The sequence below is a fragment of the Narcine bancroftii genome, chromosome 5 (genome assembly GCF_036971445.1).
Source record: "Narcine bancroftii isolate sNarBan1 chromosome 5, sNarBan1.hap1, whole genome shotgun sequence".
Classification (NCBI taxonomy): domain Eukaryota; kingdom Metazoa; phylum Chordata; class Chondrichthyes; order Torpediniformes; family Narcinidae; genus Narcine; species Narcine bancroftii.
The window spans coordinates 207,344,491-207,415,590 of record NC_091473.1 but is presented as its reverse complement, the minus strand read 5'-3'; the positions used below and the strand labels follow the sequence as shown (position 1 = coordinate 207,415,590).

At 49.7% G+C, this 71,100-nt stretch overlaps 1 protein-coding gene across 2 annotated transcripts; it reads right to left on the bottom strand.

The window, feature by feature from the left end:
* Positions 1-33,661: 33,661 nt before the first annotated feature.
* On the bottom strand, positions 33,662-63,418 carry mmp14a (matrix metallopeptidase 14a (membrane-inserted)). Of its 2 annotated transcripts, XM_069940850.1 has the most exons (11): positions 63,351-63,418; positions 62,834-63,083; positions 45,511-45,659; positions 44,102-44,224; positions 43,271-43,578; positions 42,910-43,071; positions 42,393-42,580; positions 41,944-42,082; positions 41,206-41,356; positions 34,719-34,834; positions 33,662-34,245 (listed from the first exon to the last, which is right to left on the bottom strand). In XM_069940850.1, exons 2-11 carry the CDS (start codon positions 62,915-62,917, stop codon positions 33,923-33,925), a joined length of 1,743 nt encoding a protein of 580 aa, XP_069796951.1. In that variant the 5' UTR covers positions 62,918-63,083; positions 63,351-63,418; the 3' UTR covers positions 33,662-33,922. The 2 variants fall into 2 exon arrangements, with proteins under 2 accessions (XP_069796951.1, XP_069796952.1); XM_069940851.1 differs by lacking the exons at positions 45,511-45,659; positions 63,351-63,418 and having other exon boundaries at positions 62,834-62,920.
* Between the last annotated feature and the right edge of the window lie 7,682 nt (positions 63,419-71,100).

The window sequence follows — 71,100 nt, the reverse complement described above, 5'->3', positions numbered from 1 at the left end:
TGTCTCTTCCCCAACAGGAACAGCTGAAAGATGCTGTGTGCTGGGTATTGGGGTTCTCAACAACTTTGCGAGCTCTTTTCAAACAATGACCCCGGTAGATCACATCGATGGGGGTGGTGGGGGGGGGGGGGGGGGGAGGAAATGTCCAGTGATCCTCTCTGCCACTCTTATGGACCTGTGGATTGACCTCCAATCCGAAGCTCTACTGCAGCCGTACCGCACTGTGATGCAGCCGGCCAGGTGGCCGATATCCTTGCCCGCCTTGGTCTTCTCAGGTAGTGCATTCGCTGTTGTGCCTTCCTGGCAAGTGAGGCGATGTTGTGCGTCCAGGAGAGGTCACTGCTTGAGGCATTGTTCCTTCAATTTGAAGGTGGTCTCGATTTTGCAGTGCGCAAGGCCACGGACAGACATTGGGGTCAAGGGTAATATACAAAAGTGTACCGAAGACCCCAGCACCTGCAGATTTTCTTGTTGACCTCAGTTTACCACTACAGTTTGCCTTTACTACTAACAGTTCGACTGCAGCTAGTAAGAATGTTGGTGCGTAGGGACAATGTACCATTGGTATTCCAATAAACTCATTAAAATCCCACTTAGAATATTGTGTTCAGTTTTGGTTGCTTCACCACGCAATCGAGAGGGGGCAGAGGAGATTCACAAGGATGCTGCCTTGAAAGGCGATCATGCCTTATGAGGAGAGGGTGAGCAGTGGCGGATTAACCATTAGGCTGATCAGGCGGATGCCTAAAAGGGGCCCGAAACCGCCCAAGATATTTCAGCACTTACGCATTATTTTCAAATCTTTTTTTTGGTAGATTCTATTTATTGTTCTTGGGAAAATTGATGGGATTGAAGGCAGATAAATCCCAAGGGCCTGATAATCTACATCCTAGGGTACTTAAGGAAGTGGCCATTCAGATAGCAGATGCTTTAAGAATTATTTTCCAGAACTCGATAGACTCAGGATCAGTACCCATGGATTGGAGGGTAGCTAATGTTACCCAACTATTTAAAAAGGGGGGGTAAAGAAAAAGCGGGGAATTATAGGCCGGTGAGCCTTACATCAGTAGTGGGAAAAATGATGGAATCCATTATTAAGGATGTAATAGCGGAGCATATGACTAGCAGAGAAGGGATCGGACAAAGTCAACATGGATTTACAAAAGGTAAATCGTGCTTGACAAATCTATTGGAATTCTTTGAGGTGGTGACAGGTAAAATAGATGGGGGAGAGCCAGTGGATGTGGTGTACCTGGACTTCCAAAAGGCCTTCGATAAGGTCCCGCATAAATGACTGGCTTACAAAATCAAGGCTCATGGGATTGGGGGCAAAGTATTGATGTGGATTGAGAACTGGCTGGCAGGTAGAAGACAGAGAGTTGGAATAAATGGCTTGTTTTCTGTGTGCCAGGCGGTGACCAGTGGGGTGCCACAGGGATCTGTACTGGGACCCCAGCTGTTCACAATTTACATTAATGATCTGGATGAGGGGATTGGATGTAATATCTCCAAATTTGCAGACGACGCTAAGCTAGGAGGGGTTGTGTGCACGGAAGAGGGGGTCAGAAAGCTCCAGTGTGATTTGGATAAATTGAGGGACTGGGCAGATACATGGCAAATGCACTACAATGTGGATAAATGTGAGGTTATCCACTTTGGTAATACAAACCGGAGGGCAGATTACTATTTGAATGGCAATAGATTAAGAGATGGGGAAGTGCAGAGAGACCTAGGGGTACTTGTGCACCAGTCTCTGAAGGCGAGCATGCAGGTACAGCAGGCGGTTAAAAAGGCAAAAAATGTAGCATGGGAGGAAGGCCTTCATATCAAGAGGGTTTGAGTATAGGAACAAGAATACCTTACTGCAGCTGTACATGGCCTTGGTGAGACCACACCTGGAGTATTGTGTGCAGTTTTGGTCACCTTATCTAAGGAAGGATGATACCTGGAATGGTAGGAATGACTTATGAGGAAAGATTGCGCAAATTGGGATTGTACTCGCTGGAGTTTAGAAGATTGAGAGGGGATCTCATAGAGACATATAAAATTCTGGCAGGACTGGACAGAATGGATGCAGATGGGATGTTTCCAATGATGGGAAAATCCAGAATAATAGGCAAACCACTTAGGACCGAGATGAGGAGGAATTTCTTTACCCAGAGGGTGGTGAATCTGTGGAATTCATTGCCAGGGCAGTAGAGGCAGGTTCATTAAATATATTTAAGAGGGAATTAGATATATTTCTTCAATATAAGGGTGTTAAAGGTTACGGAGAGAAGGCGGGGACAGGGTACTGAACTTTAAGATCAGCCATGATCTCGTTGAATGGCGGAGCAGGCTCGAAGGGTCGAATGATCTACTCCTGCTCCTATCTTCTATGTTTCTATGTTTCTAAGACATACAATCAAAAATAAAAAAATATTTTCTCCCCTATAACCACTCCCCCCCCCAGCCCCCACTAACTACTCCAAAAGAAAGGAAGGAGAAAGAGGTTCAACATATATAACAATCAACCAGTCGCCATGTTTGGTGCCGCCCCAACAAGGGAGGAAAAAGGACTCTACTACGTATTTAAACCCATATGTTTCATGTACGGGCTCCACACCTTGACAAAAGAAGAATTATTATGTAAATTATATGTTATCTTTTCCAGTAGAATACAGGAGCTTATCTCCATTTGCCATCTTTGAATACTTAGCTCAGTTTCATTTTTGCAAGTTATAGCTAAACATTTTCTTCCCACCGCCAATGCTAATCTTAAAAATGCAATCTGAAATTTATCTAATTTTATTTCCAAACCCAGTTTTTTAATATAACCCAATACCAGAGGATCAAATGAAGGTTTAAATTTAAACAAATCTTCCAAAAATTCCATAATTCTACTTCAAAAGTTTTCTCTGTCTCACACAACCAAACAGAATATAAAAAGGAACCAACTTGTTTACCACATTGAAAACACAAATCCAAAGAAATAAATCCATTTTTCTTTAACCTCTCAGGAGTTAAGTCAAGCTGCTGTATGAAATTATAATGGATCTTCACTAATTTAGTCAAGCTATCTTCATATATAATCATCCAATCATCTTGAGAAATTGAATAGACAAGTCCTTTTCTCACTTAATTCTCCCTTTAAAAACATCCGGCTTAAACATTTTATGCTGCAATAAGGCATACATCACTGAAATAAACCCCTTTATACTTCCTTCAGTAAGTAAACTTTCGGAGGAGTCATGTGATGGAGTAGTGGCCGGACGGGGAACTCCAGCCCTCTCCAGAAAAGTCGGGAAAAACAAAGGAAAACACAAAGGCACAGAAATAAAAGTTACAGAAAAGTGAGTATAAAGGTGGAAAGAAGATGGCGACAAAAAAAGAAAAATCGAAAGCAACGGTAAGAAGAGAGGAAGAGAAGACAAAGGAGGAAAAAGGTGAAGGCCTTACCTGTCCGAAGAGGCCCGCTGCGGAGAGAGAAACCCGCTCCCTCAGGTCGGTAAATAATGGACTACAAAAATGGCTCACTGAGCCGAGTAAAAGTGCGCAACCGCGCATGCGCGAGGAACCGCGCATGCGCGAGGAATGCGAATTAAAAAAACACACCGACGGGAGGGGGGACCAGCTGGGGAGTCGATCTCCACAGCCGGCAACGACAGCTGCAGAACACCTGCAGCAAGAAGAGACCACAGAAGACAATAGAAACAAGAAAGAAGAGAAGGAAAGGGCACCAAAGAAACAACAGATGACCAACCCAGAGGAAGAAGAAGAGGAAGAGGAAGAGTACAGTGAAATAGAAGAAGAAAAGAAAGGCAAGATAAAGGATATACTTTCTCTTATTAAAGGATACATGGAGTCATTTAAAGAATGGCAAACACAGGAATTTAAGGATTTAAGAAAAAGAATAAACAACACAGAAGAGAAAATGAATAAAATAGAGATGACCTTAACAGAAATGGGAAAGAAAATGGACAAGATGGAAGAGCGGGCAGTAGCAGCAGAAATGGAGGTAGAAGACTTAAAAATGAAATTGGAGGAATCTAATAAAAAAACTAAAGAGACACAAGAACTACTAGCTCAAAAAATAGATACAATGGAAAATTATAACAGAGGAAATAACATAAAGATAGTGGGCCTTAAGGAAGATGAAGAAGGCAAGAATATGAGGGAGTTTATAAAAGAGTGGATCCCTAAGACCCTAGGATGTCCAGAACTACAGCAAGAAATGGAAATAGAAAAGGCACATAGAGTATTGGCCTCTAAACCACAACCACAACAAAAACCAAGATCTATTGTAGTAAAATTCCTAAGATATACTACAAGAGAAAAGATACTGGAGAAGACAATGGAAAAAGTAAGAGAGGGCAACAAACCACTGGAGTATAAAGGGCAAAAAATCTTCATTTATCCAGATATAAGTTTTGAACTCCTAAAGAAGAGAAAAGAGTTCAATACAGCAAAGGCGATTTTATGGAAGAAAGGGTATAAATTTATACTAAAGCATCCAGCGGTATTGAAAATATTTATTCCAGGACAACAAAACAGACTATTCTCGGATCCAGAAGAAGCACGAAAATTTGCAGAACAATTACAAAAATAGACTGAGGGAGGAAGACGGGTAATGAGAGTTAAAATGATCACGATTGATATGTATGTGGGTAAAGACAAAAATAGACTGAGGGATGAAGACGGATAATGAGAGTAAAAATGATCACGATTGATATGTATGCGGGTAAAGAGGTATAAGAGTGAATAGAGACAATGTGCATACGTGAATGTATCTGTACTTAGAGGAAAATATAGATAGTATAGACAAGAATTAATAAGGGAAGGTAATGGAATAGAGAGAATAAGGAGGGAATTAAAAGAGTGACCTTTGTGACATATGAAAAGTGAAATCTTTTCTGGGGGGGGGCGGGGTGAGGGGAAATAGCGGTCACTGCAAAATCAGTTGACGCTTGCGAGTGGATTCGCAAATCCAAATGGAGAGGGGAGATGTGGTTGTCCGACAAGGGATAAAGGACAATTCAGGAGGGGAAGGGGAGATTGGGGATAAATAAGATAGAAATAGGAGAATAAGGAAAATGTTGGATGTTGTAGGAATATTGTCTTATAAAGAGTTGAAAATAAGAAAACAGAAATGGAAAAGGAGGAAAGGTAATGATGGAAAAACGGAAAGAGAAGATAAACAAAATATAAAAGGGCTACGCTGAACTATATGACTTTAAATATTAATGGAATACATAACCAAATTAAAAGGAAGAAACTACTAAATTTAAATGAATAAATGTATTCCATTAGAAAAAATAACATATAGGTTAAGAAATAATATTGAAATATTCGAACAAGTATAGGAGCCTTACATTAAATACAATAGCGAAAACCTACCGGGGACAAACATTACCTAAGTTGATGGAAGGAGAAGGAAAGAAAAGAATGGACTCAGTAGAATTTCTGGTGTATTTTTGTTGAATGACAACATTGTCTGACTGGCTTAATGCAACCTAGATTGTATACCTAAAATGGATGAGGGGGGGGGGGTGAGGGGGAGGCTTGGGAGGAGGGGGGGAGAAAAAGTCACTGTATATGTGTGAAAAAGAAATAGTGTATATCATGGCTAATGTGATTTATGGTGTGAAAAATAAAAAATTAAAAAATAATAATAATAAAAAAAAAGTAAGTAAACTTTCAAATCTAGTTCGTCTAGGTAACCTTAAGGTACATCCAAAATTATCTAACAACAAGGCTTGAGTCTGATAATAATGTATTTGAAGAAATTCTGCATTTTTCCTTCATTCTGTGAAATTAAATTAAAAACAAGCCTCCTCCAATCTAATGCCTCTCAAAGTTTCAAAAGTTGATTATTCGTCAAAAAGGTAAAAAGCTTATTCTGATACAAAGGAATTTTGGCCGAAATTTTACCTTCAGCCCCTATTATTTTCATATCTAAATTAGGCTCCAAACCTATAAACATTTAGAAGTAAATAAGTAAGGGGCTTTGCACTGCAGCCGAGACTCCCCGCGCGATTGTGTTGACCATGTCCATGACTGCAGACGCTGTGGTCGTAGTGCAACATGCACATGTGGTGGAACAGGTCACACAGCATCTATGTGAGGTGAAGGGCAGCCAGGTCTCGGTTTATCATTTCACTCTTACTGCATGGGTGAAGCTGGTGACTGTGGGCCAGAGTCGGCACCGTACCGTTGCCGGGGTGACGTGCATAGTGGTTTCTGGGAGCAGGTGGTGGCAGCATGTAGATTTTCGGTATGTGCGAGGAGGAGGGCGGGGGGGGGGGGCGGGTCTGAAATGCTGGTGTTCAGCCAGTCACCTGTGGTGAACAACGGGAGGGATGGGCGGCTGGCGGTGTCTGAGTGGTAGCTGCTGCTGCTAAATGTGGCACGCAGGTGGCCAGGCTCTCAATGGGGACCGAAGGGTAGCCTGGGCTGTGGCAGGGAGTGAGGGGTGGCAGGGGTAGCCAGGCTTATAGTCAGGAGTGAGGGGCAGTGGGGTTAGCCACGCCCATGGTGAGGAGTGAGGGGCAGCGGGTATAGCCAGGTCTATAGCGGGGTGTAAGGGACCATGGAGGTGGCCTGGGTTGTGGTGAGGGGTGGTGGTGGTGGTAGCCAGGCTTGTAGTGGGGAGTGAGGAGCAGCAGGGATAGCCTGGTCCATGGCAGGGAGTAAGGGGCAGCGGAGATAGCCAGGCCTGTGGCGGGGAGTGAGGAGTGTTGGAGGTAGCCAGGCCCATAGTGGAGAGCAAGATTGACGGGGATAGCCAGGCCCAAGGGGGGAGTGAGATTGGCAGGGGTAGCCAGGCTCATGGTGGGGAGTGAGGAGTGGCAGGGGTAGCCAGGCCTGTGTTGGGGAGCGAGATTGGCGGGGGTAGTCAGGCCCATGGCGGGACAAGATCAGGGGAGGGAGGGGGCCTCGGGCTCAGGCGGTAGTTAATCTGCTATCTTGGATTGGGGGTGTCTGCATTGAGATGAGAGGCATGGATCATGTGGATGAACAGGGGGCTTTTACCCAAGGCTGAAATGACTAACACGAGGGGACAGACTTTTAAGGTGCTTGGGAATAAGCAAGAGGAAAGCTTTTCATGCGGCGAGTGGTGGGTGCATGGAATGTGCTGCCAACCACTGTGGTGGAGGGAGGGAGAGCGGGATCTCTTCGAGAGACCATTAGAAAGGTGCATGGAAGTGAGAATAAGGGAGGGTCATACAATAACAAAATTCCAGGAGGTTGTTAGAATCAATTATTTGGTCAGCACAACACTGTGGGCTGAATGGCCTGCACTGTGCTGTAGATCACCTAGTGAGTTTCCCAATTATTTTCTGCACCAGGACACTCGTTTTGTTGTGGATGGAGTCCCGGGACACCCTTCCCCCCCGACCCTCTCTCCATCTCCCCTGGAGCCTCGTGTTTCTTCCACCCTCTCGGATCTGGGTGTGAGAGACAACTCAAGGTGGGGATGGGGAGGCTGGGCAGGCAGCAGTGGAGCTTGGGAGAGGCCTAGGCTGATGTAGTGAACGGCTGTGAGGTCAGAACAGAGAGGAACATTGCCCGCTGGCCCGCGTGCAGCTCCCATCTGGAGCCAATTTCCCGGCAGGAAGGATGAGATCATTCCCAAACTCAGCCAGAGTGATATCCCGGCAGGTCAGGTGGGAGGGACACAGCAGTAAAGGGATATTGCCAACTTGACAGTGTGGTTGGAATGGGGGAGGGAGGTGTGGGGCGGAGGAAGAGGGGAAGGGAGGGGTGGGAACTAGGGTCGAGCGAGGCGGGGGGAAAGGCGAGAGAAAGGGTAGAGAGAGATTGGGAAGAGAGAAAGTGAGGAGAGACAGAATGGAGGAGGGTAGGGGAGAGATTGAGAGGTGAGAGAGGGGGAAGAGAGAGGCAAGGGAGAAGGGGAACAAGGGAGGGGGAGTGAAAGAGAGGGAAGTGAGGGACTGGGGAGAGAGGGACAGAGATGGGGGAGAAAGGGAGAGATGGAGAAAAAGAGAAAAATAAGGGAAATAGGGGAGTGAGAGAGAGGTGAGGGGAGAGAAATGGGGGAGAGGGCTAAAGGGAGAAGAGAGTGGGGGGCGAGAGAAGGGGGAGAGAGAGGGACAGAAAAAGGAGAGAGTGAGAAGTTGGGAGAGAAAAAGAGGAGAGAGGTAATCTAAAATAACCCACTCTCATCTGCCCCCCCCCCCGTCTCTCTCCCCTTCACATTCCCATCTCTCTTTTCCTCACCTCCCCTCTCCCTTTGGAGGAGAGGAGGTGCCAAACATCTGCTAACTCAGCAAAGCCCGCAGTCCAGGCCCAGGTCCAGGGGGTTCCGTGGAAACTGGGACCTGGGCCCGGCCGTCAGCTGACAGAATCCACCCCTCGGGCCAGAGCTTTTTATAAGTTCATCTGTCAGCAGGGAGGGCGATGAGGAGGTGAGGGAATACGAGGGATGGTAGAAGAAGGAGGTTACCCTTCATTGACCTCTCTCTCTCTCTTCCACCTCCTTCTCCCCTCCCACGTCTCCCCCTTCTCCCTCCCTCTCTCTCTCTCCTTCCCCCCTCTCTCTCCCCTTTCTCCTCCCTCACTTTTCCCTTCCCCTCTCTCTCCCCTTCTCCCACTCCTCTCTATCCCCTTCCCTATCCCCCTCCTCTTTTTCCTCCCTCTCTTTTATCTCCCTTGCTCTTCCCCTCTCCCTTTCTCTGCCCCTCTCCTCTATCCCCTCCCTCTCTCTCTCCATCTCCCCCTTTCACCCCCATCCTCTCTCTCCTCTTTTTCTCTTTCCCTCATCCCCTCCCCTCTCCCCATCTCTCTTCCTCGGCCCCTCCCTACCTCTTACTCTCTTCCCTCTCTCTCCCCCTCTTTCTCCCCACTCTCCCTCCCTCTTCCTCCTCCCTCTCTCACCCTCCTTCCCTCTCTCCTTCTCTCCTCCCTCCCCCCTCACCCTTCCCCCTCCCCCACCTTGTTGGCTCAAACCCTGAGCTGTTCCCTGCCATTGTGTAATGTCAGGATCCGTCCCAACTGGAATTCCACCAGTAGCCTGGGATTAGGCAGCTGGTTCATTGTAAACAGAAGGGTTTAACCCATGCCTACCCACTGCCCATACTGCTGTTAGAGGGAATTAACTTTCCCCCTCCCCTATTCTTTCCTGCCCCATTCCTTCTCCCACTCATCTCCCTCTCTGTCACCCTCATCCCCATCTCCCTATTCTGATCCTGTCTACGCAGCCCCCATATCCTTCAGATCCCACTCCTGTCCTGAGCTCAGACAACAGTTGCGCCCTCCCTGCGCTAATTTGTCGCAAACACTGGGGTGAGCCAGAGGAGCTTCGGAGGCAATGGCGAGGTGACCTTCGGGATCCCAGGTGAGGGAGAAAACTCAGGGAGATTGGGAAGGGTGAGGAGGTGAGCGGCTCGGGGAGCAAACAGATCAGGGAGGAGGGAGGTTTGGCGGGGAGGGACATCAGTGAGAAGGGACGTTGGTGAGGAGGTTGGGCAGGAGGGACATTGGCAAAAGGTAGTAGACACAGCCCAGCCCCCACCAATGAGAACATCTGCAAGGAAATCATCAAAGTCCCTTACTACCCAGCACACGCTCTGTTCTCCCTGTTGCCATCAGGAAAGAGGTATCGGTGCCACAAGATCTCACACCACCAGGTTCAGGAACAGCTGCTGCCCTTCTGCCATCAGACTCCTCAATTACAAATTCAATCAAGGACACATTTAACGACTCTTAGTTGTCCACTTTATAGATTATTTCTTTCTCTTCCTCTCTGTATAGAACCGTTAGTTGTTTACATTCGTTTACATGCTTATGCTGCCAACAGTTTTGTTTTTGCACTACCATTTACAACCAGTAAAAGCAGGCCAGTTCGGCCCTTCTAGTCTGTGCTGAGGATTTTCTCTCACCTAGTCCCAACTGGCCCTCAGTCCATAACCCTCCATACCTCTCCCATCCATACACCAATCCAACTTTTCCTTGAATATTAACATCAATCTCGCTTCCACCATGTCTGCCGGAGGTTCATTCCACACCCTCTCCAGCCTCTGCGTGAAGAAATTTCCCTTCATGTTTCCCCTAAACTTTTCCCCTTTTACTCTTAGTCCATGCCCTCTTGTTTGAATCTCCCCCACTCTCAGTGGAAAAAGCCTGTCCACATTAACTCTATCTGTCCCCCTTATAATTTTGAATGCCTCTATCAAATTGCCCCTCAATCATCTTCACTCCAGGGAATAAGGTCCCAGCCTGCTCACCCTTTCCCTGTAACTCACACCATGAAACCCCAGTAACATTCTCATAAGCCTCATCTGCCCTCCCTCTATTCTGTTTACATCCTTCCTGTAATTTGACGACCAAATGAAACACCAGCTTTCCATGTTACAGTGACACATTTCCTTGCTATTACTAAAACCAAATTAACAAACTTTAATTGGGAATCTGACAAAGATAATTTAGGAGTAACTCTTTCAAAATTTCCTAACAAAAGTAATTCAGGATTTAAAGAAAAATTCACTCCTGTTATCCATTGTAAAAATTTACTAATAGAAACCCCAAATGGGTTGACCTTTGAGCAAGACCAGGTAGAGTGAAGAAAAGTTCTAATTTCTGTTAAACATCTAAAGCATTGCTCCGATAAATCCGATCTCCATCTACTCAATTTCTGAGGACTAATATACAATTGATGTAAAAAATTATAATAAAGTAATCTGTATCATACATTGATAGTATTTGTCATAACCTCTTTACACAAATTTTGCCAGACTTGTTGATCTAATATCGAGTCCAAATCTCGTTCCCATCTTTCTTTCAAACAAACCTACATTTGGTGTCTGTTCTTATAATAATATATATGCAATTGAAATAAACTTTTTAATCTTTGCATCAACCATGATTTGTTCCAAATTTGAAAGATCTTTTAAAATCATTTCCAGTCCTAATTTCTCTCTCAAATAAGCCCTCACATGAAAATAACAAAACAACGTATTGAAATAATGTAACTATTAATTGATCAAAAGACATCAGTCGATTATTTTCATAACAATCACCCAAATTAGAGATTCCCTTGTGATACCATATATTTAAAAAAGGATAATCTTTTGAAAAAAAGCAATAAAGGATTAATTACTGGTGTTTTTAATCAATGAATGTATCCATCAATTTTTAATTTAGCTTTATTCCAGATGTTCAACAAATGTTTTAGTATCGGAGCTTCCTTATCTAACATTTCCTAACTTATAGAAATCTCGAAAAAAAAAAATTCAGGTAGAGATATAGGTAAAGTTTGCAATAAATATTGAAGTTGTGGAAAAAAATATTCATTTTAATACAATTAACTCTTCCGATTAACATAATTGGTAAACTTATCCTTTTCTTTAAACCTTCCTCTATCTTTTTAAGTAATGGAATATAATTTACTGCACATAATATTTCAAATTTGGCTTCATCCACCAATGCCTTATCCAACTTCAACATCCCAACTCCTGTACTTAATACTCTGATTCATGAAAGTCAACAAACTAAATTACCATTAAGTGGTAATTCTGCCTGGCCCACAGGAAAAGGAATCGAAGGTTTGTATGTGGTGTCACATACGGACTCGGACAATAAATCTGGTCCTGAGGAAGGATGGGGAGGGAGGTTGGGGAGAGGGGAAGTTGAGGAAAGTTGTGGAGGGTTGGGAAATGGAGGTTGAGGAGGGTTTGGAGATGGGGGGTTGAGGAGGGTTGGGAGAGGAAGGTTGAGGTTGGGGGAGGGAAGTTGAGGAAGGTTAGGGAGGGGGGAGGTTGAAGAGGCTTGGGAAAGGGACATTGAGGAGGGTTGGGAAGAAGGGAGGTTGGGGAGGGTTGGGAGAGGGGGATTGAGGAGGGTTTGGGGATGGAGGTTGGGGAAGGTTGGGGAGGTAGTTGGGGATGCAGAATGACAAGTTTATTGTCAGGCACAATGTACAATGGACATCAGCTCCTACATTCCTGCTTCCTGCAGCTGCCCAAATACTTGTAGAGTAAGAAAATGCAAAAACAACGTCAAAATACAATGCAGTAGTGCACATAATTGAATTAAAACAGATGATGCAGTTAAAGTCCTAAAATCTGGATTACTCCAGGATCGGATTGGTTTGGATTTTTGGATTTTCCAGTTTCTCAGGCAGGACATCTGTGGTGCTCACACAATGCACATACACAGGGACGCAAAGCACGTACACAGGGACACAATTAACGTGCACAGGGACACAAAGCATGTTCACAGGGACGCAATGCATGCACACCCTGACCCAATGCACGTACATAGGGAAGCAAAGCACGCGCTCAAGCATTGCACACACTCAATGCATACGGACACTCAATGCACACACCCAGCAATGCACTCATGCAGGCACACAAGGCACGCAATACTCGCAGGCACGCAAAGCACAACCACACATAAGAGCCGGGAGATTTCGAGGTCTGGGTACTCAGGTGATCCGGATTTCTGGGACCTAGATTTTCGGACTTTTACTGTAACTACAACCATTAGATAACAAATATTCGCAGTTCTCCCAGTGCAAAGAAAAACATAGGGGCAAGAGGCAGCCCATTTGTGGTGTCAGGAACAGTCCCTGTCAAAGTCAAAGTACAAAATTATCGTCAGAGTACACACTGTATGAGCTCAGGAATTGAAGCTGGAGTTGGATGAACTCCGGATCATTCAGGAGGATGAGAAGGTGATAGACAGGAGTTACAGGGACACTATCACACCTGGGAGGCAGGAGGAGACACATCTGTTGCCATTCTCCTCAATAACAAGTCTACTATTTTGGATGCTGTTGGTGGGGAACAACCTACCAGGGACAAGCCACGGCGATCAGGTCTCTGGCACAGAGCCTGGACCTGTGGCTGAGGAGGTGAGATGAGCTATAGTGAGAGGGGATTCCATAGTTAGGGGGACAGATAAGAGGTTCTGTGGAAGGGATCAAGTATCCCGGATGGTCTCCTGCCTCCCTGATGCCAGGGTCTGAGATATCTCAGATCGAGTTCATGGCCTTCTCGGGAGGGAGGGTGAGCAGCCAGATGTCGTGGACCATGTCAGGAACAATGACATGGGTAGGAAAGGTGAGCAGGTCCTGCAAGGGTAACTCGGGGAGTTAGACACTAGGTTGAAGGACAGGACCTCCAGGGCTGTGATCTCAGGATGACGACCCAGGGCACGTACTGGAGAGGTTCGAGATAGGAGAATAAAGCAGCATAACTCATGGCTAAAGACATGGTGCAGGAGGGAGGGCTTCAGGTTTCGGGATCATTGGGCTCTGCTCCAGGGAAGGGGGAACCTGTTGTGTCGGGACGGTTTGCATCTGAACTGAAGGGGACTAATATCCTTGTAAGAAAATTTGCTGGTGCTGCTCCAGTGGTTGGAGGGGGGAGTGGTGGGGGTGGTGGTTTAAACTAGATTTGAAATGGGTATCGGAACAAGAAATGCTGGAGCAGATACAAGATTGGAGGCAAGCAGTATTGTTGGAAAGGCAGGCGACCTTAGAGCGTGGATTGGCACGTGGAATTATGACATTGTGGCCATCAGTGCAACTTGGTTGCAGGACTGGCAGTTCAATGTTCTGACAGAGTGAACGGGGAGGGGGTGTTGGGGAGGTGGTGGGGGGGAATAAAAAGAGTGGTATTGCTCATCAAGAAAAATGTGCTCACTCAGCTGTACAGAGGCAGGAAGGCCAGTGGGCTCATGAGTGGAGCTGAGGTCCAGGAAAGGTGTGACCACCCTCATGGGGTTGTATTATAGACCATCCAATGGTCAACAAGAATTGGAAGAGCAAATCTGTAGAGATAGCAGACAGCTGCAGGAAACATAAAGATGTGATAGGAGATTTTAACTGTCCACTTATTGACTGGGGCTCCCATTACTGTAAAAGGGATGGATGGCTTGAAACTTGTCAAATGTGTTCAGGAAAGTTTTCTCAACTAATTTCGACCATTTTTCTTACTACTCCCATTCGCAGCACCATTACGCTTCGGAGATCCATTAGGCTTGGATTTCTGTAATTCAGAACTCTGAGATTTATTAGGCAAAGAATTGGCAAATGACAAAGCATCAGTTTCATCATCAAAGAATTCAACGTGAATCGCCAGAAAAAAACCTTCAGCATAGCAGGATATCTAAAAGCAAACCGATAACCCTTTTTCCACAGCACTGCTTTCGCCGGATTAAATTCTTTCTGACGGCGCATCACATCTTGACTTAAATCTGGATTTAAAAAAAAACTCTGTGTCCCTGAAGCAATATTGGACTTTGACTCTGCCGGGCTTTCTGAATTGCCAGTCGCAAAATTAATTTGTGTGGGAATGTTCAAAAGTTAAACCTTTTTGGGAAAAGATTATTAAAGTTTTGCAAGATTTATTTCAAATAGATTTGTTTATGGATCCATGGCTGTGCCTATTAGGATATATGAATCCATTAACAATAAGTTTAGATAAATTACGGGTTGCGTTTATTTGTTTTAAGTTTGGCAGTAGCTAGGAAATGTAAAGCGGTAACTTGAAAAAATGATGTAGACCTAAGTATACAGAGGTGGGATAATGAAATTCAATCATGTTTCTATTTAGAGAAAATTACACATAATTTGAGGAATGATTATTCTTTTTTTGAAAATATGTGGACTTCATATTTGAAATGTATGAAGCTAAATGTTAAGTAATTATTATTTTTATTTGCATTGTAATTCAACCCATGCTATATACTCATATTTTATAATTACCTTCTTTCTGTTTGTTAAGTTCTGGGGGGAGGGAGGGGGTAAGGGGAATAAGGTTTTTTTTCATGTATGTTTTGTTATATTGTATTTCTTTTGTGATCCTTTGTAAAATTTAAAATAAATTTTCCAGAGAAAAAGGAAAGTTTTGTCAATCAATATACAGCGGTACTAACCAGAGAGATTGGATTTCCTATTAGGCAACAAGACAGAAAATTTTGGTTCACGTGATGGAGTAGTGGCCGGACGGTGAACTCCAGCCCTCTCCAGAAAAGTCGGAAAAAACAAAGGAAAACACAAAGGCACAGAAATAAAAGTTAAAGAAAAGTGAGTATAAAGGTGGAAAAAAGATGGCGACAAAAAAAGAAAAATTGAAATCAACGGTAAGAAGCGAGGAAGAGAAGACAAGGGAGGAAGAAGGTGAAGGCCTTACCTGTTCGAAGAGGCCCGCGGTGGAGAGAGAAACCCGCTCCCTCAGGTCGGTAAATAATGGACTACAAAAATGGCTCGCTGAGCCGAAAAAAGTGCGCAACCGCGCATGAAAAAAAACACACCGACGGGAGGGGTGACCAGCTGGGGAGTCGATCTCCACAGCCGGCAACGACAGCTGCAGAACACCTGCAGCAAGAAGAGAACACAGAAGACAATGGAAACAAGAAAGAAGAGAAGAAAAGGGCAACAAAGAAACAACAGATGGCCAACCCAGAGGAAGAAGAAGAGGAAGAGAAAGAGTACAGTGAAATAGAAGAAGAAGGGAAAGGCAAGATAAAGGATTTACTTTCTCTTATTAAACAATACATGGAGACATTTAAAGAATGGCAAACACAGGAATTTAATGATTTAAGAAGAAGAATAAACAACACAGAAGAGAAAATGAATAAAATAGATATGACCTTAACAGAAATGGGAAAGAAAATGGACAAGATGGAAGAGCGGGCAGTAGCAGCAGAAATGGAGGTAGAGGACTTAAAAAAGAAATTAGAGGAATCTAATAAAAAAGTTACAGAGACACAAGAACTGTTAGCTCAGAAAATAGATATAATGGAAAATTCTTTTTTCTTTGGCTTGGCTTCGCGGACGAAGATTTATGGAGGGGGTAAAAAGTCCACGTCAGCTGCAGGCTCGTTTGTGGCTGACAAGTCCGATGCGGGACAGGCAGACACGATTGCAGCGGTTGCAGGGGAAAATTGGTTGGTTGGGGTTGGGTTTTCCTCCTTTGCCTTTTGTCAGTGAGGTGGGCTCTGCGGTCTTCTTCAAAGGAGGTTGCTGCCCGCTGAACTGTGAGGCGCCAAGATGCACGGTTTGAGGCCATGTCAGCCCACTGGCGGTGGTCAATGTGGCAGGCACCAAGAGATTTCTTTCGGCAGTCCTTGTACCTTTTCTTTGGTGCACCTCTGTCACGGTGGCCAGTGGAGAGCTCGCCATATAACACGATCTTGGGAAGGCGATGGTCCTCCATTCTGGAGACGTGACCCATCCAGCGCAGCTGGATCTTCAGCAGCGTGGACTCGATGCTGTCGACCTCTGCCATCTCGAGTACTTCGACGTTAGGGATGTAAGCGCTCCAATGGATGTTGAGGATGGAGCGGAGACAACGCTGGTGGAAGCGTTCTAGGAGCCGTAGGTGGTGCCGGTAGAGGACCCATGATTCGGAGCCGAACAGGAGTGTGGGTATGACAACGGCTCTGTATACGCTTATCTTTGTGAGGTTTTTCAGTTGGTTGTTTTTCCAGACTCTTTTGTGTAGTCTTCCAAAGGCGCTATTTGCCTTGGCGAGTCTGTTGTCTATCTCATTGTCGAGCCTTGCATCTGATGAAATGGTGCAGCCGAGATAGGTAAACTGGTAGACCGTTTTGAGTTTTGTGTGCCCGATGGAGATGTGGGGGGGCTGGTAATCATGGTGGGGAGCTGGCTGATGGAGGACCTCAGTTTTCTTCAGGCTGACTTCCAGGCCAGACATTTTGGCAGAATATGAGAGAGTTTATAAAAGATTGGATCCCTAGGATCCTAGGATGTCCAGAACTACAGCAAGAAATGGAAATAGAAAGGGCACATAGAGCATTGGCCTTTAAACCACAACCACAACAAAAACCAAGATCTATTTTAGTAAAATTCCTAAGAGATACTACAAGAGAAAAGGTACTGGAGAAGACAATGGAAAAAGTAAGAGAGGGCAACAAGCCACTGGAGTATAAAGGGCAAAAAATCTTCATTTATCCAGATATAAGTTTTGAACTCCTAAAGAAGAGAAAGGAGTTCAATACAGCAAAGGCGATTTTATGGAAGAAAGGGTATAAATTTATACTAAAGCATCCAGCGGTATTGAAAATATTTATTCCAGGACAACAAAACAGACTATTCTCGGATCCAGAGGAAGCACGAAAATTTGCAGAACAATTACAAAATAGACTGAGGGATGAAGACGTGTAATGAGAGTAAAAATGATCACGATTGATATGTATGTGGGTAAAGAGGTATAAGAGTGTATAGGTATAATGTGCATACGTGAATGTATCTGTATTTAGAGGAAAATATAGATAGTATAGACAAGAATTAATAAGGGAAGGTAATGGAATAGAGAGAATAAGGAGGGAATTAAAAGAGTGACCTTTGTTACATATGAAAAGTGAAATCTTTTCTGGGGGGGGCTGGGTGGGGGGGAGTTGCGGTCACTGCAAAATCAGTTGACGCTTGCGAGTGAATTCGCAAACCCAAATGGAGAGGGGAGATGTGGTTGTCCGACAAGGGATAAAGGACAACTCAGGAGGGGAAGGGGAGATTGGGGCTAAAGAAGTTATAAATAGGAGAATAAGGAAAATGTTTGATGTTTTAGGAATGTTGTCTTATAAAGGGTTTAAAATAAGAAAACAGAAATGGAAAAGGAGGAAAGGTAATGATGGAAAAACAGAAAGGGAAGATAAACAATGTATAAAATGGCTACGTTGAACTATATGACTTTAAATATTAATGGAATACATAACCAAATTAAAAGGAAGAAACTGCTAAATTTACTGAAAAAAGAAAAAATTGATATAGCATTTGTCCAAGAAACACACTTAACTGAATTAGAGCACAAGAAATTAAAGAGAGATTGGGTAGGACATATAACAGCAGCATCGTATAATTCAAAAGCAAGAGGAGTGGCTATATTAATTAGTAAAAATGTGCCATTTAAAATAGAAGAGGAAATAATAGATCCAGCAGGGAGATATGTTATGATAAAATGTCAGATATATTCAGAGTTTTGGAATCTACTCAATGTATATTCACCTAACGAAGAAGATCAAAAGTTTATGCAAGATATCTTTTTGAAGGTAGCTAATACGCAAGGGAACATACTAATAGGAGGGGATTTCAACCTGAATTTGGATTCAAATATGGATAAAACTGGAAAAAAAATTAACAGAAAGAACAAAGTAACCAAATTTATAATTAAATCAATGCAAGAAATGCAACTTTTAGATATATGGAGGAAACAAAACCAAAAAGAAAAGGAATATTCATATTACTCGGCTAGACATAAAACATACTCAAGAATAGACCTATTTTTGTTATCAGCTAGTATGCAAGATAGAGTAAGAAAAGCAGAATATAAAGCTAGAATACTATCAGACCATTCACCCTTAATATTGACAGTAAAGCTAGAGGACATCCCTCCAAGAATGTATAGATGGAGATTAAACCCCATGCTACTTAAAAGGCAGGATTTTAGAGAATTTATTGAAAAACAATTAAAAATGTATTTTGAAATAAATACGGAATCAGTGGAAGATAAGTTTATACTATGGGATGCAATGAAAGCATTCATTAGAGGGCAAATAATAAGTTATGTAACCAAGATGAAGAAGGACTATAATCAGGAAACAGAGCAGTTGGAAAGGGAAATAGTAAATATAGAAAAAAAATTAGCAATGAAGGAAGATACAACTAAAAGAAGAGAATTGGCGGATAAAAAAATAAAATATGAAACATTACAAACATATAAGGTAGAGAAGAATATAATGAAGACAAAACAGAAATATTATGAACTGGGTGAAAAAACGCACAAAATCCTAGCATGGCAGCTTAAGACAGAACAAGCTAAGAAAATGGTATTGGCATCAAGGAAAAAAGACAAACAAATTACATATAATCCAAAAGAAATTAAGGAAAACTTTAGAGAATTCTATGAACAATTATACCGAACTGAAAACGAAGGGAAAGAAGGGAAAATAGATGAATTTTTGACTAAAATGGAACTTCCAAAACTACAAATAGAGGAACAAAATAAATTAACAGAACCATTTGGAACAGTAGAAATACAAGAGATAATAAAAAAATTACCAAATAATAAGACACCAGGAGAGGATGGATTTCCAATAGAATTCTACAAAACATTTAAAGACTTATTAATTCCGCCCCTCCTGGATGTAATCAACCAGATTGATGAAACACAAAGCTTACCAGATTCATGTAAAACAGCAATAATTACAGTAATACTAAAACAAGGGAAAGATCCACTCTCACCAGCGTCATATAGACCAATATCTTTACTAAACACAGATTATAAGATAATAGCTAAACTATTAGCAAACAGATTAGCAGAGCAGGTACCGAAAATGGTAAATTTAGACCAAACTGGATTTATCAAAAAAAGACGCACAACAGACAATATTTGTAAATTTATTAACTTAATTCATGCAGTAGAAGGAAATAAAGCACCTGCAGTAGCAGTTGCTTTAGACACAGAGAAGGCCTTCGACAGAGTAGAATGGAATTATTTGTTCAAAGTATTGCAAAAATTCAGTTTACCGGAGAAGTATATTAATTGGATTAAAGCATTATATAAGGGACCGTTAGCGAAAGTGACAGTAAATGGACATGTATCAAGCAATTTAACTTAAGCAGGTCAACGCGGCAGGGATGCCCACTATCACCTTTATTGTTTGCGTTAGCTATAGAACCACTAGCAGAATTGATAAGAATAGATAATAATATAAAAGGAATAAAAATAAAAGACAAGGAATATAAAATCAGTCTATTTGCGAATGATGTTATAGTGTACTTAACAGAACCAGAAGTATCAATAAAAGAATTATATAAGAAATTGAAGGAATATGGAGAAGTGTCGGGTTACAAGATAAACGTAAATAAAAGTGAAGCAATGCCTATGAATAATGCGGATTTCTCAAAATTTAAGAAGGAATCTCCATTTAGATGGCAAATGCAGGCAATAAGATACCTAGGTGTACAAATAAACAAAAATCTCGGCCAATTATATAAACTCAATTATTATCCACTAATGAAAAAATTACAGGACGATTTAGAGCATTGGAAAGATTTACCACTAACACTAATAGGAAGGATAAACTGTATTAAAATGAACATTTTTCCAAGGATATTATACTTATTTCAGGCATTGCCAATACAACTGACAGAAAAATTCTTCAAAGAGTTAAAGAAAATAATAAGGAAATTTTTATGGAGAGGGGGGAAACCGAGGATAGCACTAGATAAATTAACAGAATGGTATAAACAAGGAGGCTTACAATTGCCAAACTTTAAAAATTATTATAGAGCCGCACAATTAAGATACCTATCAGATTTTTATCAAACAAGGGAAAAACCAGACTGGACGAGATTAGAATTAGATAAAATAGGAGAAAAGATACCTGAACACATATTATATAAATGGGATGAAAAATTGGTACAACATAGAAGTTCTCCAGTATTACATCATCTCCTCAATATTTGGAAGAAGATTCATGTAGAAAGAAATAAAACAAATTATCAATTACCAAAACTAATATTGACGCAAAATAAGTTACTCCCTTTTACAATAGATAACCTTTCCTTTAGAGAATGGGAAAAAAAAGGGATTAAAAGAATAGAAAATTGTTTTTCAGGAAGTAGATTCTTATCCTTTGAACAAATGAGAGATAAGTACAATATAACTGGAGATACAGCGCTGGCATATTACCAATTGAGATCCTACTTGAAGGATAAATTAGGAAGCAGTTTGAGTTTGCCAGAGGGAAGTAACCTTGAATATGTGATTACAGATACAATGTTAATCAAAAGATTTATAACAAATATGTATATTAAACTGCAAGAAAAGGAGAATGAGGAAACAAATGGTAAAACTAAACAAAAATGGGAACAAGATTTAAATATAAAGATAAAAAAGGAAACATGGGAGAAATTATGTTCTGGAACGATGAGAAATACAATAAATACGAGGCTACGTATGATACAATATAACTGGTTACACAGACTATACATTACACCTCAAAAGTTAAATAAATGGGACCCAACAGTATCTGATAGATGTTTTCGATGTAAAAAAGAAATGGGAACAACAATTCATGCAATCTGGACATGTGAGAAAGTAGAAAAATTTTGGGAAGATCTCAATCAGATATTAAATAAAATAACAGAAAACAATATACCAAAGAATCCAGAGATCTTTCTCCTAAGTAACATAAAAAACAAAGAATTTGGAATTGATTTGGAGGATGCACAAAAAAGATTTGTTAAGCTAGCTCTAGCCGTAGCAAAAAAATGTATTATGTCAACTTGGAAATTGGAAGATAATCTGAAAATACAACAATGGTATATAGAAATGAATAAATGTATTCCATTAGAAAAAAATTACATATAGTTTAAGAAATAATATTGAAATATTCGAACAAATATGGGAGCCTTACATTAAATACAATAGCGAAAACCTACCGGGGACAATCATTACCTAAGTTGATGGAAGGAGAAGGAAAGAAAAGAATGGACTCAGTAGAATTTCTGGTATATTTTTGTTGAATGACAACATTGTCTGACTGGTTTAATGTAACCTAGATTGTATACCTAAAATGGATGGGGGGGGGGTGGCTTGGGAGGAGGGGGGAGAGAAAAAGTCACTGTATATGTGTGAAAAAGAAAAAGTGTGTATCATGGCTAATGTGATTTATGGTGTGAAAAATAAAAAATTTAAAAAAAAAAGAGAATGGGCGGCGGTAAAGGAAGGTCGTTGTTTACCATCTATGAATAGTTTTAAATGCCCTTCATCACTTTGGCCCTTGTTAACGTAGCGGAAAAGGTTTAATTATTGATAAAATTGTTCCGAGTTATTCTATTGTTTGTATATCGTGAAATACATATATCAAAACATTTCGTGTAACATTTTCAATATGTTCCGCAATATTGAATATAACTGCGTTATATTTGCAGATAATTTGACTAGACTTGCATCATAAGCAAAAAAAATAAATAAATCCAAAGACCATGCGCCCCAACAACAGGAATCAGATTGAAACGAAGTGTCAGGAAAAATCTAAATCCTGCCACATTCCCACAGATAATAAATGTGATATCTGTTATAAAGCACAAGCCCAGACGCCACGTTTTAAAAATGTTTCATTAAAATTTGACGAATTCGTCAGTATATATATATTTTTTTAATACTATGCTTTTTTATTAGCTTAAGTGCGGCGTAAGTACATTTTGATGTGGAACTTTTTTGCGTGTCTTTCATTTTGTAAAGCATTAAAATAATCTTGGTTCCTTACACTTATTCTGACAAGTTGAATAAATTCTGGTACCACCGAAAAAAAAAAAGACAGAAAATTTTGCATCCAGTGATCATAACATCATTAATTTCAAGTTAATTATGGAGAAGGATGGGTCCGGGTCTCGGGTTGAGATTCTAAACTGGAGGAATTCTGAGGAAATGAGAAAGAATCTAGAAAGCATGGATTGGGATAAATTGCTTTTCCAGGCAAGGATGTGCGAGGGAAGTGGAGGACCTTCAAAGCTGTAATTTTGAGAGCACAGAGTTTGTATGTTTCTGTCGGGATCAAAGGCAAGGCTAACGGGCAATAGGCAACCTTGTTTTGCGAGAGGTACTGGGGATCTGGTTTAGAAGAGAGAGGTGTGTAGCAGGTGTAGGCAACACAGAGCCTAAATCAGGAAGGCCTAAAAGAAGATATGAGGTTGCTTTGGCAAACAACGTGAAGGAAAATCCTAAGGGTTTCTACAGGTATATTAAAAACTGTTAGAAATAGAAGTACCTTTAAAGAAATTGCTCGAGACAAATATTGAGAACAAAGAACATTTATTACAACAATGCAAAGTTGGGTGCTTCCCCTTACCCTGGGAATACACACATACACTGGGGCTCACCCAACTTTTATACAGTGAATTTCAGTATCAGAATACCCTCCCCCTTACATTCTTCTGCCCCCTGGATGGGTTTGGCAGAGGCAATCCTTCCTGCCTACGTGCAGTTTCAGTATACTTGGAGGACCAGGGGGTATCCTGTCGGTGTCTTCTTATGCCATTATTCCCATTGTCCTTATTCACATCCTAGCCCTTGTCCCCATTCACACCTTCCCGACTCTCAGGGCTACAGTCCCTTCATCTGCAGGGTTCGTTAATCTTGTCTAGGGTTTACTAGTTAAATGCATACTTGAAAAATCTGTGTATGGCTTACTAATTATATATGTATAACTTGCTAATACTGTCTAAGGTCTTTTAATTATTTATGCAAGCCTTGCTAATTCTATCTGGGGCTTGGCGACCCTTATCTCATTCAGACTAACTCTACTTCTATTCTCAATTGTCTGTCCTTCTCTCCTTCATTCAGTGAACTTGCTGCTGTAGGAGATTATTATCTTACTCAGACAGTGTCAGCTTCCTGCCTTCTAATATCCATGTCTCATGTTGTTTGTACTGGCTTCATTCATTTACTTATGTATCAATTTTATTTTCTTCATTTCTTCATGTTCATATTGCAATGTCAGTTTTTCTCATCTCTCACAAAACCAATGGACAAAATTGGTCCCCTTGAAGATCAGAGTGGTCGGCTCTGCATGGAGCCAAAAGTGTGGGGGAGATCTTAAATGAGTTTTTTGGCATCAGTATTCACTCAGGAAATGGGGACACAGTTGAGGGAAGTAGGAAAACAAGTAGTGAGGTTATGGAGCCTATACAGAGTAAAGAGAAGGTGGTGCTTGCTGTCGTAAAGCAAATAAGGATAGATTTATCCCCAGGGTCTGACAAGATATTCCCTTGGACCTTGAGGGAAGCTAGTGTAGAAATTGCAGGAGCTCTGGTAGTAATATTTAAAATGTCCTCACCACGTGTGCGGAGCCGGATCATTGGAGGGTAGCTCATGTTGTTCCGTTGTTTAAAGGAAGTTCCAAAAGTGACCATGAAAATTATTGACCAGTGAGCCTGACATCAGTAGTAGGTAAATTTGGTGGTGTCACTAGGGTTGATGTCACCCACCCCCACCCCCCCTCCACCACAGACCTCCTCCTGTACCAGACTCTCCAGAATCCTGAGTAATTTTTTTTGTACTAACGTTACTGGTAAATAGTAATTCCCGTCTATCACTAAGTGTAATGACAATAGTAGTGAGATAAACCATGAGCAAAATTAAAATGACGCCTGTAGTTGCACTAGCCATTCAATGAGCGAAGGGACCACGTAGAGTCGAATCAAGCAACTTTAATAGAATTCTCGCGTGCGCTTAAATCCCTTGGAACTCAATGGCGCTGGTGATTCCCGCGACCTTGATGATGTCAGCCACCAGGCCATGGGCTGCGAGCCGCCACACACCTTTAAATTACAATATCACGGGCATAGCAGCAACAAAAGCAACAGCACAGGCTTGTGGTGCGTGCATACTATTACCCGGCTCCCATCTTCAGGGGACGATAATGTGGCAAATTGGATCAGGAAGTTTGCAGATGACCCCAAGTTTGGTGGCTTTCAAGGCTTGCAGAGGGATTTGGATTGGCTGGAAAAATGGGCTGAAAAATGGCAGGTGGAATTTAATGCAGACAAGCATGAGGTGTTGCCCTTTGGAAGGACAAACCAAGAAAGGATGTACCCAGTAAATGGCAGGAGAAGGGCAGAGTGCAGTAGAACAGAGGGATCTGGGAATACAGATAGGTAATTCCTTGAAAGTGGCGTCACAGGAAGATAGGGTTGTAAAGAGCTTTGGTCATTTTGGCCTTCATAAATCAAAGTATTGAGGAAAGGAGCTGGGATGATATGGTAAAGTTGTAAAAGACATTAGTGAGGCCAAATTTGGAGTATTGTGTGCAGTTTTGGTCACCTAACTACAGGAAAGATATCAGTAGGATATAAAGAGTGCACAGAAGATTTACCAGAATAATGCCCAAACTTCAGGAACTGAGTAACAGGGAAAAGTTAAACAGGTTTGGACTTTATTCCCTGTACTGTAGAAGAATAAAAGAAGATTTAATAGAGATATTTAAAATTATGAGGGGAATAGACAGAGTAAATGTGGGTAGGCTTTTTTCCCCTGAGGGTAGGCAAGATTCAAGCCAGAGAACATGGGTGAATGTTGAAAGGGGAAACATTTAGGGCGAACATTGGTGGGGGGGGGGGGGGGGGAAACTTCTTCACACAGAGAGTGGTGTGAGTGTGGAACGAGCTGCCAGCTGAAGTGGTGAATACCGGCTCAAATTGAACATTGAAGAAGAATTGGACAGACACATGGATGGGAGGGGTATGGGGGGGTGGGGGGTTGCGCTATGGACAGGACGCAGGTCAGTGGGATTAGGCAGAAAAATAGTTTGGCAGACTAGAAAGGCTAAAAGGCTACATGGTTCTATCACATGACATAACGCCGAGATTCTTTCAGTGCGGGACAGGCAACTGTAAACTATACTCAAAGGAAGAACTGGCGGTGCAAATGCAGATGTTATCAATATACAGTAATAATGAGCAAAATAAGTGTCCTTGTACGAGTCTCTGGTGGACTCTGTGATTCAGGAGGTGGGGGGAAGACTCAGGAGGATAATGCTGAACCTGGTGTCACGAGTCCTCTAGCACCTGTAGCTCCTTCCTAAATACAGCAGCGAGTAGAACATGTCCTGGGTGGAATGGATCCTTGATGATTGACGCTGCTCTCCCATGGGAACATTCCATGTCGATGTCTTCGATGGTGGGGATATTGCGCCTGTGATGCACTGGCCTGACCCTGATTAGTGTAACAATGGACGTTTCAAGAGACAACATGCTTATTGTCATCAGCCCCTTTCACACTTAATCCCACTAAATTGGCTGCTCAGTGTCCCGGGATAGGAATGGGGAGGGCTTTGTATTTTCACACTTGACCACTCCTAACTAGGACACTGAAGCCTTTCACACTTGCAAAGAGCCATCCCAGGGTTAGGACTGTTCTACCTTCTGTCGGTGATGTCACGACCCATCAAGCAATAATGGACCTGTCCTAAATCCTGATCAATGTATTATGATCTTCTATTTGAACATAGAAGTACAGCACAGTATTAGCTCTTCTGCCCTTGTTGTTGTGCCGACCTATATAAACCTTGGACTGTGTGAAAGCACAAGCCGTAAATAGCAATATGGACAATTTTTTATACAGTGTGGGAAAGTTGGTAACAATTCATACAAATAGTGTACAATTTGCACCATGGGGAAAAAGCAATGGCGGACCTGCCCTCCCAGAATTCCATACGGCAGAGAAAGGGCTGCATGCCCGGCTGCATGCACAGAGCACTCATGGAGGGGTTTCTCTGCTGCATGACATTCTGGGAAGTTAAGTCCACCAGTCCCATGGTCTTTATAAATTATGCTGTTTAAAAATTATCCACTATTGCTATTTCTCTCTCTCTCTCCCACTGCGACATTCTGAGGGCAAAGTTTTTTAAAAATCATTTTAATCTTCTCTTCCTTCACGTTCCTGCACTCATGGAAAAACTTGGGTCATTTCAATCCCACAATGCAATTACCTGTTTCACACTTGCCTGATTGCAACGCCAGTGTCTGCAGGCGCCGGGGATTGTACTAGGGGTCGAAGCCGTCAGTCCCTAGCTGAGGTGATGTCATCTGAAGCTGGCGTTGAGCCAATTTTGCTTTCTCTCTGGGCACTTTAAAGGCTGATTGGCAGTTAATTCCTGGGACCACTTGCAAGTGTGAAAGGGGCCATCGACAGGCACTGAAATTGGGACGCTGCAGGTTGGAAGCACTGTTCAGTACATTGTAACAAAAAATATAAAGTACATACTGAAGTGCCAGTTGATGAAGTAGACAAAGACGATGTGGTCAAACAATAATCATGGCTTTTATTAGCAGAAACTCATGGTACAATAATGAAAGACAAAAGATGTATATACAGTAATATCCAAGGGGAGTGTCCTTTACAGTAGAGATAATGAACAGCCAATGTTAGTACAGCAAGGCTCGCCAGAGGGGAGACAGGCAGCTTGGCAGACATTCACCACATATACAAGTTTTAAATTTGCTATCACACAATTCACATGTAATTAAGGTAAATGCTCCAGATTTTATTCAAGGGTATTTGTATACATTTTGGTTTGACCATAATGTTTGGGACATTTGACTCCACAGGTGTTTAATTGCTTCGGGCAGCAACCTCCTTTGAAGAAGACCGCAGAGCCCACCTCATTGACAAAAGACAAAGGAGGAAAAACCCAACACCCAACCCCAACCAACCAATTTTCCGCTGCAACCGCGTCTGCCTGTCCCGCATCGGACTTGTCAGCCACAATCGAGCCTGCAGCTGACGTGGACTTTTACCCCCTCCATAAATCTTTGTCCGCCAAGCCAAGCCAAAGAAGAAGAGATGCAGGTATAAAGAGCTAGGCTTACTTCTAAGCTTTTGATTCCCTTTGGAGTCTGCAGTTTCCATTGTTCAACAGGAGGACCAGAGTTGTGGCAATGAAAGTCAAAGAACCTATTGTGAGGCTGCAAAACAAGAACAGTGAGAGACATCGCCCAAACCTTTGGATTTCCAAAAAGCAACAGTTTGGGACATTATTAAGAAGAAGGAGTGCACTGGTGAGCTCAGTAATCCCAAAGGGTCTGTTTGGCCAAGGAAGATCTCCACTGTTGATGACAGAAGAATTCTCATCACAATGAAGAAAAATCCCCAAGCATCTATCTGACAGAGCAGGTGTGGGTACGTAGATGGCTACCGGTCTGCAGAAAATTTCAGGTAATACAGAGGCTACATTGCAAGATGCAAATTATGGCAAAGGCGGTGGGCTTTGGATCTTGCAGTTCCTTTCTTACAATATTGTGATACAGGCTCATCTGTCCACAAAACTTTTCTTCCCCACCCCCAGAATTCTGCAGGCTCTTTTAAATACTTCTTGGCAAACGGCAAACTGGCCATCCTGTTTCTGTGGGTGACTAGTGGTTTGCATCTGGCAGCGTAGCCTCTGTGGTGAAGGCTTCTGTTGGCAGTCGTCATAGACGCATCCACACTGAAGAGTGTTACTGCTCTGTCAGACGCGTGTTTGGGGATCTTCCTTCGTTGTAATGAGAAATGTTCGGTCATCAGCACTGGAGATCTTCCTTGGAACACTGATCCCTTCGGGATTACTGAGCTCACCAGCGCACTCTTTCTTCTTAATGATTCGCTTTTTGGAAATCCAAAGGTTTGGGCGATGTCTCGGACTGTTTCATCCTTGCTTTTCATAATGGCTTCTTTGACTTTCATTGCCACAACTCTGATCCTCCTGTTGAACAATGGCAACTACAGACTCCAAAGAGGATCAAAAGCTTAGAAGCCAACCTGGCTCTCTCATACCTGCATCTATAAAAAGGGGAAATGAAAGAAAACAGTGTGTTCATCCCAAATATTGTGGAGGGCACTGTAGCTGTTGGGAAGGAGTTACACACGGAAGATGGTAGATTTGGAGGAAGATCCACAGTCTGTACAAATTGGAAACCTCCCCTCCTCCTCACCGACGATCAATGCCAAGGCAGCGCGCTCTACTTACTCCATGCCACCTACAAATTCGCCATTGACACCACGGCCATTGGCAGACCTGCAGCCGGCAAACGAGGAAGCAAACACGAAGGATGAGCTCATTGGGTGACATCACGACAGCAACCTTGCGCGCAGTGTCAGCAAGACCAAGGAGGAAGCCAGGGGAACATGGCCCAGTCCTCTTTGAGGGCTCAGCAGAGGAGAGGATCAAGAACTTCAAATTCCTGGGTGTCAAGATCCGTCCTGGGGCGCCAGCAGCTATACTGTGTGAGGAGTTTGGTATGTCACCACAGACTGCCAGAAATTTCTAAAATATAGTGTCTGGTTGCATCAGTGTTGGTATGCAGCTGCCAATGGCCAGGAAAAAAAACTCACAGTGAGTTATCTTGACCAGGCACAGACCCAGCAGCCCAGAAACAGATTCTTCCCATCAGATTTCTGAATGGACAATGAACCACAGACACGATCTCACTTTCGCCTACTTTCTTGCACTGTTTATTTATTCTTGAAATGTAATTTTATGGCAACATTTGCACTTAAATTCTCCCGCCAAACAACAAATTTTGCATCACGCTCCTTACGGTAAATTCTGCTTGAGAAACTCAGCAGGTTACACGGCATCCAGAGGGAGCAAGGGTGGGGGAGGGGTGTTCAAAACCAATGTTTCGGGCCAGAGACTTTCGTCAGGGTATGAGCAGAGAGCAGACAGGCGTGGAAGGGGCAGGGGGTCAGCTGGAGGAAGGGGCAGGGGGTCAGCTGGAGGAAGGGGCAGGGGGTCAGCTGGAGGAAGGGGCAGGGGGTCAGCTGGAGGAAGGGGCAGGGGGTCAGCTGGAGGAAGGGGCAGGGGGTCAGCTGGAGGAAGGGGCAGGGGGTCAGCTGGAGGAAGGGGCAGGGGGTCAGCTGGAGGAAGGGGCAGGGGGTCAGCTGGAGGAAGGGGCAGGGGGTCAGCTGGAGGAAGGGGCAGGGGGTCAGCTGGAGGAAGGGGCAGGGGGTCAGCTGGAGGAAGGGGCAGGGGGTCAGCTGGAGGAAGGGGCAGGGGGTCAGCTGGAGGAAGGGGCAGGGGGTCAGCTGGAGGAAGGGGCAGGGGGTCAGCTGGAGGAAGGGGCAGGGGGTCAGCTGGAGGAAGGGGCAGGGGGTCAGCTGGAGGAAGGGGCAGGGGGTCAGCTGGAGGAAGGGGCAGGGGGTCAGCTGGAGGAAGGGGCAGGGGGTCAGCTGGAGGAAGGGGCAGGGGGTCAGCTGGAGGAAGGGGCAGGGGGTCAGCTGGAGGAAGGGGCAGGGGGTCAGCTGGAGGAAGGGGCAGGGGGTCAGCTGGAGGAAGGGGCAGGGGGTCAGCTGGAGGAAGGGGCAGGGGGTCAGCTGGAGGAAGGGGCAGGGGGTCAGCTGGAGGAAGGGGCAGGGGGTCAGCTGGAGGAAGGGGCAGGGGGTCAGCTGGAGGAAGGGGCAGGGGGTCAGCTGGAGGAAGGGGCAGGGGGTCAGCTGGAGGAAGGGGCAGGGGGTCAGCTGGAGGAAGGGGCAGGGGGTCAGCTGGAGGAAGGGGCAGGGGGTCAGCTGGAGGAAGGGGCAGGGGGTCAGCTGGAGGAAGGGGCAGGGGGTCAGCTGGAGGAAGGGGCAGGGGGTCAGCTGGAGGAAGGGGCAGGGGGTCAGCTGGAGGAAGGGGCAGGGGGTCAGCTGGAGGAAGGGGCAGGGGGTCAGCTGGAGGAAGGGGCAGGGGGTCAGCTGGAGGAAGGGGCAGGGGGTCAGCTGGAGGAAGGGGCAGGGGGTCAGCTGGTGGAAGCGGCAGGGGGTCAGCTGGAGGAAGCGGCAGGGGGTCAGCTGGAGGAAGCGGCAGGGGGTCAGCTGGAGGAAGCGGCAGGGGGTCAGCTGGAGGAAGCCCCAGATGTCATCAGTGACCCTCCCCCCCCACCACCGCCAGGAGGTTCGGAGGTGGTCTGGCTTCATTTGGAGTGACTGCTTGGGGTCTCAAATGGTGGGGAGGGAGAAGCTGGTGGTGAAAAACACAGGGTGGTCCTGCATCCATGTGAGATGTCCCACTGGGTTTAACCAGGGCTGTTCCTGAATTACTGGCTGTTGAGGAGAAACAAGAGGTAGGTTCTGCCTGAAGGGAGCAGTGAGAATAGGGATGGGGGGGGGGGGGGGGGGGGTGGGGGAAGGTCCTTTTATGACGTGGGCTGTTTTCTTGAGGCACCGCCTCACGTAGATGTCTGGTGTGGATGGGAGGTTGGAGCCTGTGATGGGCCTGGCTGTGTTCGCTGCCTTCTACAGCCTTCCTGGACACTCCAATCCCTAACCAGGGACGTGATGAGACCAGCATTTCCATCCTCAAGACCTCCCACCCTGCTCCATTCCCATCCCATACGCTCCCGTTTAACAACCTATGGAGGCAGGAGAAGGCCAATCCGCCTGACTTGCAACCTGCCAATGCCATCCCCAGCCGGACTCCACCACCAACCACGTCCCACAGCCCAGCCAACACCATGGGGGAGGGGGGCTTATGGGACTGAACCTCCTGGGGAGGCAGCGAAAAGAGGGGGGGGGCGTCGATCCCAATGACTAATCATGGGATCTAACCCCTCTCCAGGCTGCTGATCCGAGTCTGAGAATTCCCCCTCCTCTCAGCCCCAGGAGAAGGCACATGCGACCTCCTCTTCCCCTGAAAGCAGGCATCAGCTGGGCCCATCCATCTGACTGGATGGCATTAACATCAACTTCTCTGACTTTCGTTAAAACCCCCACCTCTCCCTCCACCGTCTTCTCTCCTTTCGCCCAGACAATATAAATTCCACCTAGTCCCTTATCACCTGCTGTTGATCTGGATTCCTCCCCCATTGACTGAATTCTGAGACTTTCGGATACTTCTGCCTTTTCCCTTGAAGAAGGAAACGTCGACAATACATCTTTGTCTCCAAGAGATGCTGAAAAGGCCAGCTGAGTTCCTCCAGCATTTTGGGATATTTACTATCACAGCACCTGCAGCTGATCGTGTTTCACTCAACGTAGATAAGGCAAAGGAAATGGTTGTGGACTTCAGGAAGAACAGAAACGACCAACCTCCACTGCACATCAATAGTGGAGCTCCTTGGAGTCCACTTAACGAGTGGCCTCCCCTGGACACACATCTCCTCCTTCGTCAGGAAGGCACAACAGGTAATGCACTTCCTTAGTAGGATGAGGCGGGCAAGGGTGCTGGCCACCCTCCTGCAGGAGCCCCAGCGAGAGCGCCCTGGACGGCTGCACCCTAGTGTGGTAGCTTTGACAGACTAGAAGATTGGATCAGACATCAATCTGCAGGATCGTACAAGTGGCAGAGAGGATCACTGGGGTCTCACCCCCCCCCACCCCTAATCGATGCAATTTACCATTGCGTAAAGAGAGCCCGTAAAATCAGTGAGCACCCCTACCGCCCCAGCATCTTTCAGCTACTCCTGTCTAAAGTAGGGGAGCATGGATAGCACCACACTGTTACAGTGACTGGGGTTCGAATCCCACGCCACCTGTCAGGAGTCAGTGTCTGCGTGGGTTCTCTCCAGGGGTGGGGTGGGGCTCTGATTTCCTCTCACCCTTCATATCGTACCGGGGGGGGGGGGGGGGGGTTTGAGGTCAATTGGGAGTAACTGGGCGCCTAAATTTAAATGAGATAGAGAGCCAGAACCACCAAGCTGAGAAACGGCTTCCCCCCGTGGGCAAGGTGAATGCTGGACAACCACAACTCTCCAAGTCCCCACTATTGATTAGAAAAATATGTAATGTAGTTACCTGGACACAGTCATGCCTGTAGGTGCTTGCACTGTAGACCGAAGAACGCTGTTTCGTCAGGCTGCACTGGGACAATCAAATGATAAATACACTTGATCCTCAATCTTTCTGCTGCCCTCTCCAGCTCAACTTCACCTCCTCACTGTCGTGTCACTGGAGCCTCAGGCAGGTAGCACTGGGGCAGCCCCATTCACTTCGCATGTTGCCCAGAGTGCGAATCACGGGTTGGAAATCCCCCTTTGCCAGAAAACCCCCACCAACCCAGATCCTCGCTCCATGGGCGGAAGACCTCTTTTGAACCACCTCCGGCCCTGGTGTCCAACCCAACCTGCATCCCAACGAATGACACAACTCAGGCAAGTCCGCAAACCATTTTTTAATTAAAACCCACAGAGGAAACAGAAACAGCACAAACACAAAACAAAAATCAATTTAATACCCTTTCTTAGAAAAACACACTGATGGGGAGAACTGGCAGAGGGGAGGGAGGGGTTCACGGGGAGAGGTGGTTGGGAGGGAGAGGAGGATGCAGAGGGCGAGAGTGGGGAGGTGGTGGGGTTTGTACAGAGCTCTCTCCGGGATACATCAGACCAATACCAGCACCTGCTCAGCAGGTTAATTTGGTCACATGAGATCTCGGGTGAGACAGACATTTTAACCACACTTATAATATATATATTATATAAAAAAGGACAAATACACAACCCTTGCGTTGAACAGAATGCTGGACTGTACCTTTAAGAGTGCCAGCACCTTGCTTTCTGATAGGACAGGTCACTTTCTCGGTGAAATGGGGATTAAACTCTGCAGCTTCTCTCTCTCTCTCTCCCCTGCCCCGCTAACCTCAGAAGCTGGGTCAGGGGTCAGGCCTCCAAGGCACGCTGCTGACTGGGCCGGGTTACTTGCGTGGCTCGTAGGAGCTGCGGGGTTGGGGTGGATGGGTGTCCCATTAAATGATAGGTCCCACCCCCACCTCCACTCTCACATCCACGCAGTGCAATGAAGTGAGAGCGAAGGGGTGGGAGGGGGTGAAGGGCCTGGGGTAGTTGGGAGGGAGAAAAAGCAAGGGGACAAAATAGTTTGGATGGGGGAATGGATGAGGAAGGGGTACGATGGCAGAAGGATAGGTTCAGGGAGGGAAGAGTGCAGTTGGGTGGGATGGGAACGGTGGAACGGAGGGGGTGGGACCAAGGAAGTGAGAGGGGCGGAGGTGGGTTGATGAAGGCGGGGAAGGGGGGGGCGGGGAAGAGGGGGGGGCGGGGAAGAGGGGGGGGCGGGGAAGAGGGGGGGCGGGGAAGAGGGGGGGCGGGGAAGAGGGGGGGCGGGGAAGAGGGGGGGCGGGGAAGAGGGGGGGCGGGGAAGAGGGGGGGCGGGGAAGAGGGGGGGCGGGGAAGAGGGGGGGCGGGGAAGAGGGGGGGGGCGGGGAAGGGGGGGGGCGGGGAAGAGGGGGGGGGGCGGGGAAGAGGGGGGGGGCGGGGAAGAGGGGGGGGCGGGGAAGAGGGGGGGGCGGGGAAGAGGGGGGGGCGGGGAAGAGCGGGGAAGAGGGGGGCGGGGGAAGAGGGGGGCGGGGAAGAGGGGGGTGGGGAAGAGGGGGGCGGGGAGGTTCCAACACAGTGGAAGACCGAGCAAGGCTGGGAAGACTACGCATGACCTGGGATGCTCCAGCCCCACGACGCCTCCCACAAACCCCACCCCCCTCACACCTTGTCCAGCAGAGAACGGTGGCAGTGCAGCAACCTCTTGGGGGTCCCGTTGCGTTTGAAGACTACCAGCAGGCAGGCGAGGGCTAGGATGGCCAACAGTAGAAGCACCGGCACCACGATGGCAGCAGGGCTTGTCCCGAGCTGAACTTCCTCCACCTCCACCACCACCTTCTCCTCCTCATCATCCGCCCCACCAGCTGGGTGCACAGGGCAGCCGAACCAGTCCCGCACCAGGGATTTTGGGTAGCCTGGCTCTACCCTCAGCTGCTGGTTGTTGAACTTCCAGTAGTGGTTCCCCTTTGCAAAGTAGGTGAAGGCTGTGGGGTTGGGGAAAGGGGTAGGTCAGCCCAGGGATGGGTTGCTCCTTCCCCTACCTCCATCCCTTCGCAGTCAAAGGTCTGGGACACCGTTAACCTGAATCCGCACAGCTCAACCAGAACATGGGAGTAGGGTGGAGAGAATATCACCCCTCCGAGCTGTCCCATTCCTTCCGCCCTCTGCCCAGTCTTGTCCTGCACTCCCCTCTCCCCATCCCTTCCCGCACTCCCCCGACCGCCCCATCGTGTACTCTCCACACAGTCTCTTCCCATCCCTCCCTCCCGCCTCTTCCTGCCCTGTTCCAGTCCCGTATTCCACCCCCGCCCTCCCACCCCTTTCCGCTTTCCCCCATCCCGCAGTCCTGGGGACAACCATGGAGCACAGCTCCCCTCAAAGCTGTCTTGGGTGAGAGCAGCGCACTGGCTGGGTGCTGGGGAGCGCTGGTCATTCCAGGGACAACTGGCCAACTTACCCGCATCGTCTGAAACAAAGGCTGCCTTGGGAGACATCGGAATACCATGCCAGACAGAAGTTGACTTGGGATAATCGGCATCTACTGACCTCGTGTCTTCGTTGTAGCGATAGTACCTGGAATGTAGTGAATGACCAGTTCGGTCAGCAACATCATGGACAGGAGGGTCCCAGGAGGGTGTGTGGGGATTCCCCCACAAGTCCAGGGGGTTTTTGAGGGGAAAAATTAGGGGTAGAGAGTTGGGTGGGTGGACACTCTGGCCATTGTTTTACCTTTATGGTATTAAATCAATATTGCCCCATCATTATTCTTTATCCACAAGTCACAAGTACAGGTTGCTCCTCTTTTACCCAGCATTACATGATCCGGCACATTTGGATCTACTATCTTTAGTAAAACCCCTTACAGACAGCACGGACTCGAATCGAATCAGTCAGATCGCTGGCGCTGTAAGAGTTAAATCTGCCACCTTTAGTATAAACCCATTACGATTAAGAAGGTGAGGATTGAACACCAGTCCCAATTGCTGGTGCTGTATGGGTTAAATATGCCACGATTAGTACAAACTCCATACGGATAGCACATCCCTCAGACCTCAGTCCCATTCGCTGCCACTGTAAGGGTTAAATCTGCCACCATTAGTACAAACTCCATATGGATAGTGTGGGACTCGGACCCCGGTCCTGATCACTGGTTCTATAAAGGCTTAGTGCTAACCACTACACCAAACCTGCCACCCTACAGTATTATTTCCTGTTTTCAGCCTTGTTCTACCTGTGATTTGTTTATGGAGGGGTTTCTCTTTGGGGCCAATTTGAGTTTTCCAGCATTTTCTGTGGTGCAGCAATGGGCAGGTTCCAATGTTGCTGGATCAGAGAGGTACAACCTGTACTTCATTAACCCACAATTTCGTCTATTTACACAAAAAAAAAGCACAAATTGAAACATGATAATCTCCATCGATACTGTTAAACTCTGGGGGGTTGGGGGGGGGGGGTAGGCGGGGACAACCATTCCTGGAGACCTCCAAACCGTCTGTGAGCTCTTTCTCTAGGGACACAAGGTTGTCCTCAGAAGAGGGGCGGGCTATCAGCCTGAGATGAACCCTCAACTGCCCGCTGCCCTGTGTCTTTCCCCACATCGGGACATAACCGTTTTGTTCGCTCTCCTACTCTTCACCCCAGGTCCGAGGTTATCATGAAAGCGCCTGGGGAAATTTCCCAAAATTCTCCGGAAATCGGGCAGGTCCTGGCAGATGGGAAGGCAGCAAGCAAAATACCATGGTTCATACAGGGAGGTGGGCAATTATACAGTGGCTTGACTTCTGTGATTGGGAAAATGCTTGAAGCGGCCGCTTTTCCAGTGCAATCCAGCCCACAATGTTGTGCTGAACTGCTCCAACAATCTAACCCTTCCCCAGCTCGTACACTTCTCCCTTTATTTTTTTCTCACGTCCATGTGCCGATCTCGATCTCAGAGTCTTTTGAATGTCCCTCCTGGTCCAGCCTAAACCACACCCCTGGCAAAGGATTTCAGGCACCTGCAACTCTGGGTGCAATCAAAAATCCTCTTGACATTTCCCCAGAACTTTCCTTCACTCACCTTAAATAGATGTCATCTGGTACCTGTTGCCCCAGGAACCAAGTTCACTCATCTCGCCCCCATACCCCTATTAAATCACCTCTCAATGCTCCAAAGAGAAAAGCCCCAGCTCTGTCCACCTCATTTCAGACCATATGTTCTCCAACCGAGGCCACATCCCGCCAAGTCTCCTCTGTGCCCTTTCCAAAGCATCTACATCCTTTCTGCAATGAGGCAACCAGAACTGAACGCAATTTTCCAAGTGTGGTCCAACCAGATTTTCATGGAGCTGCAGTATGAACCCAGGGCTCCTGAACTCAGTCCCCCGACTCATGAAGACCAACACCCCATACACCTCCTTAACCCACCCTATCTACATACTTGGCAATCTTGGGAAGAGTTCTGGACCTGCGCCCCAGGATTTAAAAAAAAATAGACATTACAGCAGGGTAACCGACCATTTCGGCCCTCGAGTCCGTGCCGGCAATTTACACCCAATTAACCTACACCCCTGGTACGTTTTGAATGAATGGTGGGAGGAAACCAGAGCCCCTCAGGGTCAATCCACGCAGACACAGGAAGATTGCACAAACTCCTTAAAGACAGCGTGGGATTCAAACTCTGGTCCTGATTGCTGGCATTGTGCTTCGCCAACCGTGCCGCCCCCCTTCTTCCACAGTTAAAATTCGTGCCATTAACCTCTTGCTCTCCCTTCAGGTTTAACCTTCCAAAATGCATCACTTTACCCTCAGAACATAGAAGCCTACAGCAGAGTACAGGCCTTTCACTCCACAGTGTTGTGCCAACCTAATGAACAACTGTCTCCTCCATAACCCTCTATTTCTTTGCAGTTCCACGTGCAGGTTTCCCCTGCACAACATGGTTTCGAAAAGGACAGATTTTGGTATAATTTCTGACCTGCAGTTGTAAATTTACAACTTTAAAATTTCATTTTTGTTGCTATTTAAACCACCTTACAAGACTAAAATGTTTGAACTATAGACTGTGGAATAGAGAGTGAAGTGGCTGTGTTGAAAATTATTTCCGTCCCTGCTGTGATCAGGCTCCCTGCAGTATCCCGCTGCCTAACACTGATAGGAATCGGTGGGAGGGGGTTGCATCTCTGCTCCTTATGTGGCAGACCAGCGAGTTTCCAAATCACTGAAAAATGCCTGTTTGTATGAATCCCTGGAATTTGCTGTGAAGTGGCTGTGTTGAAAGTTACCCTGCACTATCCCGTCATGGAACGGATCTAACAGTGGTGGAAGTCACATGTGAGCGATTTGACACAGATCTACATTAGACAAATATTTTCTTAAATAAGCGATGTTCACTTATTGCCAGTAAAGATCAGTTTTACATATCTCTTTTATAGGACTGGAATGTATTAAAGTCCATTGTAATAATGGATTGAACAGTGTGGCTTTCAGTAACACTGAAATTGTTGGACCGTTTTAACCATGTAAAACAGGGTACCCATGTACCTAATGGTCTCTGAAAAGACTCCCACTGTCCCTGCCTCCACCACTGATCCCAGCAGCGCATCCCGTACACCCACCACTCTCTCTGTGGGGAGAAACATCCCTCTTATATCACCCCCCTCTAATTTCTCCCAAGCACCCTAAAACACTGCCCCCTCGTGCTACCCATTTCAGCCCTGGGGTAAAAGTCTCTGGCCACAAGATCAAAGCTTCTCATCATCCTGTATCAGATGCCCAGCAGTGCCTCTACCTCCTGCGAGGGCTGAGCAAAGTTCATCTCCCACACCCCCTCCCCATCCTCGCTACATCCTACAGCCTCCTGTGCAACTGCATCACCGCCTGGTCCTGATGTTGCAGACCAGCGAGTTTCCAAACCATTGAACAATGCCTGTTTGTATGAATCCCTGGAATTTGCTGTGAAGTGGCTGTGTTGAAAGTTACCCTGCACTATCCCGTCATGGAACGGATCTAACAGTGGTGGAAGTCTCATGTGAGCGATTTGACACAGATCTACATTAGACAAATATTTTCTTAAATAAGCGATTAAAGTCCATAGTAATAATGGATTGAACAGTGTGGCTTTCAGTAACACTGAAATTGTTTGAAGTTACACCTCCTCGGACCACAGTTCCTGCAGAGGAGAATGGAGTCAGCAGAAGATACCACGGGGGCTCGCTTCCTACCATGAGGGATGTCTACAACCCTCAATGCAGGTGAAGGGCAATGAATATGGTGAAGGTCTCCACAACCCTCACGTAAACTGTTCTGCTGGCTGGTAGGAGGCACCGTAGCCCTCGGACCCTGACGTCCACATTGGGCAACAGTTCCATCTCCCCCCACCCCCAACCATCAGGCTCCTGAACTCCCAAGTGGATAGTGTACGCGAACTTTTACTGTATACATCTTAATATTTTAACTTCTATTTATGTAAATCTGCTCTGTGGTCCTGGAGAAATGCCATCTTGCCTGTACCATGTGAGCATGGAATTAACAATAAATGAAGGTCACCTCTCATCCTCCATCACTCGAAGGAGAAAAGCTACTTGATAAGACAAACTATTGTAAACTGTTAAAACTGAAAAAGCTGCTGATGTTGGGATCTTCTATGTGCCTACAAATTGGAGGAACAAGTCCTTGCATTGATTCTGGGCACTCTCCAAACAGAGGGCATCAATATTAACTTTTCCAACCCCCCTCCCTCCTTCCAATCTCTCTCGCTCCCCCTATCTTTTTCCCCTGCTCTCCACCCCCTTCCCTTCCACCTCCAATCTGAGAGCTCCCCTTGGTCCTTGCCCCCCCCACCCCCCACTTCTCAGCTTCTTTCTCTTCTACTCTCCCATCTGTTCACCTTGATCCTTCCCTGCCTTCCCTTATCACCCACCCCCCAACATCTGCCTATCTTTTCTGCATTTCTGATGAAGGGCTCAGGCCCGAGATGTTGACTGCCTTTTCGTCCCTGTGGATACTGTATGGCCAGTGGATGAAGAAGGCTTAAGCCTAGAGAACCAGAAAGGAGGGCACCCCGGCCAGGGGCAGGCAGCCCGGGCAGGGACCCTGGGCTCCCAGGCAGGGCAGCTATGGAGCGTTCAAGGTTGCAACTTGTGTACACGAAGGGGCTGCTCCTCAAGTTCCAGCTGTGAATCAGCCCACGCCCCTAATCTTTGGCCATCCAGTTCGGAGAGGGGGAGGGCTGGCACTGGGCCAGACCAACATGGCTGTTCATGGATCCAGGCAGCGGGCAATCGAAGGTTATGCTCGGGCTGACTTCCTGCCTTTGTGGGCAAAGGTGATGAGAAAGGGCGTTGAGGTCATTGTGAGAACTGGCAGGGGCAGTGAGGGCACAAAAGAGGGCAGAGACAGCAGTGGAGGGGAGAGGGGACGGCGGTCGGTGCGGGCTCCGGAGAGGGGACGGCGGTCGGTGCGGGCTCCGGAGAGGGGACGGCGGTCGGTGCGGGCTCCGGAGAGGGGACGGCGGTCGGTGCGGGCTCCGGAGAGGGGACGGCGGTCGGTGCGGGCTCCGGAGAGGGGACGGCGGTCGGTGCGGGCTCCGGAGAGGGGACGGCGGTCGGTGCGGGCTCCGGAGAGGGGACGGCGGTCGGTGCGGGCTCCGGAGAGGGGACGGCGGTCGGTGCGGGCTCCGGAGAGGGGACGGCGGTCGGTGCGGGCTCCGGAGAGGGGACGGCGGTCGGTGCGGGCTCCGGAGAGGGGACGGCGGTCGGTGCGGGCTCCGGAGAGGGGACGGCGGTCGGTGCGGGCTCCGGAGAGGGGACGGCGGTCGGTGCGGGCTCCGGAGAGGGGACGGCGGTCGGTGCGGGCTCCGGAGAGGGGACGGCGGTCGGTGCGGGCTCCGGAGAGGGGACGGCGGTCGGTGCGGGCTCCGGAGAGGGGACGGCGGTCGGTGCGGGCTCCGGAGAGGGGACGGCGGTCGGTGCGGGCTCCGGAGAGGGGACGGCGGTCGGTGCGGGCTCCGGAGAGGGGACGGCGGTCGGTGCGGGCTCCGGAGAGGGGACGGCGGTCGGTGCGGGCTCCGGAGAGGGGACGGCGGTCGGTGCGGGCTCCGGAGAGGGGACGGCGGTCGGTGCGGGCTCCGGAGAGGGGACGGCGGTCGGTGCGGGCTCCGGAGAGGGGACGGCGGTCGGTGCGGGCTCCGGAGAGGGGACGGCGGTCGGTGCGGGCTCCGGAGAGGGGACGGCGGTCGGTGCGGGCTCCGGAGAGGGGACGGCGGTCGGTGCGGGCTCCGGAGAGGGGACGGCGGTCGGTGCGGGCTCCGGAGAGGGGACGGCGGTCGGTGCGGGCTCCGGAGAGGGGACGGCGGTCGGTGCGGGCTCCGGAGAGGGGAGAGGGGCAACAGATATCCGCAGGGGCACAGAGCTGGTAGGGGGAAGGGGTGAGAAGTCAGTGTGGGGACTGGAGGTTACCTGCGTGTCGCTGGAGAAGGAGTGCTTACAGACATCTTGGAGGGTTTCTGGGAACAGTGAGCTCCCAAAATGCTCGACGGTTTCATCAACAGAGATGATCAGGTTTTAATTTGAACACATTCTATGTGGGCAAGTCTGAATTGAAGGCTGATGCAGTTCTTGTAACGTTTACATTGAAAATAATAAAAACAAAAGATTACAGTGGGGAAGGTGGTGAGTTGACTCGACCAGCCCCAATCTCTGGGCGATGTTGATCAGCCCCTCCTGCCCCCATCTCCTCTTGGTCCATGTCCCTGAAGGCCCCACACCCTGAAACAGGGCAAGAGAGTGCCACCAAGATCAGTGCCCCATCTCAGATCTGTGGGAACCAGGGCCCATCCCCCCAGCGATGGAGGACCCACACCACCGTCCATGCCCCCTCCCTCCTCATGGGCAGTGGGACAACTCTCTTCCACTGCTGGCTGCAGGTACCTCCCGTGCACCTCCCCGGATGCTGGCCGCACTTACTTGTCGCCACGGAAGAAGAACGTTTTGCCACTCAGGTTCCACCAGAGCGCCGCATCGATGCGGTCCTTAGGCAGGCGGGCCCCAAGGTTGCGCAGAGAGCGCGGGTAACCACGCTGCAAGGTGGCCTCCTTGAACACCCAGTACCGGTCACCTGGAGGAGAGAGCGACAGGCAGCAGAGGTCAGTGAGGGCAGCGGAGTGGGGGCAGAGTGACAGGGTGTTTAGAGTCTGTTAGCTCCCTTACTCACCACGCATACCCTTGCTGCTCTCTACCCTTGCCCTGACATTCTAGACCCTTCCCCATTCCCTCCCTCCTCACCCAAAACCTTACACTCCACTATTTTACTACCCTTCCACCACTGGCCCCTCTTCCCCCTCCCAATCTCCCTTCCGCACACGTCTAATCCTCTCTCTTCCCCCACCTCCCACTCCACTCTGGCCCCCACTACCCACTCACTCCCTCCTCCCCATTGACCATACCCTTCCCTTTCTTATGCCCTCCACCACACTTCACCCCACCCTCCTACTCTACCCTTCCCCATCATATCCCTCTCCTCGCCCTTCCATTCCCCTTTTTCCACACCACACCCTTCCCCCCCCACCCTCTGTCCCCACTCTTGGCACCCCCTTCCCATCCCATGCCCTCCCGCCTATCCCCTTCCCCCACTAACACCTGCCCCACCCTTTTGCCTCTCCTTTGACCACCTCCCCTCCCCGTCCCCTCATCCTCCTCCCCCACCTTTGAAGAAGACAAAGTTGCCGTCCTGCCTCTCGTAGGCCGTGTCAATGTTGGATGGGAGACCCACCCAGAAGTGTCCGATGGGCATGGGGTAACCATCCAGCACCCGGCCATCCCGAATCCGCCAGAACCATTTGCCCTGTCGACAGATCGCACCATCATTGCTGGCATCTCCATGCAGTCCAGTACAGACGAGTAATGCCCTCCCACACTAACAAATGTCTCCCTGTCCCTCTCCATCGGGGGGGGGGGGGGGGAATCTGTACACTGACTGGTATCTCTCAGTCCCCCTCTCTCGGGGGATATCTGTACACTGACTGGGGTCTCTCCGAACCCCTCTATCAATCCCTGCTGTGTGAGGATGATCTAGGCGGTGCACCTGGGATCCAGAGGCGATTCCTGGCTCGTTCAACCCACACTCATGATTACCCGACCCTTTCAACACGCACCTTGAAGACAAACATCTCTCCCCGGAGTTTTGCAATCGTGTCTACATTTCCGTCGCAGATCCGGGGACCGTATGGATTCGAGGGCTTGGTAGGATGTGCCGGATTCTTGGTGGGAACCTTGGGCACCAGGGGAGGTCGTGTGGGGTGAGTCTTGGTGGGTTTTGGTAGGTGATGATCATCCGGAGTTCCTGTAGGAGACATACAAAGTCAGGGTCAACTACTGGGGGGGGGGGTGAAATGAGAGTGAAGGAATGTTATTGGGGTGAAGGGTTTATCTAGGAAGATTAATGGGCAGGGGGAATTGGGGATGAAGTTTCTGAGGAAGAGTTATTGGGAATGGGGAAGGGGGATAGTGGGGTTAGGGATAATGGGGGTTACTGGGGAGGGGTTTTGGTTATCGGCAAAGAGGAACATTTGGAGATGGGGGAATGGTACTGGAGAATGAGTAGATATCCAGGGTTGAGCAGTTATTTGGGACGGAGAGGGGTTATCTGGGGTCAATGGCGATTCCCCTCACCGTACAGTTGCTGGATTCCTCGTCGATCATCCTCAGGGAGTTCGAAGTTCTCCGTGTCCATCCACTGGTAGAAGGGGGCCATGATGGCACTGGGGTCGTTGGAGTGCTCCAGGCCCAGCGCGTGGCCCAGTTCATGCACAGCCACCAAGAAAATGTCGTTCCCTGTCAGAGAGCAGAGGTCAGAAGGCAGCTGTGGTGGTGAGAGGTCAGAGGGCACGGTAGCAAAGGCTGACAGCAGTCATATGAGGTCAAAGGTGAGCCACATGGTGGTGGGGTCAGGCGGCGGCAGGGACACAGCGGGGTGGGGTGGAGTTGGAGGTCAGTAGCAACCCATCGGAGGGGTTGGAGGATCCAGGCTCACCCATCAGCTCCTGGTTGCCAATGGTCCAGGGCTCGGCCAAGTCAAAGTGGGTATCTCCCCCAATGCCAGTCCCAGGAAAGAAAGCATGGGCCAGGAAGCCACCCTCGCCATCGAAGGGTGTGCTGTCGCCATGGAAACCTTCGGCAAAGGAGATCATAATGTCTGCGAAGGGCTGGTGTTTGGACTTGATGTGAGCGTAGGGAACCTCGCGGAAGTTCAGGGGCGTCAGCTTCTCCCAGACGCTGATGGCACGTCGGATCGCCTGCTGGGTGGCAAACTTTCCCACCTTCGGCGTGTAGTTCTGGATGCTGCAGGAGAGAAGCATCAGGGCTCAGCAACCTCCTGGCACATGGGGCAACAAAACGGCACACGGGGCGCAGCAGCATCCTGGCACACGGCAGCATCCCGATATGTGGGGCGCAGTGGCATCCCAGCACGCAGAAGCATACCACCACGCGGGGCGCGGCAACAAATGGCACGTGGGACGCATCAGCATCCCGGCACGCAGGCACGGCAACAACATGGCACATGGGCCACTGCACCAACCCGCCACGCGGGGCACAGCAACCACATGGCACGCAGGGCGTGGCAGCATCCTGGCACGAGGCAACAACACAGCACGCGAGGCGCATTGGCATCCCGGCATGCGGGGCATGGCAACCACATGGCACACGGGGCGCAGCAGCATCCTGGAACAGCAAGATCTTGGCATGCGGAGCGTGGCATGAACCCGCACACTGAAGGCGCAGCCCGACCCCTGTGCTGCACAGCAAGATCCCACCAAGGCACAACAAGATCATATGGCAGCATAGGGCATTCTCGCCCCTTCACCTGAAAGTGAGATCACGCTGGTTCCACTTCAGGCCCTGGATGGCGTAACGCCGCCGGCGGACATTTGTCTTCATGATTGGCCCAAACTTGTCGGCCACACCACACCGAGGTCTCCGCATCCACCTGAGGAGGGGAGGGGCAGATGGCAGGAGTGAGAGGTCACAACTCACTGATGGACTGGTGGAGCAAGGGCCTGCTGGTTCTCCAAGGGGTGGGGGAAAGATGCAAAAGTGAGATTGACAGAGGTCAGGGGTCAGCTGAAGGCAGGGAGGGAGCAGGGCTCTGTTGGAGGCAGGGTCAGGTGTCGGCTGGAGCTCAGTCTGAGGGTCGGACGGAGGCGGGTGGGGGCTCGGCCCTGGGGTTGGACGGAGGTGGGTGGGGGCTCGGCCCAGGGGTCGGACGGAGGTGGGTGGGGGCTCCTGGTCCAAGAGTTGGCTGGAGGAAGAATGCAAGCTATAGATCGGGTGGAGGTGTGGTGCAGGACTAAATGGAGGCGGGGGGATGTGGTGTCTGCTGTAGGCAGGGTGGAGGGGCCAGCTGAAGGCAGAGAGAAATAAAGTTCAGTACCACCCCTCCACCCTCCCCCGATGGCCCTCCAAACCACATCCACCTCCCCAGGGTCTCCCACTCCCATCCCTCCTCCTCTATGCACTCCAGCTCATCACACTCTGCATCTCCTCCCTGTCCCTCTCCACCCCCTATCTGTCTCCTTCTCTCAGTCCTTCCCCCAGTCTTCTTCTCCCTTCCCCTTTTTCTGTTGCACTTCATCCTCTTCCACACCACCTCCCTGTTGCCTGTTCGCTCACACTCTCCCTGACCCTCCACCCACTCACTACCCTCGCCCCATCTATCCAGCCCCTCTCCCTCTCGAGCACTCCTCTCCCTCCACCCCTTCTCTGCATCTCCTTGCCCCTCCCCTTCCACCTCCTCTCTCCACCCCACCACCATCTGTACACATTCCCTTCTCCTCACCTCTCTGACCTTCCCTTCCTCTTTCCCCCTCCCACTCTCCCTGTCACCTGGATCCCTGAAGCAGCTTCTCAGCGACCTCAGCCCTGCCCCCTTCTGGCCCCCACCCTTCTCTTCTCTCCTCCCATTTCATGCCCCAGTCACCCCTCCATCCTGCTCCTCTCTGGCCTTCCATTCTATCCCCTCCCCCCCTTTGCCCTCTCAATCCTCACCTCTCTACTCTCTCCTTTTCCCCTCCCCATCCCCCAAACCCGCTCCTCCATGGCCCCTAACCCACCCCCCTCCCTCACCCCTCCTCTTCAGTTCCCCGAACCTGTCCCTCCTCAGTTCCCAGCCCACCCCCTCCCTCTCCCCTCCCCACCAGTTCCCCGAACCTGCCCCTCCACAGATCCCTCCCCGCCAGTTCCCCGAACCTGCTCCTCCGCGGTCCCCGGACTCACTCCAGGGTCGTGTGATCTAAGCGGCCAGTCTCGGGGATGCCATAGAACCGCTGCATGGAGGCGATGGCGTGAGCGACAGTATGGGGGGAGCGGGCCATGGATGTGCGCAGGTCCCCCGGGGGCAGGTATCCGTAGTGCTGGAGCCAGCCCTGGGGAAAGAGGGAGATGGGACTTTAACAGGGGTCAGCACAGGGTCCAAGGGGTGAGGGGTTGGGGATTGAGAAGGTGAGGAAGGAATCAGGTGGGGAAATTCAGGCCCTGTACTTCATTAACGTCAATGATGGCTTTGATGAATTAACCATTCAGGAGTGTAATGGAGTGGGGGATGGTCTCATAAATGGTGGAACAGTAGAGATATTCCATCCTGTACCAGCCGATCATCCCACGTCGCTTATTCATGGACCATTTATAGAGGGGGATGTTATAACACAGCATTTATTCAGGAATAATGACGGTGGGTTAAATATCCTGAATTATTGATTTGAAGATAGATGGGGAGTGGGAAGGAGTGGGGGAAAATTATCCTGCAGGATTTATTCAGGGATATGGGCAGTGGGGTGAGTATCTAGCAGTGGTTAATCAGGAGTTTCTGACACTGTGAGGGGGATCTCTCTCTCTGGATTTACTCAGGGACACAGCAACAGATCGAGGGGGATATCCCTTAGGATTTACTCAAGACAGTAATGGAGGGAGGGAGATATCCCACAGGATTTACTCACAACGATGGAGGGAGGGGAATATCCCACGTTAGAGAACTGGAGGTGAATGAACTCCAGATCCTTCAGCTGGCAGAGTGGGTGGTAGGACCAGCAGCTATAAGGAGATGGTCACACCCAAGAGGCAGGTAACCAGGTGACTGTTAAGAGTCAGTCCAGACCAGCCCTATGGCCATTTCCCTCAGCAGCAAGTACACCCCTTTGGATACTGCTGGGCGGTGGGGGAGGGTTGGGGTGGGGATGACCAATTTGGGTAAGCCAGCAACACCAGACCAACAGCACAGCAGTCAGCTATGAGCCTCGGAAAGTGAAGGGTGAAGTCGAGCAGAGCAACAGAGGACGTGCGGGGGGGTGGGGGGGGATAAAACTGGAGAATCTGCGGCCGGGAAAGAGACTCAGGACAACGTGCTGGGTTGCAGAATTTTCTTAGGTGGGGAGGGTGATCAGCCAGAGGTCGCGGTACCTGTTGGTACCAATGACAGAGGCAGGAGTGGGGTAGAGGTTCCGCAAAGCAGAATTAGGAAAGAGACGTCCAAGGTGGTCGTCTCCGGATCACTCCCGATGCCACGAGCCGGGGAAGGTCAGAACAGAAAGACAATGCAAGATGAACGTGTGGCTGAGATGGTGCAGGGGACAGGGTTTCATGTTCTTCTGCTAGATAATAGATTGTATAGATTTCCTGTCTTTGCTTAGAATCATAGAACATTACAGCACAGAAACAGGGCCCTTCTCGTCTTTGCCAAATCCCACTGACCTACGCCCAGTCCATACCTCTCCCAACCCTGTCCAAATTCTTCATTAAATGTTCAAACAGCCCACATTCACCACCAGCTTTTTATAAACCTCAGCAGCAGGGAAAGGATCAAAAAAATTTTTTTAAAATATAAACGGGACAATACTAGACTCTGTTGGGCAGCACCGTTAGCCTTTACAGCGCCAGCGACTGGGGTTCAAATCCCACACTGTCTGTAATGATCTTGTATGTTCTCCCCATGTCTGCGTGGGTTCCACCCCCCACCCAGGGGAGCTCTGGTTTTCTCCCACCTTTTGAAACGTACTGAGGGGCGGTGCTGTTGTAGGTCAATTGGGCGGCATGGGCTTGTGGGCCGAAATGGTCTGTCACCATGCTGTTCTGAGTAGCGCAAGACGCGAGAATCAAGATCATGCTGGATGTTTCCCTGAAGTCTGCAAACTCCAAGTGATCACAAGTCATGTGAATTGTCGCAAACAGGCTGTAAACTGGGTGGCCAAACTGTTAAAAGAGGCTTGTGCCCACCTGCATATGGGCTTTCTTGCAGAAAGGACCGTTGTAGCTTTGCAAAGCTGATGAAAGTTGAGTTGCCCTCGCACTATTTGTCAAACGCTTCTTTAAACTGGATCAAAGTAACACTCGGATTGTTGGAACCTTTTCTGGGGGAGGGGCGACCTGCACCAATGGGAAGGTTTGCCAGTGAACTGGAGGGGAACCAATATCCCCTGGCAGGGAAGTTTGCTAATGCTGTTGGGGAGCTGGGAGTAGGGGGTTTAAACCTAGATTCACAGGTGGGGGGGGGTTGGGAACCAAAGTGATGAGAGTTAAGGGCATGAATTCCATGTCGTCAGGGCGCTTCCCTCTTGCGCATGTGCAAACCCAATTCCAATATGCAAACCCACCGTGCGCGCAAACCAAAGGCTCATGCACAGAGATCAAGATGGCCACGCCCAACCTGTGGGCCCTGGGGTGCCGACTAACAAGGTAAGTGGTGCACATTCTGGCTCTTCCATGCCCTGTACCGCCTGTTATAGTTTGTCAAATACAACATTTGATGAGAAAGTTTGCTGGAAGACTTCGGTGCCCCACGCACGTGCGGACAAAATTCCAACTCAGCATCTATTTCGCAATCCTTCAGTCCCAATTACGGACCTAAGTCAGGGGAGCTTTGTAGCTAAGTTTGCAGGTGATACAAAGATAGGTGGAGGGGCATGTGGAAACAGAGGCTGCAGAGAGACTTAGAATGGGCAAAGTGGCAATCCCCTGCTGATTGATCAGGCAGGAAGCCAAGCCCATCCCCTGCTGATTGATCAGACAAAAAGCCAAGCAAGACGCTAGATTTGGAATTGAAAATTACTCAACTTGCAGCTTCTGCACGCCACGCCAACGTACTCCCGACAAGTCCATCATGATACGACTGGTCAGTCAGAACAGAACTCGGACACACATCGGTGAATGGCAAGTGCTGGAAAGCATGCTAACGTGCACTTTGGCAGCAGGAATAAAAGGGCAAAATTTGAATGGCGAACAAAGTATCAAAATTTGGAGAAAATGAATGAGAATTTGGTATCAGTCTTCATCATGGAAGACGTTGTCAGTGTCCTTGTGCAGGACACTCTGAAGGTTAACCTCCAGGTTGAGTCAGTGGTGAAGGCAAACACAATACTGTCATCACATCTAAAGGAGTAGGATAAATGAGCAGGATGTGATGTTGAAGCTTTACAAGGCACTGGTGAGGCGTCATTTGGGGTATAGGCTACAGCTTGGGGCTCCTTATTGTGCTGGCACTGGAGGGGACTCAGATAAAATGGAAGGGATCAGCATTTGAGGAATGTTTGACGGCTCTTGGACTGGACTCCTTGGGAGCTCAGAGAAATGAGGAGGGGGAGGGGCTCATAGAAGCCTTTTGAATGTTGGAAGGCCCAGAAAGAGTAGATGTGGCCAAGTTGTTTTCATAGTAGGGGAGTCAAGTACAAGAGGGCACAACCTCAGGATGGAAGGGTGCCCATTTAAAGCAGAGACATTTCCTTAGCTGGAGTGGTGAAACAGCAGCCACAGGCAGCTGTGAGGTCCAGGTCGCTGTCTGTACGAAAGACAGAGATTGATAGTTATCTGAATAGTCAGGGTATCAAGGGGAATATCCTGCAGGATTTGTTTCTGGACAAAGTGACAGAGGGAGGGGAATATCCCTCAGGATTCAATTCTGAACACAGTGATGGAGAGAGGGGACTATACCATACGATTTTCCCAGGGGCAGCGATGGAGGGAGGGGAATATCTCCGAGTATTTACTCAGGGTCAGTGACGAATGGAGGGGGACATCCAATATAATTTATCCAGGGACAGAATTTGAGGGAGAGGACCATCACCCAGGATTTACTCAGGGACAGCAATGGAGGGAGTGGAATATCCTGTAGGATTTACTCAGGGACAGTGATGGAGGGAGGGGAATATCCTGTAGGATTTACCCAGGGACATTGATGGAGGGAGGAGAATATGCTGTAGGATTCACTCAGGGGCAGCGATGGAGGGAGGGGAATATCCTGTAGGATTTACCCAGGGACATTGATGGAGGGAGGGGAATATGCTGTAGGATTCACTCAGGGACATTAATGGAGGGAGGGGAAAATCCTGTAGCATTTGTTCAGGAGTGCAGTGAAGAAATGTTGGGGCTGGAGGGGGAACGACATCCCACAGGGTTTTACAGGGACAATGACAGAGTTGGAGTTAGATCAGACTGGTTAGTGTTTTCTACAGGATGCTTTCACTCACATTCCGTAGGAAACAACCACAGGAGTTCAATTTAATTATTTTAAAATAGGCAGTGAAGAAGATTGACTTCACTCTGTCACTCTCCAATGAATCAGATTACATTTTTTAGAGCACACTCTGGCCCCTGTATGTCCCTGAGAGCGAGATCCATGCAGGTCATGGGAGGTGGGGTGGAAAGAACATGCAAACTCCTCACAGACAGTGGCAGATTCGAACCTGGGTCACTGGGGCTGTAATAGCATCGTGCTGACCCTCTGCGCCCATAATTCAGGAACAGGGACAGTGCGAATGAAACCCCGTGGGACCCAGGACTACTATGCAGCGCCGGACCACAGGAACTGTGAATGGACTCCTCTCTCCCCACCACTGGGGTCCCCCCTTCCCCAAACAGTCCTTCCGAGTGAAGCTTGAGTATCTATCGGGGGGGGGGGGGGGGGGGGGGCAGCGGCGTTGACTGCATTGCAGCCTCCTCCCTTCCTCCAGCTGGACATTCCTCCTCTCCTTGCCAAAGGACTCAAGCCCAAAACGTCGGTTGCCTTGGGTCGATAAAGGAGACTGTTGGACCTGCTGAGTTTCTCCAGCATCGTATTTTTACTTCATTGCGTAATGCAGTGGTTCTCAACCTTTTTCTTTCCACTCCCATCCCTCTTTAAGTAATCCCTACGCCATCGATGCTCTGTGATGAGCAGGGGATAAGGTGGTCTGTGGGTAGGAAGGGAAGGTTGAGAATCACTGCTCGAGACCCAATTGTTACTGAAATATGTTGCTTGGGAAAAATGGTCATTGGCCCATTTCCTTTGGAGTTATGAAACCATGCATGTAATGAGTCAATTAGATACGATTCAAAAAGTGGTTTACAAACTTTAGTTTCCCATACATCCCACCTTAAGTAATCATAACATAAGGATTACTTAAGGTGGCATGTGAGTGGGAAGCAAAAGTTTGAAAACCACTAGAGTTAAATTAAAGAGGTTGCCACACGAATCCCAGTAATGCCTGTCTGTTCGTTGGCTATGTGGAGCATTCTATTCTACAAGCCTATACAGGCAAGGCTTCCTCAACTATTCCTCCACTACAGCGTCAACTTGCTGCCACCCCTCACCCTGACCTCCAATTCAGTTGGCCCATCTGTGACAACATTCTCCACCTTTTAAGATTTCTCTGTCTCAGGAGACGAATTCTCAATATGTTCGACAGACCTCCTCGAGTCCACCTTCTTCACGCTCTGTTCCATCTGCTCCCAGGATTAGGCCTTCCACTCCAGGCCATCAGCATAGGTGCACCCCAAGGACACAAGCTTAGACCACTGCCCCACTCATGACTGTGTGGCCGGGCACAATTCCAGCGCCATCTACAAATTTGCCAAGACGCCACAGTAGTCGGCAGAATCACAGACGGCAATGAGGAAGCGCACAGGAAGGAGATAGATCAGCTCGTTGAGAAGCGTCACGCCAACAACCTTGTGCTCAACGTCAGCAAAACCAAGGAGATGATTGTGGACTTCAGGAGGAAGTCGGGGGAAACACGAACTCATCCTCATGGAGGGCTCAGCAGTGGAGAGGGTCAAGAACTTCAAATTCATGGGCGTCAACATCTTCGAGGATCTGCTCTCCACGTCAATGCAATCATGACGGCGGCTTGCCAGCAGCTGTAGCTCGTGAGGTGCTACAGGAGATTTGGTACGTTGCCAAACACTCTCAAAAACTTCTAGCACGAAGAACATTCCAGCTGGTTGCATCATTGTCTAGTACCAAGGTGCCAGCGCTCAAGAGAAGAAAAGTCTCCAGGCAGTTGTAACATCGCACATCAAAGACAGGATTCCCCTTGTCCTCACCTACCACCCCACCAGCCTCCGCATCCAACACATCCTCCTTCGTCATTTCTGCGACATACCTCGTGCTCCCACCACTAGACACAAATGCCCCTCTCTGCCTTCTGCAAGAACTGCTCCCTCCGTGACTCCCTTGGTCCACTCCTTCCTCCCCACCAATCGTCCCATTGGAACCTAACTGTGACCGCAGGAGATGCTCCACTTGCACCGACACCTCCTGCCCTCAACATTATTTGCCCTCAACAGTACTTGCAAGGGAAGCAACATTTCACTCATGAATCTGCAGGATTGTCTGCTGCATCGGGTGCTCCCGCTGTGGTCTCCTCTACGTCAGAGAGGCTGGACGCAGACTGGGAGATTGTTTAGTTGAACACCTTGGTTCTCTCCGCTGCAACAGCGTGGATTTCCCATTTCAATTCTCCATCTCATTCCCTTGCTGACGCGTGTGTCTGTGGTCTCGTGCATGGAGACCACCCGCAAATTGGAAGAACAACACCTCATCTTCTGCCTGGCCACCTTCCAACCAGATGGCATCAAGATCGACTTCTCTGGCTTTCGTTAAGCACCACCCCCACCCTTCCCTATCTTGGTCTCTCCATTCACACAAACACGACAAATTCTGACCTCGTCCCTCATATCCAATTAAAACTCTGCCGGGCTGGATTCCTCCCCCATTGTCTGAATTCTGAGACTGAGATTTTCTGCTTCTAGCTTATTACTTGAAGAAGGGCTCAGGTCCAAAACACCAGCAATATACTGTAACTTTGCCTTCTATAGATGCTGATGAGCCCAGCTGAGGTCTTCCAACATTTTGCTGTGTCTTCACTGCAAACACCGCCAGGTCCATCACAGGCTTTGATTCCCCCATCCCTTGCAGGCATCCATATAGCAGCTACACAAGACCCTGCTTAACCCCCCCACCTTTGAACATTATGTTCCATGCTGGTCACCTCCTGACAGGGAGAATGTGGCCGCTATGGAGAGGATGCAGAGGAGATTCACAAGGATGATGCCCAGATTAGAGAGCGTGTCTGGGTTGAGTGTTTTTTTTCCCCTCTCTCTCCTTGGAGTGACAGAGGATGAGGGGTGTATAGGATGAGGAGAGGCATTGATCATGTGGATAGCCAGATGCTTCCCACCCCCTCCTTGGAGTTGAAATTGACTAACACGTGGGGGCAGAGTTTTTAGGTGCTAAGGTGTCAGTGTAAGGGGATGTAGGAGCTAATTTCATCAGAGTGGTTGTTCCGTGTAATGCGCTGCCGCCAACAGTGGTTGCGCCAGGTACAACAGGATCTTTTATATTTGAGGTGGTTCAGTTAGAACAAGGCCGTTTCAGTGCTAGCGATTGGGAGTGGGGTTCCAACTCCGCGCCATCTATAAGGAGTTTGTATCTTTTCCCTGAGTCTTCACATGTTTTTCCCCCAGGTGCTCCAGTTTCCTCCCACCGTTCGAAACGTACTGGGGGCCGAGGGGGTGGGATTGTAGATTGCTTGGTTGTAAATTGGGCAGCACGGACTCGAAGGCTGAAATGGCCTGATAAAAAATGTACATGGAACAGAGAAAAATGAAGGATTATACAGTGGGGAAATTCTAGGCAATTGTTGCAATAGGTTGGCATGGTATTTTGGGCTAAAGGGCCTGTATTGTGCTGTGGATTTCTACGTTCCGTGCGAGAGGGTGCCTCAAGAAGGCAGCCAGTGTCATAAGGGATTCTTTTTGGGTAGAAGCTACAGAGGGCCTGAAGACTAGAATCTCCAGGTTCAAGACCAGTTCCTTTACGGCTCTTGAACCTCCCCTTGTAACAACACCTCTGACACCACACAAGACTTGCCTGCTCTATTGTGAAATTTCCTTGCTCTCAGATCATTGTGAATATCTATCACCAAATTTTCGTGTATTTTTTTAATATGTATTCGGAAGGAAGTCAGTGGAACATGATCCAGTCATCATTAGTGGAGAGGGCCAAGAACTGCAAATTCTTGGGTGTCATCATCTCTGAGGATCTATCCTGTAACCTTCATGTTGATATAATCACGAAGGAGGAAGCTAGCCAGTGGCTATATCCGGTGAGGTGTCTGATGAGATTCGGTACGTCACTGAAGACTCCCGTAAACTTCTACAGGAAAGCATTCTGGCTGGCTGCATCGCTGCCTGGTATGGAGGCGCCAACTCTCAGGACAAGAAAAAAAAAGGGCACCACGCAAAGGCACGTCGATCGCAGCTGCCTTCCGGTCGCAGTGCGGCATGAGAGCCGACCTCAGCCTCCGAGGACAACCACGCTGCGACATAGGGGCTGTCACCTTGGACAGTGCCAATTTCCAGGGATAACCATGCCGCCACATGGGCGCTGCCATTATGCTAACAGACTATAAGTCAGCACTGGCCAGACTACAAACCGACACTAGCCTCTAGGGTGCTGGACCAAAAGAGCCCACATCAACTCTCCCGGTCTCCAATGGACATCTCAAACAACGATCAGGCGACAAGATGCCTTTTCAATATCGGGAGCACGGACAGTTTTATCTGATATGGTGCAACGCCACTCCCTTAAAGCAAAGCCAGTAAGCTACAAAGTCCCACTCAGCCAAGATCTGCAGCTACACCACTGAGATGCGGACCGTGCGGGGCACGACTTCCAGGGACTTCAAACCCTTCATCGCACTCCAGCTCTGCAGACCAATGCGACTGGAGTTGGACTTTCAGTGCCACCTCAAGAGTATCACAATGCAATACAACGGTTCCCCTCCGTTCCCCCTCCACAGTCGGCAACCTGCAGTTTGTCCGCCCTGCTCCCCCCCCCCCCCACCAAACAAGCTCATCCAACACGTGGTCTCTCTACTCTCTTGTGTCAATCCTCCACCACTGTTTATGAACCTCACCCCCGACTGTAAGTGGCAACACAGAGGGCATTTATTAAAGTGGAGGTCCAGCAACTTCTGAATGAGGCCAGTACCAGCCTGTGGCGAGCCTAAGTGTAGGGGGTAATCACAGGATGGTGATTGATTATAGCCAGACCATTAACCGCTTTATCCAGCTGGATGCACATCCCTTCCCTCGCAGTGTGGACATGTCAATCAAAGTGCCCAATATCGTGTGTTCTCCTTGACTGACCTGAAACCCGCCTACCACCAGCTCCCAATCCGTCCAGAAGACCACCAGTACACCGCCTTCGAGGCCGACTCCCGCTTCTACCATTTCCTCAGGATCCCCTTCGGTATTTGGCGTCTCTGTCTTCCAGTGCGAGATGGACAGGAAGGTGGACCATGATGATCTGCGCACCACCTTCCCCAACCTGGATAACGTCACGATCTGCGGCCACGACCTGCAAGATCATGACGCCAACCTCCAGGAATTCCTCACAACAACCAAACCTTAAACACCACAGTGATAAATGTGTTATCCGCACTACCCACCTAGTGATCCTTGGCAGTGTTGTGGAGAATGGGGTCATTGGCCCCGATCCCATACGCCCACTGCAAGTACTCCCCCTTCCCCCCCAGCCTCAAGGCCCTGAAAAGGAGCCTGGGGTTCTTTTACTATTACGCCCAGTGGGTGCCTAATTATATGGACAAAGCCATCCCCCTTATTAAGTCCACATCCTTCCCCTGACAAGAGAGACCCTGGCAGCCTTCAGTTGGAGAAAGGAGAACATTGCTAAAGCCACAACATATGCGGGGGATGAATCTGTCCCGTTTCAGGTCAAGAGCGATGCGTCCGACTTCGCCCCGGCTGCCACCCTGAACCAGGCAGGTGGGCCCATGGCCTTCGCCCGCACCCTCCGGGGCCCTGAAATCCAACACTCCTCCATCGAGGAGATGGCTTGGGCAATAGTCGAGAGGGTGCGGCAATGGAGGCACTACCTGGCCAGCCGGCTCATGGACCAACGGGCCGTGCCATTCATGTGCAACAACAAGCAGCGGGGTAAGATAAAGAACAAGATTCTGAAGTGGATGATTGAACATTCCACCTATAATTGCAACTTCTTGTACGGGCCGGGAAAGCTCAACGGGCCCCTGGATGCCAGCCCTGAGGAACATGTGCCAACACCCAGATAGACAGCCTCCAAACCCTCCAAAGGCATCTGCCATCCCGGAGTCACAGGATTTTCCCACCTTATCAAATCTTCTAACCTGTCGTACTCCATCGGGGAGGTCAGAGACATGACCAGGGATGGCCAGGTCTGTACGGAGTGCAAACGCACTTCCACCAACCAGATACGGCACACGTGGTAAAAGTCACATAGTCTTTTGAACGTCCTAGAAAGGACTTAAAGGGCCCCCTCCCCTCCATTAACTGCATGGTAGTCGTTTCCCCTTTGCCATCCCCTGCCCAGACATGACCACCACCAGTCATCAGGGCACAGCACAAGTTGTTCACCTTGTTCGGGTACCTGTCATATGTCCACAGTGGAGGGGGTCCTCGTTCATGAGTGATGAGCTGCACCAATTCCGCTGGCCAGAGGTATCACCACTAGCAGGACCACTAGTTACAACCCCCAAGAGAATGACCAGGTAAAGAAGGAGAGCGCCACCGTGTGGAAAGCCATTCTCCTTGCTCTTAGGTCCATGGGGCTGCCAGGAGATCCTTCCCGAGGCGCTCCACACCATCAGGTAGCTGTTATGCACTGCTACCAATGCTACCTCTCATAAAAAATTTTATTCTTCCCCCAAGAAGTCTGCATCGGGGACCACCCTGCCATCCTGGTTGATGTCCACAGGACTGGTTCAGCTACAGAAGCACGTGAGGGACTATAAAACCAACCATCTGGTTGAAAGAGTCCAGCTCCTCAAGGCGAAACCCCAATATGCGTACATGGTCTACCCCAGATGGGTGCGAGGAAACTGTCTCCATCCGGGATCTTACGCACACAGGGGCACTCGAAGACCAGACCCACTAAACAGCACCCCCCCCCTCCTATGGAGGCACACTACATACCTTGGCACCCTAACCCCACCCCCACCCCAATCACTCCGGTTGTCACCACACCCCCAGCAGGACAACACAGCGCTGGAGGTTCAGGGCTACAGCACATCATCCGACTCTCTGCTGGTCACAAAGGAAGACCAGGCCACTGGACAGACTTAACCTGTAAGATTTTGTGCCCCACATCACCCTGCTGGACAAAATTTAAAAAAGGAGTAAATGTGGTGAACTGCTGTCCACTCATTTATCTGGCATCATCCCATTCTGTGACTGTACCCCTGGCTCCTCCCTCTTGACCCTGTTTAAAGGCACCAACACCATAACCCCTCCTCAGAAAGCCTGGGATCCAGCACAGGATGACCTTCGTTTATTGTAAATAAAAGCGTATTGTTCTGTAGTTCCAGCATTTTGAGTTACAAAGATAGTACATCAGGTGGGGTATGTGTATCTGGGTGGGCAGGGTGCACGTGTGGGGAGCAGTAGTGCGCAGGGTGTGGGCGCGCGTACACAATGACCAGCAGCGGGTGTGTATGATCACCCAAAATATAGGCATGCGCAAAAGACGAGCTACCAGCGCAGGGACCCGGCTGAAACCACTAATGAGAGGCGTGGTGGACTGTCGCAGGCAGCACACACAACGGGCAGGCCGCGAATGCTCCAACTAATCAAAACAGTGTGCACACACACCCTGACTCCCTCCACATACACAGCCAAACATATACGCACCCTGCCCCCACCCCACCCCTAACCCCCACCCCTAACCCCCACGCATACCCAACAAGCATCTGGAAACTCAACAACCAGGGGAGCCGTGAACAAAATTCTGCCCCTGGCAGCCTGTGGATAGTGACAGGGAGGGTGGAAGTTCTCTGCCTGCTACCCGAGTGGGGAACGGGACGGACGCGGGCACAGGGCTGCCTTTGTTAGAATAGTCTGGGCCCAGCCTGGCAAACCAACATACAAGTCGTACTCGGCGGCTCGTCCTGCGATAACGACGCGCCCCAGTTTTGAGGAAAGAACTGGCAAAGTTCCCAATGGGGAAGTGACTGCTGTGTGGGGATTCCAGTGGCGTTTCCCTCCTCCCATCTGTTTCCTTCCCCCTCTCCGTCCCCTATCCCATCTTCATCCTTCCTCATTCTCCCTTCCCCCTCCCGCTTTTTCATCCTTTTCTCTCTCTCCTTCTCTCCCGTCCCCCCCTCTCCTTCTCTCCCGTCCCCCTTCTCCTTCTCTCCCGTCCCCCTTCTCCTTCTCTCCCGTCCCCCTTCTCCTTCTCTCCCGTCCCCCTTCTCCTTCTCTCCCGTCCCCCTTCTCCTTCTCTCCCGTCCCCCTTCTCCTTCTCTCCCGTCCCCCTTCTCCTTCTCTCCCGTCCCCCTTCTCCTTCTCTCCCGTCCCCCTTCTCCCTCTCTCCCGTCCCCCTTCTCCCTCTCTCCCGTCCCCCTTCTCCCTCTCTCCCGTCCCCCTTCTCCCTCTCTCCCGTCCCCCTTCTCCCTCTCTCCCGTCCCCCTTCTCCCTCTCTCCCGTCCCCCTTCTCTCTCTCTCCCGTCCCCTTCTCTCTCTCTCCCGTCCCCCTTCTCTCTCTCTCCCGTCCCCCTTCTCTCTCTCTCCCGTCCCCCTTCTCTCTCCCTCTCCCGTCCCCTTCTCTCTCTCTCTCCCGTCCCCCTTCTCTCTCTCTCCCGTCCCCCTTCTCTCTCTCTCTCTCCCGTCCCCCTTCTCCCTCTCTCCCGTCCCCCTTCTCCCTCTCTCCCGTCCCCCTTCTCTCTCTCTCCCGTCCCCTTCTCTCTCTCTCCCGTCCCCTTCTCTCTCTCTCCCGTCCCCCTTCTCTCTCTCTCTCCCGTCCCCCTTCTCTCTCCCGTCCCCCTTCTCTCTCCCTCTCCCGTCCCCCTTCTCTCTCCCTCTCCCGTCCCCCTTCTCTCTCCCTCTCCCGTCCCCCTTTTCTCTCTCTCTCCCGTCCCCCTTCTCTCTCTCTCTCTCCCGTCCCCCTTCTCCCTCTCTCTCTCCCGTCCCCCTTCTCTCTCTCTCCCGTCCCCCTTCTCCCTCTCTCCCGTCCCCCTTCTCTCTCTCTCGCGTCCCCCTTCTCTCTCTCTCCCGTCCCCTTCTCTCTCTCTCCCGTCCCCTTCTCTCTCTCTCCCGTCCCCCTTCTCTCTCTCTCTCCCGTCCCCCTTCTCTCTCTCTCTCCCGTCCCCCTTCTCTCTCTCTCTCCCGTCCCCTTCTCTCTCTCTCTCCCGTCCCCCTTCTCTCTCTCTCCCGTCCCCCTTCTCTCTCTCACTTTCCCGTCCCCCTTCTCCCTCTCTCCCGTCCCCCTTCTCCCTCTCTCCCGTCCCCTTCTCTCTCTCTCCCGTCCCCTTCTCTCTCTATCCCGTCCCCCTTCTCTCTCTCTCCCGTCCCCCTTCTCACTCTCTCCCGTCCCCTTCTCTCTCTCTCCCGTCCCCTTCTCTCTCTCTCCCGTCCCCTTCTCTCTCTCCCGTCCCCCTTCTCTCTCTCTCTCCCGTCCCCCTTCTCTCTCTCTCTCCCGTCCCCCTTCTCTCTCTCTCTCCCGTCCCCCTTCTCCCTCTCTCCCGTCCCCCTTCTCTCTCTCTCTCCCGTCCCACTTCTCTCTCTCCCGTCCCACTTCTCTCTCTCCCGTCCCCCTTCTCTCTCTCTCCCGTCCCCCTTCTCTCTCTCTCTCCCGTCCCCCTTCTCCCTCTCTCCCGTCCCCCTTCTCCCTCTCTCCCGTCCCCCTTCTCCCTCTCTCGCGTCCCCCTTCTCTCTCTCCCATCCCCTTCTCTCTCTCTCCCGTCCCCTTCTCTCTCTCTCCCGTCCCCCTTCTCTCTCTCTCCCGTCCCCCTTCTCTCTCTCTCTCCCGTCCCCCTTCTCTCTCTCTCTCCCGTCCCCCTTCTCTCTCTCTCTCCCGTCCCCCTTCTCTCTCTCTCTCCCGTCCCCCTTCTCTCTCTCACTCTCCCGTCCCCCTTCTCCCTCTCTCCCGTCCCCCTTCTCCCTCTCTCCCGTCCCCCTTCTCCCTCTCTCCCGTCCCCCTTCTCCCTCTCTCCCGTCCCCCTTCTCTCTCTCTCCCGTCCCCCTTCTCCCTCTCTCCCGTCCCCCTTCTCCCTCTCTCCCGTCCCCCTTCTCCCTCTCTTTCCCGTCCCCTTCTCTCTCTCTCCCGTCCCCTTCTCTCTCTCTCCCGTCTCCCTTCTCTCTCTCTCCCGTCTCCCTTCTCTCTCTCTCTCTCTCCCGTCCCCCTTCACTCTCTCTCTCCCGTCCCCCTTCTCTCTCTCTCCAGTCCCCCTTCTCTCTCTCTCCCGTCCCCCTTCTCTCTCTCTCCCGTCCCCCTTCTCTCTCTCTCCCGTCCCCCTTCTCTCTCTCTCCCGTCCCCCTTCTCTCTCTCTCTCCCGTCCCCCTTCTCCCTCTCTCCCGTCCCCCTTCTCCCTCTCTCCCGTCCCCCTTCTCCCTCTCTCCCGTCCCCCTTCTCCCTCTCTCGCGTCCCCCTTCTCTCTCTCTCCCGTCCCCTTCTCTCTCTCTCCCGTCCCCCTTCTCTCTCTCTCCCGTCCCCCTTCTCTCTCTCTCTCCCGTCCCCCTTCTCTCTCTCTCTCCCGTCCCCCTTCTCTCTCTCTCTCCCGTCCCCCTTCTCTCTCTCACTCTCCCGTCCCCCTTCTCCCTCTCTCCCGTCCCCCTTCTCCCTCTCTCCCGTCCCCCTTCTCTCTCTCTCCCGTCCCCCTTCTCCCTCTCTCCCGTCCCCCTTCTCCCTCTCTCCCGTCCCCCTTCTCCCTCTCTCCCGTCCCCCTTCTCCCTCTCTCCCGTCCCCCTTCTCCCTCTCTTTCCCGTCCCCTTCTCTCTCTCTCCCGTCCCCTTCTCTCTCTCTCCCGTCTCCCTTCTCTCTCTCTCCCGTCTCCCTTCTCTCTCTCTCTCTCTCCCGTCTCCCTTCTCTCTCTCTCTCTCTCCCGTCCCCCTTCTCTCTCTCTCTCCCGTCCCCCTTCTCTCTCTCTCCCGTCCCCCTTCTCTCTCTCTCCCGTCCCCCTTCTCTCTCTCTCCCGTCCCCCTTCTCTCTCTCTCCCGTCCCCCTTCTCTCTCTCTCCCGTCCCCCTTCTCTCTCTCTCCCGTCCCCCTTCTCTCTCTCCCGTCCCCCTTCTCTCTCTCCCGTCCCCCTTCTCTCTCTCTCTCCCGTCCCCCTTCTCTCTCTCTCTCCCGTCCCCCTTCTCTCTCTCTCTCCCGTCCCCCTTCTCTCTCTCTCTCCCGTCCCCCTTTTCTCTCTCTCTCCCGTCCCCCTTCTCTCTCTCTCTCTCCCGTCCCCCTTCTCTCTCTCTCTCTCCCGTCCCCCTTCTCTCTCTCTCTCTCCCGTCCCCCTTCTCTCTCTCTCTCTCCCGTCCCCCTTCTCTCTCTCTCTCTCCCGTCCCCCTTCTCTCTCTCTCTCTCCCGTCCCCCTTCTCTCTCTCTCTCTCCCGTCCCCCTTCTCTCTCTCTCCCGTCCCCCTTCTCTCTCTCCCGTCCCCTTCTCTCTCTCCCGTCCCCCTTCTCTCTCTCCCGTCCCCCTTCTCTCTCTCCCGTCCCCCTTCTCCCTCTCCCCCGTCACCCTTCTCCCTCTCTCCCGTCCCCCTTCTCCCTCTCTCCCGTCCCCCTTCTCCCTCTCTCCCGTCCCCCTTCTCTCTCTCTCCCGTCCCCCTTCTCTCTCTCTCTCCCGTCCCCCTTCTCTCTCTCTCCCGTCCCCCTTCTCTCTCTCTCTCTCCCGTCCCCCTTCTCTCTCTCTCTCCCGTCCCCCTTCTCTCTCTCTCCCGTCCCCCTTCTCTCTCTCTCCCGTCCCCCTTCTCTCTCTCTCCCGTCCCCCTTCTCCCTCTCTCCCGTCCCCCTTCTCTCTCTCTCCCGTCCCCCTTCTCTCTCTCTCCCGTCCCCTTCTCTCTCTCTCTCCCGTCCCCTTCTCTCTCTCTCTCCCGTCCCCTTCTCTCTCTCTCCCGTCCCCTTCTCTCTCTCTCCCGTCCCCCTTCCCTTCTCTCTCTCTCCCGTCTCCCTTCTCTCTCTCTCTCGTCCCCCTTCTCTCTCTCCCGTCCCCCTTCTCTCTCTCTCTCCCGTCCCCCTTCTCTCTCTCTCCCGTCCCCCTTCTCTCTCTCTCCCGTCCCCCTTCTCACTCTCCCGTCCCCCTTCTCTCTCTCTCTCCCGTCCCCCTTCTCTCTCTCTCTCCCGTCCCCCTTCTCTCTCTCTCTCCCGTCCCCCTTCTCTCTCTCTCCCGTCCCCCTTCTCCCTCTCTCTCCCGTCCCCCTTCTCTCTCTCTCCCGTCCCCTTCTCTCTCTCTCTCCCGTCCCCCTTCTCTCTCTCTCTCCCGTCCCCCTTCTCTCTCTCTCTCTCCCGTCCCCCTTCTCTCTCTCTCCCGTCCCCCTTCTCTCTCTCTCCCGTCCCCCTTCTCTCTCTCTCTCTCCCGTCCCCCTTCTCTCTCTCTCTCTCCCGTCCCCCTTCTCTCTCTCTCTCCCGTCCCCCTTCTCTCTCTCCCGTCCCCCTTCTCTCTCTCTCTCCCGTCCCCCTTCTCTCTCTCTCCCGTCCCCCTTCTCTCTCTCTCCCGTCCCCTTCTCACTCTCTCCCGTCCCCCTTCTCTCTCTCTCCCGTCCCCCTTCTCTCTCTCTCCCGTCCCCCTTCTCTCTCTCTCCCGTCCCCCTTCTCTCTCTCTCTCTCCCGTCCCCCTTCTCTCTCTCTCCCGTCCCCCTTCTCTCTCTCTCTCCCGTCCCCCTTCTCTCTCTCTCTCCCGTCCCCCTTCTCTCTCTCTCCCGTCCCCCTTCTCTCTCTCTCTCCCGTCCCCCTTCTCTCTCTCTCTCCCGTCCCCCTTCTCTCTCTCTCTCCCGTCCCCCTTCTCTCTCTCTCTCCCGTCCCCCTTCTCTCTCTCTCTCCCGTCCCCCTTCTCTCTCTCTCTCCCGTCCCCCTTCTCTCTCTCTCTCCCGTCCCCCTTCTCTCTCTCTCTCCCGTCCCCCTTCTCTCTCTCTCTCCCGTCCCCCTTCTCTCTCTCTCTCCCGTCCCCCTTCTCTCTCTCTCTCCCGTCCCCCTTCTCTCTCTCTCTCCCGTCCCCCTTCTCTCTCTCTCCCGTCCCCCTTCTCTCTCTCTCTCCCGTCCCCCTTCTCTCTCTCTCTCCCGTCCCCCTTCTCTCTCTCTCTCCCGTCCCCCTTCTCTCTCTCTCCCGTCCCCCTTCTCTCTCTCCCCCGTCCCCCTTCTCTCTCTCCCGTCCCCCTTCTCTCTCCCGTCTCCCGTCCCCCGTCTCTTTTTCCCTTCTTCCCAAACTCTCTTCTCTCTCTCTCATTCTCCCCGCTCTTCCCACCCCTCCCGCTCCCTTCCCTCATCACACGGTCTTCCCCTTTTCCCCACCATTTCACCCCCAAGCTCACCTCCGGGCTGAATTCAGCTCCAGTATCCGGGCTGATGGCTGCCATCAGGAGACACAATCCGACCCAGGGGGATATCGGTGCCATCGTGACCGGCGCCTCTGGGCTTGGTTTCAGCTGCTGGTCTCTCTCCACCTCCCTCCGGGAGCGTCGGCCTGATTGCGCCCGTCGCCGACTGCAGATCCCGGGAGTTGAATGCCCGTCCCGGACACTGTCCCTCTCCCCGCACGGAACCAACTTCCAACCGACAAGCCTGCAGGAAAAAGCAAGGACGTGTCCCGATTACGCGTTGCCTGGCGCCTCCCCAAACTTTCCAACCACAGCCAACAATTCTCTTCACCCCCCCCCCCCATTCGAAAGGCGTGGGCTCGCCCCTTAAAGGCACAGCCCCCACCCTTGTTTGCTCGTCGAAACCCCCTCCTGTGTTGACCTTGAGACCAGATGTGAGAGGCCTTCTCAAGGTGGGCAGGGAGAGTGCAAACTAAGACTGGGTGGTTAGCATGCATACGAAGGGCCGAACCCGTTTCGGTCACGTGGTATGCTTCCTGTTCCCAACGTTCCTCCCGATCTCCTTTCTCCGTCCAAAACTAGTCACTGATGTTCCCAATTCTTGGTTCCCTCGCTCCTTTCCCTATCTCCTCCCTCTTAGTCACCTCTCCCCTCCCTCACTGACTCCGATCCCCCTTCCCCTCTCCCCGTCCCTCTCCCCTCCCTGTCTCTTCCCTCCCCACCTATTTCTCTCTGTCTCTCCCTTCCCCATCTCTCCCCCTCCCCCATCTCTCCCCCTCCCCATCTATCTCTCCCTGTCTCTTTGTTTCCCCCTCCCCGTCTATCTCTCCCCATTTCTCCCCCTCCCCATCTATCTTTCTCCGTCCCTCTCCCCCTCTCTGTCTATCTCTCCGTCGCTGTCTATCTCTCCGTTTCCCCTTCCCCATCTCTCCCCTTCTCTTCCCCTCTCCCCGTCTCTCCCTGTCTCCCCCTTCCCCATCTCTCCCCCTCCCCATCTCTCTCCCCCCTCTTCGTTCCCTGTATCTCCCATCTCTCCCCCTTCCCCGTCCCTGTCCCCAACTCTCCCCTCCTCCTTCTCCATTCCTCTCCCCCCGCTGTCTGTCTCTCCCCATCTCTCCCCCTACTTCCCCGTCCCTCTCCTCCTTCCCTGTCTTTCCCTGTCTCTCTCTCCCCCTTCTCCATCTCTCCATTAATCCTTCTTTCATCTCCCCCATCCCTGTTTCTCTCTCCCCCCCTTTCCTCTCTCTCTCTCTCTTCGCACTCCCATTCTCCACCCCACTCTACCCTGCTGGGTCCAAGAGTGAATTCCTGCCGGGAGCTGGACAGTCTCAAGAGCGAGGGGGAAGGGCCAGCAGGTTGAAACGGCATCTAGGGGCCTAAGAGAATGGGAGGGAGGGAGCACCGCGCCTAAACTTCCATTGGCCCCCACTGACGTTCGGCAGACTCAGCAAGGCCAGAATATGTTTCCAATTAAAAGTTAATCTGGAACAAACAACTCAGCAAAAGGCACTGATGGAACTGCCAGGTTTGTCTCAAACTCTGCTGCTTCAACAGAGTCCCTTAAAGGAACCTGTCTGGGTCAAGCCTGTCCCGGGACAGTGATGTTTGACCCATCTCATCCATCAAGCCCACCCCAAATGTCCCGAGGTAACCGGCGGGAAAAGAAGAATATATGTTGAACTGGTCCTTGCGAGAGGGAAATAAAACCCCACTACTGGCAGGAGTGATCAGGGCACTGATTTGAGAAGCAGCCTTGAAACATCCCACAGGAAACATTCCCAAATGAAGTCCTTCACAGAGCCAGGTGTGGGAGCCGCAGTATCTGAGCTAAAGCTGAGGAGGAAGCGTAAGGAGGTTCATTGCAAGAGAAAGATGTCAGAGAGGTGTAGGGTACTACGTTACTAGGGAGATTGGGGAAGGGGATGGAGGGAGCGACAGAGATCAGGTTGTGAAGGTCCAGAGGGGGTTACAGAGAAAAGGAGGGATATGGGGACTGGAGTGGGGGGGGGGGTGGTAGTTACAGGAGAGGTGAGGCAACAGGAGAGGGTTACAGAGATAGGGAAGGATGTGAGGGACAGGATGAAGTTAGAGAGAGGTGTAGGTCCAGAGGAGGTGACAGAGATAGGGAGGGGTGTGGGGAATGGAGGGGAGGGGGATTTGAGGTTACAGAGATAGAGAGGGGTGTGGGGAATGGAGGAGGTGACAGAGATAAGGAGGGGTGTGGGGAATGGAGGGCATGACAGAGATAGGAAAGGGTGTGGGGAATGGAGGGGTGACAGAGATAGAGAAGGGTGTGGGGACCAGAAGTGCTTATAAAGATGGGGAGGGGTACGTGGGGTCACAAGGAGTTACAGAGATGGGAAGGGTTGAGTATTGGGGAGGTGGGGGGTGCAGGTTGTGGGCTATGGAGGGACATGAGGAATCGCAGCTTCAGAGACAGGGAAACGAAAGGCGCGAAGCTGTAGACAGGAGACTGAATGGGAACGTTGAGCAGGTAACCACAGAAATTCCTGGAAAGTCCATGCGGAGCAGAATAAATACACACATTTGGGCAGGGAAAATAAACGGCCATGGATTTTACGTGATGTGAAGGGAGGAGCAGGACGTGCCCCTGAGAGCTCCTGGACCAGGACAAAAGGGAAACACCGAAAAATTGAATTTAGAAGATATTTAAAAGAATAAAACAAAAGAATAAAGGCCCTTGCAGAAGAAAATGGGAAGAAAGGACTCCAATCAACAGAAAACAGTGTCGAGCTGTGAGGGTAAAACCAGCCAACCTCGACAACAGCAGGATGTCGCTGGAAGCGCTGAAGGCAGTGGGCTCGGAGCCCTGACAGCAACGACCCATCATGGGGAGAGCCCCGAGTGCTCGGCCAGCAGAGTGGCAGCGAGAGAATTCGGCGACTGCAAGAAAATTGGTGGCATGGTCATGGACCAGTCGCCAGGTTGGGGGGGAGGGTGGAGAGCGTCGGCCCGGCAGAGGGGCTGAGACAGTCAGCCACCTCAAGGAGAATAATGGAAATGCAGGCTCAGAGCCCGGGCAAGGGAAGGCTTTAGCCCTGCAAGGGGGGGGGGGGCGCAGATGAGGATGTCCGCAAGCTCATCCAGTGAGGAGAGTAGTTACCACCCCAGCCCCACCTAGAACAGCAAGCCCTGACAGGTGGCAGAAGAGGACAGAGGGGGAACACGGGAAGGAGCGATCCTGAGGCAGAGAACTTAATGGGCCTACCTGGCGAAGTCGGGAACGATGTGGAGACCGGTGCCGTCAAAAGGGAGGACACGAGGTAGCCCAGATGGTGGCACCAGGAAGAAGAGGGAGGCTCGGAGCCCTCACTGTGGACGTTTAGAGGCAATGGAGAAGATGGAAAAGAGACTATCATTGGACTTGTGTGGGAAAATGAGCCAGTTAAATGCCAATTTGGACAAATGTCATTCAGTATTAAATGCTTTTCAAGGGAAGGTAACAGAATTGGAAGAAAGAACAGGGAACAGTGAGCACAGGAAAGGGCAATTGGAAAATTAAGCTACAGCGTGGGAGGGACGGAAAGTGAGGGCTTATGGCAAAGAATTCTTCAAAATTATAGCCAGTGGAACACACTTAAAATAGTGGGATTAAAGGAAGAAATGGAAGGGAAAAACCCCATAGCCTGCTTCAAAGGCTGGCTTCCGGAGTCTTTGGGGAAGGAAAGCTTGGGGGAGATTGAAAGGGCCCATCGGTCCTTCTTCGCATGCCCAGCCCCGGACAAAGGCCATGCTCAGAGCTGGTACAGATACCGTGCCACCAGGACCGAGAAAGATTTAAGAGCAGCGGTCGCTCGGGCAAAAGCAAGGGGAGGGCCCTTGGAGCTGGAGGGCAGTAAAGTGTCTTTTTGTTTAACCCTGATATCAGTGGGACCCTCTTGCATCAAAGGAAGGAATTGGAACCACTGAAAAGGGTGGAAAAGCTAAAGAGATATGACTGTATAATCAGATACCCAGGAAACTTCAAAATAGTAATGCCAGGAGGAGAGAGGAAAATTTTCTCGCACCCAAAAGAAGCTCAAAAGTTTGTCAAACAACTAGGAATATGTAACACTCAGCAATGAGAATAATGTCCATGGATAATGACAGTAAAGAATGTAAATTAATGGGTGTAGAAGTGGAAAGGGGAAGATATCTAATGAGGGGAATGGTTCTGGAGACTCAGGGAAAGTGAGTAGAGAGGAGAGGGAGGTGGATGGGTGCGAAAGGCACAGCCTTTACTAATGGGGGGGGGGGGTGACAACATGGGGATTCAGTCACCAGTGGAGGGAGAAAGGGAGATCTATGAAGGGATGAGGAGGGGGGGGGGAATGTATGGGGGTGGTAAGTATTTTTAATGCTGGGGTTGGGGTTTGTTGTAATACATTGTGTAACTTTGTTTTTTTTTGGCTTTTCGTTCTTTTGATGAAATCTTTTATTTTCTCTGTCCTTTTTGGGTTTGTGGTCTTTGTTCTTGTTTTTATCTTCCCAGGGTTTGTCACAGGTCCAGCAGGCTGGAGAAGACATGGGACGGTGGAGGTATGGAAGAAACTCAAGTCTGAGAATCCCTGAGCCAATAGCCAAAAGTATAAAGTACATTAGTTTTAACGTTAATGGCTTGAACGGGTTGGTGAAGAGAAAAAGAGTCTTGGCACACATTTAAAAATTTGAGAGCGGATCTGGCCCTTCTCCAAGAAACACATTTAACAGAGCGGGAACACCATAAACTAAAAAGGGGATGGGTGGGCCAAGTAATAGCCTCCTCGTTCAGCTCAAATACAAGGGGGGGGGGGGTGACAATTCTGATAGGGAAGAGTGTTCCAGTGAGAGTGCAAAATGTGCTCATGCACAGAACAGGAAAATTTAGAATAGTGCACTGCCAGATATATTCATAATCCTGGACCTTAGTAAACACATATTCCCCCAAATTCAATGATGAAAAGTTCATACAGGTCATTTTCCTGGGACTGGCAGAGGGAAAGGAAAACATTCTGGTTGGGGGAGATTTAAATTTTCATCTAGATAAGTTAACAAAGAAAGTAACTAAAACAAAAGCAGTGAGGGCTACCATTGACGGTATGAGGGAGCTGAACATGACAGACAAGTGGAGACAGAAGCATCCGAGGGAGAGGGATTATTCCTTCTACTCAAAACAACAAGACTCCCTCTCTAGATTTTTTTCCTGGCTTCAGCCTATGTAAAGTGTAGGATTATGGAAGCTAAGTACATGGCGAGACTTCTCTCATATCATTCACCCCTGACATTAACAATAGAAATGCCACATAAGCAGGATATGGCATACAGAAGGCATCTTAATAAATCACTGTCAAAGAAGCAGGAGTTTTGTAATTTCATAAGAGCACAGATGGATATGTTCTGCAAGGCCAACTATACCTTTACTCCAGATAAATTCCTCCTATGGGTCACCCTCAAAGCACATTTGAGAGGCCAGATGATTGGATACACCAAGACAATGAAGGAGGAATATATGAGGGAGGTGGATGAATTGGAACAAGGAATTACTCATCTTGATTTCCAAAAATTGGGTTCAGAGGACCATTAGTGGGCTCTAACAAATAAAATAAAATTGAAATACAATTCACTCCAAACATATAGTATGGAAAAGGCCATAATGCAGTCAAAAAGAAATCCTATGAATTGGGAGAGAGAGCCCACAATGTCCTTTCTTGGCAGTTGAGGACAGAACAGGCCTCAAGGATGATCAAAGCAGTACAAACTGGGAATGGCAGGATCACCCATAAACCAAAAGAGATTGATGAGACCTTCATGGAACTCTATGAAGGTTCATATAAATCAGAACTGACAGGGAGGTCCAATAAAGCCAGTGAGTTCCAGTCTAAATTAGAGTTACCAAATTTAGACGTAGAGGAACAGGAAGGCCTCGGTCTTCCCTTTACAGAAGAAAAGATAGGAAAAGCATTGAATTCACTGCAGACTAAAAAGTCTCTGGGTAGGATAGATTTCCATCTGAGTTTTATAAGGAATTTAAAGATCTATTGACACTCCTCTATATGGCGATGGTGGACCAGATAATGGAGTCCCATACCCTCCCAGAATCTTTTTCGACAGCAATCATTACAACGATCTTTAAAAAAAAACAAAGATCCGCTAACGCCATCTTCTTATAGGTCCAATTCACTGTTAAACACAGACTATAAGATATTGCTAAAGCTCTAGCAAATCGATTGGCGAACCTAATAAAGACCAAGCTAATAAAGACAGGCAGCAGACAATATTGGCAGACTGTTGAGTTTAATGCAGCTGGCCCAAAACAGAAAAGAGAGAGGTTTAGCTGCGGTCCTGGATGCGGAAAAGCGATTTGACAGATTGGAGTGGGATTTCTTAGTCAAAGTGCTGGAAAATTTGGGGTTAGGGCAGCTTCTATAAATTGGATAAGGGCGCTGTACCATGCTCCCAAGGCTAAAGTTGTGACCAACGGACAAATTTCTCCAGCTTTCCCACCTACAAGATCAAGTAGACAAGGGTGCCTGCTGTCTCCAGCACTGTTCGTCCTGGCCAAAGCCATTCGCCGAATCCAGATGTCAAGGGTTTCAGAGCAGGCCAGGAAGTGCATAAAATAAATTTATTTGCCGATGATGTGCTGATATATCTGACAGACCCAGAAAACCTGTTGTCCATGGGAGATCTCCGGCTATAAGGTTAATTGGGACAACAGCGAAACTATGCCCATTTACTAAGGGAGATTACAGTCAATACCTGGAAAACAGTCATTTAAATTGGCCACAAATTGGATTAAATATCTAGGACTCAGAATAGACGATAACTTGAATCATAACTTGAACTAAATTGCATCCCCTTGCTTGGGCGAATTGAGGAAGATTTAAATAGATGGACGTCCCTGCCCTAACTTTAGTGGGCAGGGTCAATTGTGTTAAAATGAATGTGTTGCCGAAACTTCAGTCCCTTTTCCAGACACTGCCTGTGGCATTGGCCCGGGATTCTTCCAAAATATGCTCTCACGAATAAGAACATTTTTATGAATGGAAAGGTAGCCAGGGTCTCTAAGGAAAAATTGACCTGGGATTATAGTCTGGGCGGATTACAAATGCCAGACTTCAAGAAATACTATTGGGCAGCCCAGTCGAGATATGTCACCTCACTCTTTGAAGGGGGAGGTGGATCATCCTGGGCACAAATTGATCTGCACAGGATAGGTGAGAAGGTAGCAGAGGCATGCTAAATTGTTATCTGGGAAAACAGGCAGCCTTATACTAAAACAAATGACCTTCAATTGGAATAAAATTAACCAATAACTTGGAATCAATGTGATGCTTGCATTGGCAGTGGCCAGGAAGTGCCTAGCAGTTACCTGGAAATCTGACTCCTGCCTGCACATTGGAAAACACTCCCATTGACGATAGGTAACAAGATGCTGGCCACCTGGTTTCGTAATGGCATAAGGTGCATAGAGGACTGTTATGAGCTGAGTGGGAAGGACTAATGTCATTTGAACAGCTCAGGCAGAAGTATGATTTATCAGATAAGATGTTCCACTGCTTCCTTCAGACAAGATCTTTCTTGCCAGACAAATTAGATACAACTATGGCCTCATCAAATCCAGCAACATAGAGACCATGATTCGAGGGGGAACACTCAGAAGTTCATCTCGGCAACGTATTTCCTGCTCCAAGCGGAAGGACCTAAACCAGGCCATCACAAATCAAGACAGAGTTGGACCTAGGAATATCCATTGATGAGTGTTGCTGGTCCGACCTGTGTCGGACCAGTATGACTGCAGTCATTAATGTGCGGTACAGGCTGGTACAATACTTTCTACACCAGCTGTACCTGACGCCGCAAATATTGAACAGATCAAAACCAGATCTGTCAGACCAAAGTTTTAGATGCAGCATTGATTCAGGAACCTTTGTGCACACAACCTGGACATGCACCAAGGTGAGGCCCCCCTGGATGGAGCTAGGTAAAGTGCTCGGAAAAATCATAGGCAAAGAATTCCCACAGGACCAATTGTTCCTATTGGGAAATGTAATGGACATAAGACTTACAATGGAACTGTCCAAATTCCAAATTCAATTTGTGATGCTTGCATTGGCAGTGGCCAGGAAGTGCCTAGCGGTTACCTGGAAATCTGAAATCTGACTCCTGCCTGCTTGTTGGAACACGGATAAACAAAGCTGTTCCCCTGGAGAAAATCACTTACAACTTAAGATAAAAATATAACACTTCATTGAAAATTTGGCAACCATACGTGAATTCCA

Excerpts from the sequence above, each read along its gene's own strand:
- mmp14a (XM_069940850.1), bottom strand. The coding sequence starts at position 62,917 with ATGGCACCGATATCCCCCTGGGTCGGATTGTGTCTCCTGATGGCAGCC. Across the intron at positions 45,660-62,833 it reads GAGCTGAATTCAGCCCGGAG|GGCTGGCTCCAGCACTACGG; the intron begins GTGAGCTTGGGG and ends CTCTTTCCCCAG. Across the intron at positions 43,579-44,101 it reads CAGCGTGATCTCACTTTCAG|CATCCAGAACTACACGCCGA; the intron begins GTGAAGGGGCGA and ends TCTCTCCTGCAG.